We start from the raw sequence: 72,089 nt of genomic DNA, 5'->3' as shown, positions 1-72,089 counted from the left end.
ATTCTCTGAGCCTTTGTTCTTAAGGAAGCAAACTGCTGTTTTACTTCCCCGAAGCCACTGATAAAACCGTGCAAGAACATCAGAGAAAAAACGAATCCAAGATAGGTGCCATCCCCAAGGGAACAGAGCATTTCTTTGTTTTATATTTCCATTGGAAATCTGGAGATTTTGCATGCAAACATCTTATTTCATGGCACTGCTTCTCAAATTGAGAGATTAAATCTAGCTGCGCATAAAGGTTTTTCAATAAGGTAGGGTTGCACAGTCTTCTGTTTATGGAAAATTGATGCATCACCTGATATGGTTTCAATTGCTAACTTTTGTTTCACAAAAGCTGGAAGGAATTTCAACCAACCATTATCTAATCAAGAAAATATTTCCTACCTCTCTTGTCTTTAACATAACTTGCTGCCAAATGTAGTTTTGACTATTGTAAATCACTATGCATTTTAACAAGCAAAATGGACTCTCTCGTTTTGTTAGAAAAGGTACAAATTATTGAAACTATCCATCATTATCAGTGGGATGCCCCCAAATTTTGTGTGCATTGCAGAATGATTATGACATAATTTAATGTTATGTTGGTTATACTACTTTAAGTAGAAATTTTACAATCCTGAAATACAGTTACATATTATAATACTTCGCCTAACCCTGACTCGGTAGTAAAGTCTGCACTTTGGGTGTTGATTTAACTATAAAATTGACAGTGACTTATAATATCAAAATCCCACCTGGGTTCAACACGGTATAAAGAACAAGAAGAAGCAAATTCAATATGAATTGTGAAGGCTTTTTGGTGGTTTTCAAATAAAAAGGAAATTATCTCGGGGCACCTGGGTGGCTCAGTCGGTTGAGCGTCCGACTTGAGCTCAGGTCATGATCTCACAGTTCGGTGAGTTCCAGCCCAGTGTCAGGCTCTGTGCTGACAGCAGGAGCCTGGAGCCTGCTTTGAGTTCTGTGTCTCCCTCTCTCTGCCCCTCCCCCACTCAGGTTCTGTCTCTGCCTTTCTCAAAAATAATAAATAAACGTTAAAAATATAAAAAAAAATTAAAAGAAAGTTATCTCAATCTATCCAATTGGTGTTCCTCGTGGACGCAAAAAGTGCTTGAAGAAACATGCCATAGTTTGTAAGGTGGCTTCTGTCTCCCGAGACGTTTGTACCCGATCATCCAGTTTGACTTGATTCGAGAGGATGGTGATGCATGTTCAGGAAAGAGGGCCTGACTGAGGAGGACTATCGTTATCACCCCTGGAGCCTTCTGGAATGTATGCTCAGGGAGCCAAGGTGGATTCTGGAGCTGTCTGGGTTCAGCCCCTGCTTCCACGTCTGCCTCAGTGACTTTGGGCGAACGTCTTTAGGTCTTTGTGCCTGTGCTTCTGTCCAGTGGGAAATGTTTCAAAACTGGAGGTTTAGATGAGTAACGTACGTAAAGGTTTGGAAAAGGGCCTGGAGCGTGAGAAGCGCTATCCACACGACAGCGATTTTTCATTATTATTGAAGCTTCGTTGCAGACGGTGACTTGCCACCTGTGTTGAAGGCATTCCTTCAACACACATTTGCGTGTGCTTACAGAAGAGATACGTCATGCGTGCTTTTGGCTTATGTGAACACAACCGCAGAGTCTCAGGCGGAGAAGGAACCAGTAAAACAGCACAGTCCCCTCGTTCGCTCCACCAGCGAGAACCAGGACACCTGAAAGGGAAGAACTGTTCCCTCAGTGGGTCTCAGTCTCCCTGTGTCTCCCCTTGTAGAGCGACAGACTGTCACTCTAGTGTCTGAAGCATCACTGTCGCTTCCGGTGAGCATAAAACAAAAGCAGGGGTCTCTTCCAAAGGTGGAGAATTCATAGTGTTGGCAGGATGGGTGCACGCACACACACACACACACACACACACACGTGCCCTCACACACATCTGTATACACACATGCACACATACACCTGCACACACACACACGCTCGCATGCACACACACGCGGTGTGTGTGTACCTGCACATACAACTGTACACACACACACACACACACATGCACACACACGCAATTTGCAAGCACCCTGTCACCATACCTATGATCATCCCCTCCCCACCCCTACTCTGGAATCCAGCCCTCTGCGTGGTGACTCTGTGTGTTCTGTGCCAGAGGATGAAGATACACTTGTCTACCACACACAGCTTCCGTCCTCAGAAGCTAGTCACCCAGTTCAGACATCCTCACGTTTAGCGTACGGAAGAACCATCTGGGGTGCCCATAAACATGCAGGCTCTTCCAACCCATCCCTAGAGCATCTGGGTCAGTAGGTCTGGGGTATCGCCTGACAGCCCGTCGCTCAACGCACAGCCCAGGTGATTTTGGCGCATGTGCCCCTCAGACCACTCATGGGGCTGATGGTCAGGCAAGAGGCACTTGCCAGAGGTGATGCAGGAATATGTTACAGAACCTGGGAGTCAGAAGTAGAGCCAATTCTAACGAGGGAGTTGGACCAGAAAAGACGGTAGAGCTGAGGCGCAGCTGCCGTGGGTGATAACAGAGGTCACACTTGAGACAGCCCCAGCTCCGGCTTCTGTGGGCCGTCCATCTGAGAGCCCCGGTGCCTCAGTCTAGTCTAGCGGTTCTTTATGACCTGGGCGTGTTCTTCCCCCTCCCCTCCAGGACTCAAAGCTTGTGGGGACTTTGATGCACAGGGGCCTTGCCCCCCTCCCTTTTGTGGCAGAGCTCAAAGGGCAGAGCAACAAGGTCAGGCAAAGAGAGGCTCTGACCTTGCGTTCCTCGCCCTCTGTGGGCTGGCCGTGGGGCCAGTGCAGAGGGGTCCAAGCGATACTCCATAAGCAGAAGCAGAGTCCGGTCTAGTAGGGTTTGTAGGGGTCGGGAGAGCTGAAGGACCACCAGGCTCCGAGTGAGCCCAGGATAGATCCCAAGTCAACCAACACCTGTAGACATAAGCCTCCGATGCCAGCAGACAGTCTGCGAGGACTCGATGGAGGGGGAATCCCTCCCCCAACCCACAGATGGTGAAATTCCATCTTTCACAGAAAAGAGGAATCTGAAAGACCAGTTTTCCCCCACTGGGTGAATGAAATCTCAAAGGCAGCTTTAACTACCGACTCTGTTTCTAAATAGCTCCATCAGTGTTTTTCAAAGTGTGGTCCATGGACCAGTAGCATCAGCATCGCTTGAGAACTTGGCAAAAATACAAATTCTCAGGCTCCATCCCCTGCCCTGGAGAATCAGAAATCCCAGGGAGGGGCCCGGGGGTTGTGTTTTAAGCCCTCCAGGGAGAGGATTTTGATGATGCCAAATCCAGAACCACCAGTCTACCGGAGGTTCTCAAATGTGTCCACACGTCTTTTAGTGTTAGTGCTCCGGGTTCCGGTTCCAGGGACGGTGCTTTAACCAGCAGAGGTGAGGTCTGGGCTTTGGGAGTTTTTATGATCACAGGTGATCTAATGTGCAGACTCGTTTGGGAATCACTGGGTCAGACTGAGATTAGTTTTTTCTTCTGCATTAGCGGCAGGGGCCTCATAAAGGATTCCGGAGAGAAAGGCAGTGCATTTCCTCCTCACAACAGGCAGGGCAGGTTATTTCATAACCTCATAACACTTCTTTCCTTTCCTGCTCCCTCTAATTTGGCACTTCCTCTTCCACCTGACAAGCTCGGGTATCCTGGTTGTGACTTCCCCCCACCCACGCCCATCACTTTCGGTTATTTCTTGAACAGGGGGTGCACGTCCAAGGAGGCTGCCGTGGAGAAGGCTGCTGTGAGCAAAGAGAAGACGAGTTGCGCTTTCCCCAGGCCGCCAGTCATCAGGGGACGGTCTTCAGACAGGGCATCCAAGCTTGGACGGAGGACCTCTGGCCAGCGGACAGGCAGGCTCGGGTCATTCTCGGGGCTTCTCCTTCTCATGCTTGAATGGGGATTTAAGCCTGCGTAAACCTCAGCATGTCCAGGCAGTGATCTACCCCTTATAGCTGAGTAGTGGGGGCAGCAGCAATCAGGGACACCTCCAAGGATGCTTTGAAGCTCGAGACCAGGAGCTGGACACTGAGGGTTAGTTGGCTGCATGCTGTTCATCCTGCTGAGTGGCTCCTGAAGAGGAACTGTACTTAGTTCTGTTAGGAGAGTGTGGGGTTGTCTAGGGCACCTGGGTGGCTCATTCGGTTAAGCACCTGGCTTCCGCTCAGGTTATGATCTCTGGGTTCATGAGCTCAAGCCCTGCATTGGGCTCTGTGCTGACAGCTCAGAGCCTGGAGCCTGCTTCAGACTCTGTGTCTCCTTCTCTCTCTGCCCCTCCCCTGCTGGCACTCTGTCTCTCTCTCTCAAAAATAAACATTAAAAAAAACTAAATAGCATGGTTTTTTTTTTTTTTTTTTGCTTTATTTTTTAAAAGGTGTTTTGTTGGGGCGCCTGTGTGGCTCAGTCGGTTAAGCTCAGGTGATGATCTCACAGCTTGTGAGTTCAAGCCCCACATCGGGCTCTGTGCTGACAGCTCAGCGCCTGGAGCCTGCTTCGGATTCCGTGTCTCCCTCTCTCTCTGCCCTTCCCCCACTCACACACACTCTCTCTCTCTCAAAAACAAAGAAACATTAAAAAAAATTAAATACTCCAAATGGGTGGCCATCTATAACAATGTGTCATGAGCAAAATGACTCAACGTACAATTACTTAATGGTCACTCTTGGCAACCACCGAATTCTGGGAATGCAGACACATGTGAGGGAGGCACTGGCCCTCCAGAGGCCTTTAGTTCTAGTGCATGAGGGGGCACAGACGGCCGCAGTTCACTTGGTGCTGTGTGTGTGTGTGCGTGTGTGTGTGTGTGTGTAACGTGAAGGGAATCTCCAATCGTGCTTCTGTGAATCCCAAATCCCTTTCAGGAATAGGGGTGGTAATGAGAGAAGCTGTTCTGGGCCTTCTGTGACATCAACGAACATATATTTCTGCACATGAAAACAGCCTTCAAGAAGGCGGGACTCAGACTCAGTTCACAAGCCTTCAGGAAGGCGGGACTCAGACTCAGTTCATAAGCGGTTGTCTGTGAAGCTCCTGAGACCCCGAGGGCAGAGGGGACAGGAAGCGGTGGGCTTCGCCTTGTCCCTCAGGAGGCTGGGGAAAGAACTGACCCGGAAGGAGGTCCTAGCAGCACGCGGTGTTATCCACATGGGAAGAGCCAGTATGCGCACAGCCTAGGCCCAGAAGCCTAGGGCAAATGACCGGAGGAAAGGGTTGGGTCCTACCAGGAGTGAGCTTCGATTGCATCCGCCATCCAGGGAGGAAGTGACCACGTGTGGGGATGAGTGGCTGGGGCGGGCTCTTCCCCACAGGGATGTTTGGTCAGTGGGCCATCTGGCCCCAGCCACCCGCCAGCTGCTTTCAGAGAAGGGACACCTGACTGAGCCCAGGATGGCTGAGGGGCAGTTCCAGGTCTGCACTCGACACTCGACACCCAACGGGCTGCTGAGAGCCTGCCTAACTCCTCAGATGGCTCAGAACTTGGGTGGCAAACAGCCGTGTACTGTGTCAGGCCCTCCGAAACCCAAATACCGGGAATGGGAAATGAGGGTGGAACAGGGAATCACAGAGAAAATGTTCTGGAATTTGACGGCAGCGATGGTTGCACAACTCTGTGAATCTACTTTTTGGAAAAAGCCCCGAACTGTACTCTTTAAGATGGTGAATTTTATGTTTTTTAATATTTACTTATTTAACAAAAAAAAAACTTAAAAAAAATTATATTATTTAAAAAAAAAATTTTAACGTTTTTTTATTTTTGAGAGAGAGAGAGCTCCTGCAGGGGAGGGGCAGAGAGCGGGGGGGCGGGGGGGGGGAACAGAGGGTCTGAAGTGAGCTCCGGGCTGGCAGCCGTAAGCCCTATGGGGAGTTCGAACTCACAAACTGCAAGACCGTGACTCGAGCCAAAGTCAGATGCTCAACCAACTGAGCCACCCAGGCATCCCGAAGATGGTGAATTGTAAAGTATGTGAATTTTATCTAAATAAAAATAAATAAATAAAAATTTAAATAGATTTACATGTAAATCGTAGATGGGATAAGAGGAGGCAGAGTCTCTCTCTAGGAGCTTTGTGGAGGCCTGGGCCCTGGATCTGAGGCCAGACGACCCAGCGTTCAGCATGGGAGCAGTCCCCAGCTGGTGCAGCTGGGCCAGGGTGCAAGGGAGGAATCCTGCTCCCCGAGGATGCCTCACCCAAGCCTTGGTAGGTGGGCTCTTTACATGTCCATATCCAGCAGCTCCTCTTTGTTCATCTTCGTGCTATTTCCTTTATTTAGCCATGAAATTTAATTAACATCTCATAGAAAATTCCAGTCTTATCCTTTCTGTTAATCTAGTCAGCGAAGTCACGTCTGTGCCAGCAATAGAGACACGGTTGTGAGCAGGGAGCAGAGAGCATGAGCAATCAGTCTTGAGACTTCGAGAAGCCCTTGTAGGGGAGAAAGCTGTGTCCCAGGGGATGGCAGGAGCCCCGTCGAAAACCAGACCACAGGAAGCCAACTACCGGAAGCCCTAGAAACACTGAACAAGGAGACCTTGGGAAGGGCTGAAATGTCTACTTTGCGTAGTCAAAGTAGTCATGGAGATTTGAGCCACTGCTATGCTGTTAAATGGGCATGAAAGAAGTAACCTCTCAATTTTGAGTCACATGCCGGTAACTGATTTATAATTTAAATGTAAATTTAATTCACACGCATTTAATTTTTTTAAATTTATTTTTCCCCATAACGATAGAGATGATATGGTTAACTGCTTGTCTCTATTATTAAATAGTATTCTGTAACATAATTTAAATGCCCATAGATTTTGCCATTATGTGGGATTACTACAATTTAGACAATGAATTTAGACATTGTAAGACATATATTTTTCATAAGCAAATTTTTTTAGATACATCTTTGCACAGTTCATGATTACTGCTTTAGTTTAGTATAAACCTTCCCAGTTCCCTTACATTCCTCCTCTCAGAGTTTGCTCTCAGGGCTCCTAGGTAAAGCAAGGGACAGGCTGAGTGCTGTGTGTGTTCTCACTGAGGCCTCCCATTGCGATGTCTGTCTCACATGACCTCACATATTTCTCTTAGTTTTGACTCTGTAGCAATAAGCCTCCTCTCCATCGGCTCAGGCAAGTTTCTGGATTATTTGTTTTTTGGTGTGTGTTTATTTTCACAATGAAACGATACGAACTGGACTTATGATGTAGTCCCATAGGAGGAATTGTTGGATACAAGTGAATAAAATTTTTAATAGAGAATGTATCCTTATGTACACACACACACACACACACATAATCTTCACTTACATACACACAACACGTACACATATATTTGGAAGCTGACCCCCAAAAAGATTTTACCGTTTTCAGTTTCTATATCTATTTTCTATGTCTATTAGCATTTTTCTAAACTTTTAGGTCAAATGTAGTATTCCAATGCTTTTTAATTTGGAATCTTTATGAGGTTGAATTTTTTCAACATATATAAGCTATTTGTTTCTCTTCTTTCATAAATGGCCTTTCTTGTACTTTATTTTCATATTTAGGTAATTGCACCTTTCTTATTCACTTCTAAATAATTTCCTCTCATTGGTTTGCAAATATTTTTTATTTGTGAGTGTTAATATGATAAAATGTGATGATGGTTTTAAAATTCCTGTGTTAGCATGATACTTAAAAAGTCATCTCTATCCAAGGCTATATTTGTATTGATCTATGTTTGCTTTCATATTTTGTATATTCATTTCACATTTATTTATTTAAAAAAAATTTTAAATTTATTCATTTTTAGGAGACTGAGAACAAACAAGGGAGGTGCAGAGAGAGGGAGGGAGACATGGACTCCAAAGCAGCCTCCAGGCTCTGAGCTGTCAGCGCAGAGCCCAATGGGGCTCAAACCCACAAACTGCAAGATCGTGACCTGAGCTGAAGTCGGATGCTTAACTGACTGAGCCACCCAGGTGCCCCTCATTTTACATTTATATCTTTAATTTGTGGCTCATGCTCAGAATATAGAATTTATGTGGCTTATGGTCGGAATGCAGAATTTATGTAGTTTATGGTCAGAATATAGAAAGTAAATTATTGTTTTTCAAAATGCTTCATTGGTTGTCCCGAAATCTTGTATTCATTAAATACATCCTTTCTTCACTTATTTGAAATTCCACACTTATTATACATTAAATGCTTAAATATATTTTGGTCTTTGGTTTTACAAATTCTTTGGTTTGATATTCTAGCGTTGTGCTGTTACCTATCCCTGTATATATGTTATGGTCCTGGTATGACACATTTTCCTCTGTGCATTTATTACTTAATATTTACTTTTGATATTTATATGTATTTATTTTTCAAGGCTGACTTGAAAACCATGTAGTCAATGGGCCCTTCCACACACATAAAAGTCATTGGCTTCCTAATCATTATCATCCTCCTCCCCATCATCATCCTGGTGAGCATTTCACGTTTCACTGAATTTAGAATGATGAGAATGTACGTAGCTGTATTAGTCAGGGTTCTCCAGAAAACAGAACCATAAGACGTGTGTGCGTGCGTGGAGAGAGACAGAGAGTGAGATTTTTTTTTTTAAGTTTTTATTTATTTTGAGAGAGCATGCACGAGCCAGTGGGGGATGGACAGAGAGAGAGGGAGAGAGAAAATCTCAAGTAGGCTCCTCACTGTCAGCGTGGAGCCTGATGCAGGGCTCAAACTCACGAACTGTGAGATCACGACCTGAGCTGAAATCAAGAGTCAGACACTCAACCCACTGAGCCACCCAGGTGCCCCGAGAGAAAGAGAGAGATTTCAAGGAACCGGCTCGTGTCACTGTGGGGCTGGCACACGTCCGCACTCCTCAGGGCAAGCTGGTAGGTTGGGAAGCTAAGGGAGACCTGATGCCACATTCCCAAATCCAAAGGTTTCTTGGAGCAGAATTCCTTCTCCCGGGGGGCTGGCGGGAGTGTCCTCAGTCTTTTCTTTCAGAGTCTTCAACTGCTTAGAAGAGGCACAACCCAGCCCACAGGGGCGTATGGGGGACCTGTGCACTCATGGCCTGTCCACGTGGTAGTTTTGTCCTCACTGTTTTACTGTTTTCTAATTTGAGGTAATTGACCATATATATTGTTCAAATAGGGGGACTGCAATAGAAATCCAGAGTTCCAGATTCTTTAAAAAAAATTTTTTAATGTTTATTTATTTGGAGAGGAGGGCAAGTGGGAGAGGGGCAGAGAGAGAGGGAGACAGAGAATTTCAAGCAGGCTCTGCACTGTCAACTTAGAGCCTGATGCAGGGCTTGAACTCACGAGCCATGAGATCATGACCTGAGCCGAAATTAAGAGTTAGGCTCTTAACCGACTGAACCATCCAGGGGACCCCAGATTCTTTTATAAGGTGGACGATCTTGATCTTGGAGCCCTGAGCCTGTTTCTGATGCAGGGGCTGTGCATGTGGATGGAGCACAGGGCTCCCGGGGAGCACAGGCTTGTTCCCCCACCCTGGCTTCTTGCACATGGAGGTTGAATGCCAGTTACCACTTATAATGATACTTACAATACTGTTTTACGTATCTAAAGTTATGAAAAATAAACTATTTCTCCTATCTATGTTTCTATCAAAATCTGGGAGAATAAAAGGCTAAGAGACTAAGAGAATAGATGTTTGAAAAAAAAAAAACAAGAGAGACTAATTATGAAAGAGAAGCATGTCATTTCAAGTGTGAAATGCAAATTTTATTAAGATGTCATTTTATAACAAGCCAGAGCTCGTTAAATGTGTATGTATGTATATACGTGTGTGTATAAAAGTATATATATATATATATATATACACACACACACATAGATTATATGTATAGAAATATGTGTATATTCCTATACATGGAAAAGGTAAGTGATTTAAATCTGAATAAATTGAAATAAAAGGACCTGAATTTTAATTTCAGAACTTGAATAAAATAGTCGTGCTGCAGTAACATAAAGACCTACGTTAAATGGAAAAAATCGCCTAGGTGTCAGAATATTTTCTAGATAATAAATTTATATGAATGTCTATTCAGTGCAGCAAAAATTGCGTGATTCTCACAAACATTTACAAATATTAATTTAATGGGAAATAGCAGTTGCTCTGTCTGGTGGAGGTTGATAGTTTTCTGCCAAGTACTGTATGGACGCCGTGCTAGAGACTACGTTTCCCAGCCTCCTTTGTGGCAATGGTGGCCATGTGATTAAGTTAACACCTGTGTAATGTGTCAATGTATGGAACGTGAGCAAAAGGGATAGATATTCTTTCTGTGTCATTTGTTGAGAAAAATGCTTATCATGTTCTTCAGTACTTTCTCTTCCTGAGAGTGGGTCCTCAGAACCACATTTCAATCACGTGGACAAGATAAACACCTCAAGAAAGGCTAGAACAAGATGGAACCTGCAAATGATGCATGAAGCAGAGTAGCCCAGCCAACCAGGGCTCCACACACTTTGAAACTATTCGACGGGAGTGAAATACATTTCTCCTTTCTTTATGCCACTGTATTTTGTTATAGAAGCTTACATTTTTCCTGAATGCCTTCAGCATATTGAAATATGGCTAAGAAGTTATAGAAAGACTGCCGTGAAATTTTAAGTCACTCATGGCATTTTCTATCATAGCTGATATGAAGACAAAAATAATAACACTGCCTTGTAAGTTATGTTAACTTATGGTGGCAATGAGAAATCTTACACACCAAAAGAAAATTTGGACACAGTGTCCATGAAAATGCAAAGTCAAGGAATAACTTATTTTTGTGTGTTGAGTTATGTTAAGAATTTTAATACAATCTGTCAAAATTGGAAAATCTAACTACAGATGATGTTTCTTCCATGCTAAGGGTTACCACCTTATTTGTCGGGAAATCTACATCTAAGTACTAACTTTTCATTTACTTGCTGCCTCAAATGAAGTAAATACTCACTTTGAGTTAAAGAATTAGAGACAGAATATAGCATGAATGTGGGTTAATTAACACCATGGCCTGGATACCCTCAAGTCGCTGGATCTTGAGACAAAGTTTCAATGCCCTTGTCAATGACTTGGATGCACATGAGTATGCTCTTCACAGAGGGTAGATGTGGATTAGAAATGAACTGACTTGTTAGATCATTCGAGGAAAATACCCCACCTCACCTCACACAGAAGAAACAAAGACTTGGCCTCTGCTTTGCCAACCATTCCTACCTACTCTGAAAATATTCTATAAGACAGCCTATAGATAGATACTCAGTTATGATTTAACACTGTCAGATATGATGGAAATCAGCCTCGGCTCACTTTCTTTCATTGCAATCAGCTTCCAAAAATGAAACCATGTCAGCATGAACTGCATTCCCTAATAGTGGCATTAAAGGCTAAATTCAAAAACAGGTTCATAATAATAACTAATACAATGTGCTTGTCATGCACTGGGCATTGTTCTAAGAGCCTTGCATGTATTTGATAATATAATCTTCCCTCTGATACAGGTGCTATAATTGTTATCCCTTTATTGATGATGCACTGAGGCCCAAAAAGTTTGAAAAATTAGCCCCAGGTCATAGTTCCTGAGTGTTAGAGCCAGGATAGAATTCACACAGTCTGGCTGCAGAATCAGTGCTCTTAACCTGTGAACCATAGAGTGTACACAGCCTACTGTATGCCAGCCTCTCATTTTGAGAGAAGTAACCAATAATGCTCACTTCATCTTTATCAGAAGAAGGCTGAATGAAGAGCTACACGTGGAAGTTTCTGAGCTCAGAACATACAGTGACACATGTTCACATCATTTCATGAGAATTGTGTGGATATCCGGGGTGTGACTGCACTAAATAGAAAAATCATCAAAGATTATGTTAGGTTAGGAATTTCCTAAATTTGTGAGCAGCTGTTTTCTCTTATGAAATATGAAACCGTACGAAAAGAAATATTACTCTCAGTTAAAGGCTTCAAAGTTTGAATCCTGTTCTGCACATTACAATGGAAACATCAAATTTGGTATTGCTATCTTACTACAAAATGTGTCCTATTTGTCAGGCTGAAATCAGCATCCCCAAGTGAGAAAAATTTGTAAAATAAAGTTGTTCTGATTTCTCAATTTATATTTTTTCTACTTGAAATTTAAAATGTAATCTTTAGTATAACAAATGTTTACATTGCTCGTTTAAACCAAAATTCAATACAATAAAAAACTTGTACTGCCTTCCTCACAATTTATTTTCTTTCATCCATTTTCATTAGGTGAAAACGCTGTATGCATTTGAACTGTGACCCTAGTTATAGATCAACGTGGGTTTATTGATTAACTGGCAATCTTACTAAACTCTCCATAGTTCTATTTTTTTTCAATAAGTTTTTGGGGATTCCAGAGGAAATATGGTAAGAGCTAACAAATACAATATTACTTCTTTCCTTCTAATATTTATAATCCCGATTTCATTTACAACTTATTTTAATACTAGTATTTCCAGGTCAATGTTCAATAACAGTATAATAAAAGATGATGGTAATGGATGTCCTGTCATTCCCAGGTATTCTGTTTACACAGTGGGATGTACAGATCTCATGTGTACAGGTCAACGATTTTGACAAATATATATATCCCATGTGAACCACATTTCAATCAAGATATAGGACATCAAGAGCATTTTATGTTCTTCTGTGGCCTGTCCCATTCAACTGGAGGAAATTGGCAAGTCCTATCTCTGTAGGGTACCCCACATGGGTAGGGAAGTATCAACTTCATAAAAGCTCTGCAGAGATGAGGAAACTAGATGAGGCAACGAGTCCAGGCCTTTGACATCCGGCCCTTCCCGTTCCCCTCCCAAATCTTAGAGCTGGTGGATTTCTGTTTCTTTGGATGAATTTGTAGATGGCTTTGCGGTCCAAGAGTTGACTGGTGGAGTAGCAGCGAAGAGATGAACAGTGGAGCTCTTAGGTTCATCCCCTTGCCTCCCCTAAACTGTTTAGTAGGATGAGAACTGGAGTGTGTGTTTTGACCTTTCCTGTATGCACGTTACAGGATAAGGTAGCTGCTATTCCCAGGGAGACTTAAAGTCGCAGGCCAAAAGGACACATGAGAGAAGAACATAACTATTTAAAAAAATATCAACGAGTACAAAGAAAACATACTGCAAAAAGAAGAATCTTTAGATCAGATGAATAGTGAATTGAAAGGAAGCACAGCAATACCTCCAGGGCATCTGGGAAGGGGGATATTATTAATCTGAAGCAAGAAGAAGTCATCAAAAAGAACCAGATGAAATGTAAAATATAAAAAATATAGGAGTTGAAATAACACGATTCAATTCAATCCCGGTCAAAATTCTGGTTTGGCAGTTTTATAACGAACCTGATTTGTTCTAAATGTCTGTTGAAGGATAAGGTCTATGAATAACTAAGTTAACTTTGAGAAGGAATTTGCTCTCCTTTCAATGAATGCCTACCACTAGGCCACAGTAATGGCAACAGTATAGGATTGGCCTGAAAACAAATAGAATAGAACTGGGAATTTAGATCCATGCATTAATGGAAATTAATGCATAATGAAGATGAAAATTATTTCAAGGAGCAAGGACGGGGGTCAGTAGCCCAAGAAAAATAAAACTGGATCCTTACCTAAAATGGTATGCAAGTGTAGGCTCCAGATAGGTGACAGGCCTATAAGTAAAAGATAAAGCTATAATGTTAATAGAAGTTGTTATAAGAAAATATCTTCATGATCTAGGGGAAAAAAAGAGTTTTCCTTTCATACCATGAATTGCACTTTACTTAAACTTATCATCAGTAGCCACAATTTAGGGATAGGATCAAGTTTTTTTTTTTTTTTCTTTTTCTTTCATTGTGTATGCTTCTGCTGAATGGAATTCTATGTGCTTTCCTGATTGTCGTGACTAGGACTTCCAGTACTGTGTTGAATAAAAGTTTTGAGAGTGACATCTTTGTTCTGTTCCTGATCTTAAGGGATATGTCTCAGTTTTTCACCTGACTATTCACATTCTTAATGACATCTTTTAATAAACAAAAGTTCATGATTACACTAAAGTCAGAACGATTGTCTTTCCTTTTATGTTTAGTTTTTGTGGGATTCTGTTTATGATATCTTTGTTACTCCCAAAGTCATGAAGATGCTATTCTACATTTTCTTTGAGAAGATCTCGATCTACGAGCCACCACGAATTAAGTTTTTAGTATGGTGTGAGGTAGGGAATTAAGGATCATTGTCTTTCTTTTTTTTATGTCTGATCTTATTTATCTGTTACTCTTAGAAAATCTCATTTTTGACTGGACTCAGACTTAAAGGCAGAAGCTTTCAGAGAGGACAGCCTCTATCTCCTGGCAATCTTTTCGTTGCATGTTATTTTGACCTCTTTCATTCTCTTGGCCAAAATTTTAGCATATTCTGAAGCCTCTTCCTTATTTTCGTTAGTACACTGTTTCTTCAGAGCCACACCCCAATGTTTGTGTTGCAGGACACGTGCAGTAACCAGATGTTGAATCTTGGGGACTTTGGTTCTAGGTTTCTTACCATCTTTGTTTAGGGGCTTTCTCACAACATACTGCTGGACATCATCTTCTCTAGAGAGATCGAAAAGTTTGCACAGATTCTCCTAGCTCTTTTGGGTCCCAGGTGATGAGGCAAAGTAGTATCAATGAGTCCAGGAATTTCCTTCTCTTCTTCTTTTTTTTTTTACAATGACCAAGTTGAGAACACTGAGATTGGCATGCAAAATGCAACTCTGAGCAGATTTACGCTTTCTTTCTCCAGTCCTCCTTGGTTGGTAGCAGGAATGTCCCTTACTCAGCAGCAGGCAGACACTTCCATGGTCAACACCCCCTGCTTCATGAGGAAGCCTTGTTTGTCATTGCCACCACTGATTGAGGCCATGTAACCTTTCCACTCTTTACCCACAGCATCGGCAGCAACTTCTGTGGCCATACACTTCCCATAAAAGGTGAAAAGTTTGCATTTATTGTCCATTTCAATGAGTTTCTGGCAGCCAGTAGCTGGGAAAGAGATTCCAGCTTCATCCTAAAGCAGCCTACTGCCTCTGAAGCACCATTGAAAGAACAGGATCATTTTCTTCTTTATGTGGACCTACAGTTTCTCCAGCACTAATTTTTGAGAACAGAGTCCTTTTCCTAGAGAATTGTGGTGGTGCCTTTATTATAAATCAAAAGATAGTGTATGTGTGAGTCTATTTCTGGACTAATTTATTCTGTTCCATTGGCATATTTGTCTATCTTTGTGCTAATATCATTTTATCTCAATTACTGTAGGTTTACAGTAAATCCTGCAATCTGGTAGTGAAAATATCCTAACATTTTTCCTTCAAGATTGCCTTGACTCTGCTAGAAACTGCATTTCTCTATTATTTTAGAATTTTAGGGGTGCCTGGGGGGCTCAGTCAGTTGAGCGCCAACTTCAGCTCAGGTCATGATCTTGCAGTCTGTGAGTTCAAGCCCCACACTGGGCTCTGTGCTAACAGTTCAGAGCCTGGAGCCTGCTTCGGATCCTGTCTCTCTCTCTCTTTCTCTCTCTCTCAATCTCTCTCTCTCTCTCTGGCCCTCTCCCACTCGCACTCTGTTTCTCTCTCTCAAAAATAAAATAAATATAAAAAATAAAAAATAAAGAATTTTAAGATCAGAAATCTGTCAATGTACAAGAAAAACTTTCTGCTGGGATTTTCATTGTTATGATATGAATGTATAGGTCAATTTTGGCACAATTGCCTATATTAACACTATTGAGTCTTTCAATCCATGGACATAATAGATCACCATCGTGATTCTCATGATCCCACATCCTGGGCTTTATTCTTTTCTATAATCTCCTTGTTTTGAGTGTGGCTTGGGACCTAGAATTTGCTTCTAACCAAGAGAATATGACACTGGTGACGGGATGTCACTGCTGTGATTACATTATGTTATACAAGAGTCCACCTTGCTATCAAATTTACTATTGTTCTCCTGCTGCACTTGAAGAAGCAAACTACCACCTTCTAAACTTCCTGCAAAGGGGCCACATGGCAAGGACCTGCAGGCAGCTTCTAGGAACTGAGCATCTAACAGACGGCCAACAAAGAAGCTCACACTTCTACAGCCACAAGGAAAAGAATTCTGCCAACAAAATGAGTTAGTCTGGGAGTAGATTCTTCTCCAGTCAAAATCTCCGGGTGAGCATCCTGTCCATCAGAATCTTGACTGCAACGTGGTGAGATCTGGAGCTGGAGAACCTAAGTGTGTCTGAACTTCTGATCCACAGAAACTGAAAGAAGAAATGTTTTAAGTAAAAATGTGTGGTAATATTGGACACAAAATAGCTAACTATTACACCATTTGTTTAGGTTTTCTTTACCTTTTCAACACTGGTCTGTAGTGATCAGTGTAGAGGTCTTACATACCTTTCAGTAAATTTGTTTCTGGATATTTTATATTTTTCATACTCTTAGACATGCCATTTATTTTCTAATTGCTTGTTACTATTGTTCATAACATATAGAATTAATATCATTTTCTGCTGATCTTGGATTCAGAAATTCTGAATAAATTCTGAAAATTTCTGAATAAATTCGGAAATTCTGTTAAATTCGCTTATTGATTGTAATAGTCAGTTTGTGACTACTTTGGGTTTTCTATGCAGTCATGTTATCCACGACCAAAGGCTGTTGTAGTACTTTCCAATTTTCATATATTTTGTTTTTTCTTTATTTATTGAACGGAGTAGAATTTCTAATACAATGTTGAATGTGGGAGGTTATATTGGACATCCTTGTTCCATTCCTGAAATCAAGGAGAAAGTGTTCAATCTTTCACCATTGACTATATCATTATCTTTAACTTTTATATATTTTCTGTATCAAAATTAGGAAATTACTTTTTTTAACGTTTATGTATCTAGTTTTTAAAAGTGAGGGGAAGGGCAGAGAGAGAGAGGGAGACAGAGAATCGCAAGCAGGCTCCACACTGTCAGCACAGACCCTGATGCAGGGCTTGATCAAAGGAACTGTGAGATCACGACCTGAGCAGAAATCACGAGTCAGACGCTTAACCCATTGAGCCACACAGGCAACCCTAGAGAGTTATTGTTTGTTCCTAGTTTGCTGAGAGTTTTATGATAATCAATGTTGAATTTTATATACTGCTTGGGCTCCATTTTCCTGTGCCATGGTTTGGAAAATGTACTGGAAGAGAAAGCTGAGTTTAGGTGAAGCTCATCTCATGTGCTCTCATTTCTTGAGGATTATAGTCCTGTGATCGTTGTTGTCCAACCCTTGCGATTAGTTGTTTTATTTTTTACAGCTTCTGCAGTGTTTGATAGCAGTTCACTCAAGATTTCTGGACTAGGCCTTCTTAGAATGCCAGAAGACTAAGCAATAGGGAAAATGCGATATATTTTATCTAAAATTTAAGGATTTATACTTTAAAAAAAGGATGCCTAGAGAGTAAGAATGGCGGCGGGGAAGGAAAGGGGCGTGGATACATAAAGGAGTAAAACAAGAGAGGACAGCCAGGTGAGTGTGCCACAAACTCACCCCTCCACATCCACTGTCCGACAACACGTGGAGGGCGATCTCTGCTGCAATGCGGAAAGATGACTGTAAGAGACAAGGTGGCAGTAATAGTGGCCTTTGGCTTCCTTCACAAAGTGGTACCTGAGCGTTAGCAAGGAATGGTTGCCTGTGGTTTGGTTGAATCTTTCCCTACGTCTTCAAATAAGTAAATAAATAAAGACAAGAGAGATGGAGAAAGAAACAGTAGAGGAGACAGAATGCTGGTCAACTCCCAAATCAACATCTTGGAGGTGGAAGAATGATGATACCATTTCCTTTTTCAGACAAAGCCCTGAGGCTTTGCTCCCTGGGATACTTGGTGAAGGAGATACAAAACGTCCCCTCTCTTTGCTTAGGTGGTTTGGTTTCCTTCGGTAAAACCAGGATATTCCATAAGCCTTGTCTTTTTTTTTTTTTTTTTTTTTCAATCCTGTGTCGTCTGCCATATAATTGGTGTCAGTTGCTCTCAGGATCTAACATTAGGTCAACTGCCCATGTCAGTTTTCAGTTTCATTTTGTTTTTAACCTTTCCTGTGTCTTTCTGGATGTTTTGGGGAGACATCAAGGGAGAATACACTGGAAGCTGCTTGTCAGTTGCCCTGTTCTAACAGATGCCTCATTGAAATCATTTATTACGTTTTCAAAGGATTAAATTTTTGACATCTTTCCAAACGCTTGAGTCATGTTTCCTCCAAGCCTCATGGCACAGAATTATGTATAACTTTTTCTTTAAAATTTCTCTGAAATGTAAAGCATAATTAAGCAAACTTTTAAAAACGGGTGGATTTGAGTCACTAAATAATAAATACAAACTATGTAAAAATAGCTCTAGTGAGAGGTATAAAGAAAACTAAATAAGAACATGAGGCTTGAATACAGACCTGTCTAAATAAGTTAGCCTTTTCCCTAAAATCAAAAGATGTTGATGATCTGTATATTAGTGTAAATGATCTGAGTGATACCGTTCTAAAATGTTATTTTAAAATTCATCTGAATTAGCACAATAGAATTTCCTATAGCTTTCTTTTTAAAAAGATGAAATGGGAGAGGAAAAACTTACCCTACCGTATTTGAAATAATCAAAATTTTTATAAAAGTAGCTGGCTCGCCAGATTACAATGGGTCATGGATAGCCTTTAAATATACTTAAGGGTTTTGAATATAATTAAAATGCTATTACAAATTAGTGGGGACAGGAAAAAAATGATTCAATTTAAAAATAGACAATCACTATGAATAGACACTTCCTAGAAGACGAAAACCCAAATAATACATCCAATAGACATGAAAATATTCTCCACCTCCCTCACAGTCAGAGAAATGACAAAGGTAGGTAACAACCAGATATCATTTATAACCATCAGATTGATAACAGTCAATAAGTGATAACATGTACAGCTGGAAATGTACATTGTTTCAGCACATTTTTAAAAAGCAATTTATTGAAATCACTTGAAGTTGAAAATAGACATACTCTTGATTCAGATTTGACTGCTGGAAATATATCCCATAGAAATGCAAGCATAAGTATTGAAAAGAATAGGAGACAAATATGCTGATTACAGATCTGTTTATAATGACAAAAATCTTGCAAATAGTGTGAACTAATAAAGGGAAGGGCTGAATAAACTTTGGAATGCCACTAAAACAGAATGTTATACAACCAACCAAAGAATAAGTTAGAGCTTCGTTAGTTTGCTGGAAGGAGCTGGATGGGGGTGGGAATGGGCAGATAATTCTCTCTCCAAACGGAGAGGCACTGAAAAGTTGCAAATAGAAAAAGTATAACAAAAAGGGATGGGAATCTATTCCATAATAAACTGTTTATATATTTACCATGCCTTGAGATTGGGGTGGTAACTTAGAACAAGGGAGAAAACAAAGAAGAAATGATTTCAATTTCAATACATTGATTAATCTTAACTCAAAACAGGGTTTGGGTGGGAAACTACAGCAGGAACTGACTCACTTGGTGTTGTAAGCATGTTCATTTCTGTGGGGCCAGAGTTAGATCTGGCTGGGAATCTGCTGCTCAAGCAAGTGGTGGGGGGAGAGGGTGTGTAGGGAGAAGCACAGGTGTGAAATGCAGGGAAATCAACGTGTTGATATTTTGCATTTTCTTTACATAGCTTCGAGCTGAGTCTGGTCTTGAAAATTTCACAAGCCTACAGAGCACTGGGGATCAGATATCTTTACAACATAGAGATGTTTTGGGGGCACCTGGGTGGCTCAGCGTGTTGAGGATCTGACTTCAGCTCAGGTCATGATCGAGGGTTCATGAATTCCACCCCCCCCACCTTGGGCTCAATGAGCGTAGAGCCCACTTAGAATCCTTTGTCTCCCCACCCCCCCACCCCTCCCCTGCTCAGTTCTCTCAAAAATAAATAAACATTAAAAAAAAAACCAACATAGAGATGCTTTTGTTTTGGGGTCTCAAGAAAGAAAATTCTTAAATGCTTCCCACTCCCACTCCAACCTCACCAGAAAGCCTGAGCCATTGCCACAAAGAGGGTCATTTAATCCATTCAGCTCCCGGCCTCACTGTTGACTGCCATCAGCCACAGCACTTGGACTCAGATACAAATGTGACTAGTAATTAAAATATCTGTCTCAGGGGCACCTGGGTGGGTCAGTTGGTTAAGTGTCTGACTTCAGCTCATGTCACCATCTCACAGTCCATGAGTTCAAGTTCCACGTAGGGCTCTGTGCTGACAGCTCAGAGCCTAGAGCCTGCTTTGGATTCTGTGTCTCCCTCTCTCTCTCCCCCTCCCTTGCTTGAGCTCTGTCTCTCTCTCAAAAATAAATAAAGATTAAAAAAAATGTAAATATCTTTTTCAGGCAAGGGTCTCCATGTCATTGTTGTTGTTGTTACTGTATCTGTGTATTTATTTCAGCAGCAACAGCACCATAAAACAAGGAGCATATGGGTATGTGTGATAGATCAATGTCTTTTACCCTGTGTAAGGAGGTTAACCCTAAGGGATTGGTCTAAAGATAAAATGAAATCGTTCATCTGAAACCATGCAAAGACCAATCAAATAGAAGGTGTTGGTATTAAACATTATTCGTTTCAACCTTAAAGAAATATCAGGTCACTGAGAGGAAAAAGAAAATCAAAGAATGAATCCATGTTTTAAACACCAGATTATTACGAGTTTTGGGAGATTTCCAACTGAACCTATTCACTAAGTATATTTTGGATAAATAATGACCCTTAGTTCAAAGTGAGCAGAAGACACTTAGAAAATACTACACATATGTGAATATTACACTTGTGGAAGTGAACATTTGCTCATTTAATCTGCAGCCCCTGGGCAGGTGTTGCCTTCTTCCCCCTACATTCCAAAGCAAAGGGCTGATCATCTAAACATAATCTTAGGGAAGGGAGGTGGCCAATGACTAATTTTGTGACGCTTAGCTCAACGTCCTTCTGATGTTTGTATAAGTTTGAGGTTGGAAATTCCAGAGTAGATTTCTGTACAGAGAGTCCCTTAAGGATGCTGTGATTTCTGGTCTCTCCATGGAGAGAGGTGCTTCCCTTAACCTCCTGCCTCATGAGAGAAGCTGCAAGAAACCCCTCTGGGGAGAATGCAGGGCTGCCTCCAGCAGCATAGGACAGTCGAGGGCTGTAGTTGGGAAATAACTGAGCCATATCTACCAAAAGCACAAGTTTCTTGTAACTAGATGCAGGCCAACCCTGCAAGGGAAAGAGCCAAGCTGGTGCCTGTTTAAAGGGCTGACCCCATCTCTGGAGAGTGATGGGACTTCAAAAGAGAAGGTTGAGTGGGTATGGGCAGTGGAGAGCCTAGAGCCCAAGAGCAGGAGCAGTAGGCCATCGCCACATCAGTGACCTGCAGCCCTGAAGAGTACTCGTGGAAGTTGCCATGTGTCATCTCTGAGAGACAAGAGCCGATTTCAACGTGTAGCATGGCCAGAAGCCAATACCAAGATGGTGCCACTGAAATACAGCTGAGACATCTCATAGGATCTTGGGTAGGAGGTGCAGAAGGGCCACAGAGGATTACATTCAGGGGCCAAAGAGCCATAGGTAACCTAGGAGCTCAGGCAAGCCTCTTCCTCTCCCCACTCCCTTGCCCTCTGTTTGTCCCTTGTCCCCTTCCTACCTTCTAAGATACTTTCAAATATACTCGAACCTCTGCTTCGTCTTTTCTTCTCTCCAATTTCCACTGGGAATGGTGCAAAGATTCAAATAGCTCTGGCTTATAGGTTTTCTTACATCTAGAAAGAACCCCAAACTGACAGTACAAATAAGGTGCGAATTCCAAGTCCCGGGGAGAGAGATTTTGATCAGCGCAGACTTTGATTTCTACCCTTAATTCCCTCAACTAGGGTTGGTGCTGTACGGTCGTATTGTACAAGTATGGCGGCCAAGGGCTTACCCATCTGGAAGTAGGAGCATTCTCAGGTCAGTAATCATGGCCTGAGAAGATATCCCAATAGTTGTCTGTCAAGTATACTCTCAAAACACTGAATACATAAATGCAAACAAAATATAATCCATATATAAAAATACTGAAAAAGGAAACCAAAATTCAAAGAGAGAGAGAAAAAAAGACTACACTTATCAACTGGGTCACTCAATATACATGGTCTGTATTACCCACTGAAAGGCAAAAGCTCTTTGATGAATTTACGGAGAAATAAGAGAAAATCTAACTATGCTGTTTACAGATGTCATTAATGGCTTGAACCATGTTAAGTAGGTGAAACTATGTGATTTCAAATGATATTAACAAAGTCACTTTGGAAGTTTCTAGAGCACCACTCATTATTCTGAATAAGTGGTAAATAAAGGATTAACTATCAATCTTTTTTTGAGGGTGCACATTACGTTTCAGAGAGACATTTTAGTAGAATATCAGCTGGTAAAAAAAGTATTGGTAGAATTAGGTAATCATTTTTCAGCCCCTCATGAGAAATTGCCCTTTGGCGACCATTAAAAACTACATGCTAAAACCCTTAGGTGAAGGTGGGTAGGGAACTCTGTAATGGCTGGATGATGCTGGCCACCTGGAACCCAAGACCCAGCCCTGTCATCTAATGTCACTTACAATAGGACACCTAGGATGTATTCTTAGGCAAAAAATTGAACTGGCATCCAATCGAACCTCTTCATCAATTTATCAGCTTAAAGGAAATACAGGGAGTAGAGGAACATGCTAAATGACACCACACAGAAGCAACGAACTGAATCTAGAATATAGGAATGGCAACAGGAGAAATGACCTGTTTATTTTAACAAGCACATTGCATAGAAAGAAAATGGGGAGACTGCAGACTGTTAGAGATGAAGATAAGCCTAAGGACTCACCAGCCAACTGCAGTACATGGAACTTATTTGGATCCAGATTTAAATAAACTAACCATATGATGTTATTTTTCAGACAATCAGGGGAACGTAAACCCAAACTGAGCATTAGATGATTAGAAGAAGAATTGTTCGTTTTAAGTGAATCATTGTAATATGGTTATCTTTTTAAAAACCTTAAATGACACAAAACATTTATGGTCAAAATGATACGAAATATGAGATTTGCTTTAACACCCCAAATTATCCTTCCAAAAAAGCATGTGGGTGGAAGATAAAACAAGATTGTTAAAATACGAGTGATTGTTTAACCTAGTCGATTATGGTTTGTGGGTTTATGTGTTTATTCTTTCTACTTTTGAATATGTTTTGAAAATCTCTAAAATACGTCCAAAATTTTTAAGGCATTGTGTAAGCAAAAGTAAATGCTAACTGTATTAAATCCATTCATTTAATTTCCCTTCCAGTAGGGGAGGTATCTTGACTCCCCCTTTTCTCTCTGAGAACGGCTTTAGATTTCTGGACTTGTCCTTTCGGGTGCCTTGACTTCTTCCCCAATGAATATATAAGACACTTTAGTTTTAAACCACCCTCCGGACACCCAACCAGAACATCCACAGTCACATCCTTAAAACTGGCTCACGGATAAAGCTAACAGGAAAATTAGGGATGAAGTCCAACAACAATGAAAGCATTTCTCTGTTCACTGCAATGGCTTCAATGACTCTGAATTCCATTTCTGGAAATGACATCAGTAAGAGCACTAGAGCCAAGGACATAAAAGCAGGGGCACTAGATCCAGAGAGACCGTCTCTCGCTCTGGCTCTGTCACTGACAAAGAAGTTACTGAAATTTCTGACTCACTGTATAAAGGGTAGAAAATCATAGTGCCTGAGGCACAGGGTGATTGTGAAAGCATATTTAGCTTAGATATTGACACAGAATAAGAGACCAATGCATTACGACACATGCTAATATAATATAAGTAACATAATATTTATATTTTGTTAGTGGTGTAATATTTACTAATTTATAGTGTTTCTCAATTCATTTTTTACACTGCTTCCAGACTCATGCCTTCCTTTGTGATCAAATGATTTTGCTGTTTGGAAGTCAAGTTTCTAAATGAAGTTAATTTCTTCGTAACAGAAAACTACCGGCTTAAACTAATTCATCCCCCAATACTTCCAACTCAAGAAGACATAATGGAAGCACACTCATTAATGAATTTAAAATCAAACTCGTATTTTGCATAATGTTAGATTTACAGAAAAATTGCAAAGATAGTATGAAGAATTCCCACATACCTCTCAGCAACTTGTGTTTTTTTATTTATTTTTAATTTATTTTTAGCAGTGAGTTTAAAAATTTTTTTAAATATGAAATTTATTGCCAAATTGGTTTCCATACAACACCCAGCGCTCATCCCAACAGGTGCCCTCCTCCATGCCCATCACCCACCCCCCTCCCTCCCACCCCCCATCAACCCTCAATTTATTCTCAGTTTTTAACAGTCTCTTATGGTTTGCCTCCTTCCCTCTCTGTAACTTTTTCTTCCCCTTCCCCTCCCTCATGGTCTTCTGTTAAGTTTCTCAGGATCCACATAAAAGTGAAAACATATGGTATCTGTCTTTCTCTGTATGGCTTATTTCACTTAGCATCACACTCTCCAGTTCCACCCACATTGCTACAGAAGGCCATATTTCATTCTTTCTCATTGCCACGTAGTATTCCATTGTGTATATGAACCACAATTTCTTTATCCATTCATCAGTGGATGGACACCTAGGCTCTTTCCATAATTTGGCTATTGTTGAAAGTGTTGCTATAAACATTGGGGTACAAGTGCCCCTATGCATCAGCACTCCTGTATCCCTTGGGTAAATTCATAGCAGTGCTATTGCTGGGTCATAGGGTAGATCTATTTTTAATTTTTTTAGGAAACTCCACACTGTTTTCCAGAGTGGCTGCACCAGTTTGCATTCCCACCAACAGTGCAAGAGGGTTCCCAATGAACTGAAACCTTAAATAAAATCATGCATGCAAGATACAACCCAGTCATAAGATAGACTTTATGTCCTTTACCATTACAGACTATAGGAAATAACCCAGTGAAGAAATGGGCAGAAAACATGAATAGACACTTCTTTAAAGAAGACATCCGGATGGCCAACAGGCACATGAAAAGATGCTCAACGTTGCTCCTCATCAGGGAAATACAAATCAAAACCACACTTAGATATCACCTCACACCAAAGTGGCCAAAATGAACAAATCAGGAGACTATAGATGCTGGAGAGGATGTGGACAAACGGGAACCCTCTTGCACTGTTGGTGGGAATGTAAATTGGCGCAGCCACTCTGGAAAACAGTGTGGAGGTTCCTCAAAAAATTAAAAATAGATCTACCCTATGACCCAGCAATAGCACTGCTAGGAATGTACCCAAGGGATACAGGAAGGCTGATGTATAGGGGCACTTGGACCCCAACGTTTATAGCAGCACTTTCAACAATAGCCACATTATGGAAAGAGCCTAAATGTCCATCAACTGATGAATGGATAAAGAAATTGAGGTTTATATACACAATGGAGTACTACGTGGCAACGAGAAAGAATGAAATATGGCCCTTTGTAGCAACATGGATGGAACTGGAAAGTGTTATGCTAAGTGAAATAAGCCATACAGAGAAAGACAGATACCATATGGTTTCGCTCTTATGTGGATCCTGAGAAACTTAACAGGAACCCATGGGGGAGGGGAAGGGGAAAAAAAAAGAGGTTAGAGTGGGAGAGATCCAAAGGATAAGAGAGTCTTAAAAACTGAGAACACACTGAGGGTTGATGGGAGGTGGGAGGGAGGGGACGGTGAGTGATGGGTATTGAGGAGGGCACCTTTTGGGATGAGCACTGGGTGTTGTATGGAAACCAATCTGACAATAAACTTCATATATTGAAAAAAAAAATAAACTATTACAGACTATAGGAACCAAGTTCACTCATGGTTCTGGATTCCACGCTTCAACCAATCTTTAAGAAACTACCACTTGAATTGAGGGATAGTATCAAAGAAGAATATCCACAGTTATCTGCAAAAGTTACTAAAATACTCCTCTCTTGTCCAACCGCTTATCTGTGTGAGGCTGAATTTTCTTCATATGCCTCAACAAAAACAACATATCACAATGGATTAAATGTAGAAACAGAAAGGAGAATCCTGCTGTTTTTCATTAAGCCAGACATTAAAGGGATTTGAAAAAATGTAAAGCAATGTCACTCTTTTCACAAGTATGTTTCTTTTGGAAAGCATTAAAACAGACATTATTTGCCTTCACACTTAGTGGAATGATTATTGGTATTTTTAAATGAATTATTAAATAAGCATTTACACTTTTTATGTTTATTCATTTATTTTGAGAGAGAAAAAGCACGAGTGGGGGAGTGGCAGAGAGAGAGAGAGGGAGAGAGAGAATCCCAAGCAAGCTCCACACTATCAGCACAGAGCCCCATGTGGGGCTCGATCTCAGGAACCGCGAGGTCATGACCTGAACCGAAATCAGGAGTCAGACGTTTAACCAACTGAGCCACCCAGGCATCCCTAACTTTTTGTTTTAATCTTCAATCAGTAACTATTAGTAACATAATCCATCTAAATAAAATTCTTTGGAGTTGTCAATAAACTTTACAAGTAAAAACGTTTCCTGAAACCAACAAGTTTGAGAACCATCTTAAGTGTGTCTGAAGTGGAGAAAGGCTGACCAGCAGGGCAATGAAGACAGGAGCAGCAAAGTAGCCCTGGGGAGCTAGTGATATAGTAGGACTATGGGTTTGGGCTTAATGCCCCTGTAGAGTTCCTGTTCCTTGTTCCTGTATACAAGGGAGTTGGATGGGCAGTCCTTGCATAAAGCTAAGACTTTAAAAGTTCTGCAGACTTGGAGAAAGGAGAATAATAAACTCCCTTTATAGGTTTGGGAAATGGCAAGGAAGCTCACTTATGTCATGAATTTGATGTGGCAAAACAAATTCTGATGAGAAATTGAATCCCTGGGCCTGCACCTGAATTGGAATCCTGATTCCAAGAGGTGAAAAAGCATAAGCAAGTCGTTATTTTAAGTGAGAATTGGTTCAGAGTGGTTGATACTTATGGGGCACCTAGAAGAAGCAAAAATGCAGAACCTCTTCAGTGAAGTTCTTTAGTAACTCTGTTTCCATGACATTCAAAATGGCTTTGGGCAAATCAAGTTTTGTTAAACTGAATGTTTATTGGAGATTCCCCTTCTTTTCCAACAACTGTGATGGGGAGGAAATTTCCTTAATTTGATGGAAGTTAAGAAAAAACAAACAAACCACAAACACCTGCAACAAATACACACAAAGATGCAACCATAAAAGCATTTCCTTAAGGGCGCCTGGGTGGTTCAGTCCGGTTAAGGGTTCAACTTCGGCTCAGGTCATGATCTCACAGTTCGTAAGTTCGAGCCCCACGTCGGGCTCTGTGCTGACAGCTCAGAGCCTGGAGCCTGCTTCGGATTCTGTGTATCTTTCTCTTTCTGCCCTTCCGCCCCTTGTGCTCTGTCTCTCTCTCTCTCAAAAATAAATAAACATTAAAAATTTTTTTAAAAAAAGAAGCAATTCCTTAAATGTCCAGAAAAGGACAAGGATACCTAGTATCTCTGCTTCTTCTTCATCAAGTTAGGGTTCTAGGCAGTGCACAAGGACCAATTAAAAAAAGGAGGAAAGAAATAAAGTTGCCTTTTCTCACAGATTATTTGAAATAATAAGACAGTTCAGCAATTGTTTAAGATACAAGGTGTACATACAAAAACAACCATAGGCTTATATGTCAGCAACAAATAATTAAAAGTGCAAATAAAAATATAATTAATATGGCAACAAAAACTATAAGGTAATAGGAACAAAAAAATCCAAAAGATTCTAAATAAGTGGAACTTATTCATGTTTATTGAATATATAAATTCAATAAATTGATAGAGAGCTATATCATTTTTTATTCTCAGAGAAGGAAAGGTTCAATGGAAATTCTCCCAAAATAAACATATAAATTTAATGCAATTCCAAATAATGTTCTAACATGATTTTTTACAAGTTGATGTTGAAATTCTTATAAATATCACATGGTCAAGTATATTACTCTCAGTTTTGAACAAAAATAAAAATTAAAAGGGACACATCTTACTAGATATGAAAACTTATTATAAAGAAATGGTAATTAAGACAGTTGTATGCATCAGGTGACAAACTAACAGGCCAACAGCATAAGATAAAGAGCCTAGAAAAAAATCCACGTATGCATTTTTGAGAAGTATATGCAGGAGGCAGTGTTATAAACCGGCAAGGAAAAAAAAATCGACTAACCCATAAAATATTGGGCTTTCTACTAAAATAAAAATAAAACTAGATTCTTCCTCATTCCATAAGCAAATGTAAATTCTAGATTGAGTAAAAGAGTAAAACTTTAAAAATAAAGTGTAGGAGAATATTTGAATGGTATTAGAATGATTTCTTAATGATGTACAAAGAATAAAAATACAAAGAAAAGATGGAACCATTTTTACTATGTATCAAATAATTCCCAAAACTCAGGGTTTAGAAGACCAAAATATATTTTTGGATCATGCTATGCTTCCCTCAAGTCTTGGCAGAAAGCTCTGCTCACGTGAGGCTGAAAGACTGGGTTTCCAGAACAGTCACCTCGTTGATGTGTCAATGACTAGTGAGTGACAGTGAGTGTAAATTCTGCATGGCTCAAGCAAACAGTCCATTTGCACTGATGATGGGTTCCACAGAACCCATAAAGTGTATGAAAACACAGAAGTTCTGGTTTGGCTCTTTGAAATTTTCAGTAATGAGAGCCACCTCTGCAAACTATAGCACATTAATGACGATTATGCTTTAAAACTTGTTGTGAATATATTCAAATAAGTGTAATATTATTCTTTCTCCACACTTCATTTGATTAGGATATGGAACTTTAATCACTAACAGCTTCAAAGGATCTCAGAGGGATCAAAGTTTTAGTTTAATTCTGTTCTGAGACTTTGGGCAAGTGATTTTAATCTCCAGACTTCAGTGTTTCATTTTTGTAAGCTGAGAAGTTTGGGTGGATTGCATATGACATTCCTTCTAGGTTGTTGATATCCCCAACTCCATATTTCTCCAACTCAGCCAAGGAAGCACAATGTTCAAGATTCATTTTAGAATTCCGAGCTGCGGATTCACTGGCTCTCAAGTCTGACAGCCTGATTTCTTTATCTTAAATTCGTTTTCTCTCTTGTCATTCATCATTGAAAATGGTTTTGATTAGCTTAACTTTTCTTCTAGCCAGGCAATGATATCATTCTTTTGAAGGCTGTAATTAGTTGATGGAAGAAACCACCAAGGGAAACCATTGGCTAATTATTGAGTGGAAAACTTGGTTTATGCAATTTTGGCCTACTGATGAGTTAACAATAGCTGGTAATAAGGATTGCCAGCCAAGAATCCTCTGAGCTAATTTAGCCATCCTGTAAGTACCACACAAAAGCCCAAACAGAGCGTTTTCTGAGATTGCCAATTTTTCTTTGATTTCCAAGTTGAAGGGTTAATGAGGAGGTGGGAGTGGACGATGATGGGAAAGAATCCTCTTTCTGAACCTAAGAGGCGAACCATTCAAGGAAACCGAAGTGTAGGCTTTAGCAGAGGTAATGGAAGTGTTCTGTGGGACAAAGAATGAAGTCACCGCTGAGGCCATCTCGATATTATCTGGATCTCTTAAGGTCACCTGCCGCTCTTGTTAAGGTACAGCTAGCAATGTATGAATGGTGTCTTGGAACAACCCATCTCTCTGGAATCCACTTTTAATGTCGAGAATTGTTTGGGGAAGGGCATGGAGCCCATACTAACAAAATCTCACTGAACTAGTTTATTTCTGTTCATTACAAATACTCATGTCTTTGTGAAAGATACCTTCAATATTGTACCTCATTTGGAAGGAGGTGTAAGTAGACTCAACATTGGAGAATGGCACCTTTTCATGATTTTTCCATTTTTAAAAAAGCCCAGATGGAAGAATGTGAACATTTTAATATAAAATATACCAACCCCCCAGACCTCCCAGCCATTAAACCTGAGGCGTGATTACCCTTGTGTTAATGAAGCCTTTATTAGACATAAAATTCCCAGCAGTTACAGGACAGGAGCAGCAGGTCCCCATCTTCAGGGGGTGAATCAAGTCCATATGGTGGCCGGAGAAAGCCAACGGGTATGACTTATTAACATCCCCCCCCACCCCCGCACCCCCTACTTGTTTTGTTCCCCTGGTGTCAGTGTCCTCTTAGATCTCTGGGATAGATTAGAATGGCCTGAAGCAGGCATCTCACAGGAAAGCAGAGCAGCCTCTGGGGAGATCCCAGGGTCCACTGGCAAAAGTTTCCCTTGCACAGGTCTTAAACGGTGATAGTACTTTTTGCTCTAAGTGTAGGTTGAATGGAATCAAATGCAGCTTTGCTTTCTCCAGTGTTAAAAAGATGAAAGCCTGAGCAATACTTCTTAATAGACTTAATTTTATTAAGCACTTTTAGGTTCTCAGCAAAATTGAGTGGGAGGTACAAAGATTTCCCATAGACCCCGTGACCCACACATGCACAGCTTTCCCCGTTATCAACATCCCCAACCAGAGGGTGCATTTGTTACAAGGGATGGACCTACGCAGACATATCATTACCATCCAGGGTCCATAGTCGATGTTAGGGTTCACTTCTGGTATTATACATTCTGTGGCATTGGACAGATGCATAATGATGATATGTACCCACCATTATAGAATCATACAGACTCATTGGCCGCCTTAAAAAATCATCTTAAAAAATCCACTTATTTGTAATATTTTGTTTCCAAAAAAGATCAAACATGAAACTAACTTCTTTTTTTACGAAGCTGAATATAATTGAAAAGTTGAGGGAAGAAAAGGGCTGAGTTCCCCCTTTTTTCAATGGTCAGGTGAAGCATGCTATCTGCATTGTTTTCTGCTTGTTTGCACACCCAGCCAGGGAAAGATCACAAACTCCCTCCCTCTTCCTAGGTGGCAGTTCCCCTTGGTATCAAAAGTCTTCTAAAGCCAGTCTGAATTCGAAGTGCAGTTTGAATCTTGTGTGTCTGACTCTACAGATCTCTTCTTGGAAGGCTGCCCCTGGAACAACCTGGCTTTCCGATCCACCTCTTGCCCCACAGGTGTTGATATTCTACTGGAAGTTCTCTCCCACCCCCGTCCTAGTGTAACCATGGGAACACCTGACAAGTTCATGTGCATATACCTGCATTTAGTAGATGGTGCATAACTGGGACTGACTCGCATTGCATTTCTGCAATGGCTGATTTCAGGAGTAGAATAAGCATGCAGAATTCTAAGAAAGTTCCCCCTGAAAAGGAATACTCTGTTTCCCTCTGTCCAAGAGCCTGATTTTAAGTTTCAAATCAAGTGTGAAATAAGAAGCTTTGAAAGATGGCTATCAGCTATGTAGATAGGACTTACTTTTCCCTAAGATAAGCAGAATGAACAGCCACTAAATGCAACCTAGAGCACTTGCCATGAAGGGATTAGAAAAGCAAAGACGAGTTTTCCAGGGGAGTGGGTTTTGTTTTGTTTTGTTTTGTTTTGTTTTGTTTTGTTTTAAATCTCTAGCAGTCCCTTGTCACTTGCTAAGGCAAAAGAACACAAAACAATAGAACCAACCCAGTCCAACCCAAAGGAAACAAAAATATATCAGAGCATGTTAAGCGGGATCTTCCCTCTTGGTGGGAACTAAAGTTACAGCCCCAAATTATGGGCAAATAGTGCTAAGTGACCGAAATGCTATGTCCAAAGTGCCTCCAGCATTTCGGGCGAGCCATCTCACCAGAGGGCTTCCAGATGCTTGGCAGGAGGGAGGCCAGGCATCAACTCCAGCTATTAGGGTTGAGTCTGCCTGGTGCAAAAGGAGGTCCTTCCACAAGATTTGCATGGGAATCCCGGCTCACAATAAAGACAGCCAGAAGGAAAATAACAAGCACAAAGCAGTTTATTAAGCAAAAGTACAGTCTCAAGGTGGGAGAGTGGGCAGGTTCTCAAGGTGAAAGGCCCCTAGGTTGTTTGGGATTGGGTATTTGTTGTGTCTCTCTGGGCTGGTGGAACTGTGACAAGCAGTGGGGTGGTCTTTCATGGAGGCTGCTTCCAATCTTTTGGGAAACTCCTCCCACAAGTTGGGAGGGGGAGTTTTTGACCCCATAAGGTCTGTACCCAGTCAAGGCAGCCTTTCTCCACGGAATGGGTTCTACCTGCAATGCAGATACATTATAAAGAGTCTAGGGATTACCCTGAGTCAGAGGTGGTAGAAAAGAGCTCCTGTTCCGCACCTATGGCTCTTTGGTCTGTCAGCCCCAAAGAGCTTAGAAACCATAAGGTCAGGATATTGAGCTCCTGGGCTTTTAATGTATAAATATATCACCGTCCTTGCCTCCGGCTCCTGTTCTCTGTCACTCCCCTTCAGGGACTTGGGAACTCTGCTTTGGGGGTATTCCTTCCACTGCTCAAGTGTAGCTCCTACCTAACAAAACCATCCCTCTAAGAGGAGGCCTTGGAGAAGGGGCTGCTGGGGGGATGCTGAGCCTGTGAGGGGAGATGGTTTTCTGCTCTCAACCTTGCCTTGGAAATGGCGTTTGAATTGCTGCTAATTCCTTTCCTGTAAGCTTGGGAAGAATAAGGGTAGGAATTGCTCAGAAAGAGTTCCTGCAAGATAAGGAGAAAGGACATGGACCCCCTGGTCGGATCACTTAGCTAGTTCTGACCCTGGGCTACTAAGCCTGTGAGAGCCTCCAATAAATTGAGGAGAGGTGTTGTTTTGATAGACTTCCAGGTGCAGAGAATGCCAGAACTGTGTGAGGCCTCAAGAATTACAGAAGGTGGATCTAGTGGAAATAAGCAGTGGGTAGTAGAGTAGTCTGGGATTCGGGGATCTGTCCCAGGCATGGTGTGATGCCTCCACTGAGATGCAACCCAGTCACCAGGATGCTCACTGCAATGAGTGGGCCCTTTGTCAGTGGGGCCTGTTGGGGCCATGGCCATGTCCTCCAGCACAAATGAGGGACAGATGCCCTCTTTTCTCTCCTTCTTCTGCTGCCTACAATGAGGGGCTTGTGCCCAGAAAGGACCGAGGGAGATCCTGGTGCCCTGCCCACGCCAACCACAGCTCCAGCTCTCATTAAGGCAAGAAGAGAGGAACATTGAATTCCCAAACTGAGCATCGTTCCAGCAACTGACAGTGGCCGGGAGACATAGAGCTGGGCCAAGCTGTCATTAAAAGTGTCAAGAAATGAGGATTTGGTGGGAGAAATAGGAAAGCATGTAGAAGAAATTAGACTTGCAGGCTTTGATTTCTCAATAGACTTGTTTCAAGGACTAGACTTCAAATCCAGTCTATGTCCTCAGAATATGTACAGAACCTGGCAACACTCCTGGCTCAGAGTGAGCAACTCGAGTTAATGAGGTTGAATTTGAGGGGAACGCTAACTTCTCAGTGGCACCCCCTCCTAACTTGAGTTGAGACTTGAGACGGTGGCAGCCCCAAAGAACAGATTTCATTTTTTAGGGTGTGATAGAGAATTGGGCTTCGTTTGCATGTAACTTCACTTGCTGGAAAGAGCGATAGCATTTTCTTGAAATCAAAGTGTGGATAACCATGGAATCCATTATAATGGGACTAGTTTGGTCATTGGAATACCTGGTCTATGCCCCTCTAGGACTGAGATGCTCATTACCCCATTGCTGAGAACAGATGACAGCTCTCAGTTGTGTCCCTGTCTGGGACTGGTCCTGGTGCTAAAGACGGGCACCTCCTTCAATGCCATTCCCCTTCCCAGGAATATCCAGCCACCAAGGTCACACTGTAGGGCAACTTTCCGCTGATTCAGGGCAACTCTGCAGGGCCATCCTGGCTCCCGGACCCTACAAAGGACAGGCAGACACCCTGTTGTGACCTCATCTCATTTCAACTTCTGCCTCTGAACCAGGGTCAACGATGACAGCTCACCAGCCAGATGTAGCCTGCTGCTTGTACCTGTAGGGCCCATGAGCTAAGAATGGTTTTTACATTTTTAGATGGTTGGAAAAAATGAAAAGGAGAAGATATTCTGTGATATGTAAAAATTATATGCAATTGAAATTCTGGTAAATTTAAATTTACTAGTGTCTGTAAGTGAAATTTTAGTGGGCCACCTCCAAGCTCATCTCTTTATATATTTTGTGTGGCTGCTTTTATGCCACAACAGTCAAACTGTACGGCCCACAAAGCCAAGAGCATTTACTATCTGACCCTTTATACCAAAGTTTGCTGACCCTTGCTGTAAACCAGTCCTGCTCCCCTCACTCACTACTGGTGTTGAGCCTGAGCTCATGTCCTAAGCAGCTTCCAACATGCAAGTCTGCATCTCCAGGTTTCCTTCCTCAGGTCCCCGACTAGCGATGGGCTATCATTCCTGGTTCTCAAAGTTCTCAAAGACAAGACTGCACTCTAGGGCGTTGGACATCTTGCCACAAGGAATGTCCACCACAATTACACACATTTTCAATAACAGTGATTTTCTAACTTCTATCAGCTTCCTGGAATCTGTGGTTTAAAATTGATAAAACAATACTGGGGCGCCTGGGTGGCTCAGTCAGTTGAGCATTCGACTTTGGCTCAGGTCATGATCTCACAGTTCGTGGGTTCGAGCCCCACATTAGGCTGTGCACTGACAGCATCCTAACCAATGCAGAGATTTCCTTCTGTCCCCAGAGATGTCACACACGGTGCTCCTTGACCTTCATGCGACTCTGACAAATGTGTGTTCACACGTGAGGGCACCTAGGCTCAGGGAGAAGGAACATGCCATACTGATGAATCAAAAACCCGACTCCCGTCCTACTCCTCCTAAACCCCCGTTCCTTTGGCTGCATGATGTACAGGATTACTCACTTCTCAACTGTACATTATAAAACAACAGAAAATGATGAAATTCACAATGAAAAAGAAAAAATCTTTATGTTATAGTTGACAATGTATGGTGCTCAAGTTCTTTTACCTCCATTTGTTAATGGAAATGAAAATCCATTTTAAGAAAAATGTTCGGGGGCCCCTGGGTGGCTCAGTTGGTTAAGTGTCTGACTTCGGCTCAGGTCACGATCTCATGGTTCATGGGTTTCAACCCTGTGTCGGGCTCTGTGCTGACAGCTCAGAGCCTGGAGCCTGCTTCAGATTCTGTGCCTCCCTCTCTCTCTGCCCCTCCTCTGCTTGTGCTCTATTTCTGTCTCTCAAAAATGAATAAGTGTTAAGAAAAATAAAAAAACGAAGGGGACACCTGGGTGGCTAAGTCAGCTAGGCATCCGACTCTAGGCATCCAACTCTTGATCTCGGCTCAGGTCATGATCTCATGGTTTGTGGGGTTGAGCCCCACATTGGGCTCGATGCTGTCAGTGCAGAGCCTGGTTGGGATTCTGTCTCTCTCTCTCTCTCTACCCCTCTCCCGCTCATGCCCATGTTCTCTCACTCTCTCTCTCTCAAAAATAAAATAAACCTAAAAAACATATGACTGTTACTGATACTAATGCATCTATTTAATAAGATAGGTGATGTTGTTTTACACACAAAACTCATTATCCATGCTGCATATTTTATTGGATTTAAAAAGAGCCAATATGATGCTTGTATGATGTGGATTGGGGTCTCAATTCACTACCTCCCAGATTTCTCAATGGCCAAGTCCCTGAGGTGGAGAATTACCATTCTGAAGGAATTTTTTGTCAAAATCTCAGCCCTCCCCTTCCACAGTTAGTAACTGAGTTGGGGGAAGGGGGCTACATAAGTGCTTTTAACAGCTAAGTCAGTGACATGACACAGGCTTAGAATTCTCAAATTTTCATGAAATTCTTTGGACATGGCAAACTCTTCATCCTGAGTAGACACTACACCATGTGGAAGAAATGATCCATTTTCCTTTTTAAAAATTTTTTGGTGTTTCATGTTTCTTAAATTTTCATACCGTCGTTTTCTCCCCCCCCCACCCCCCCACCCTCCGTAGCAATTAACGAGAAAAACATTCAAACAAATGACTAAAAGGCTCTGTGTGTTTATCTTTGGGAACTGGCGCTCAGTAGGTAATGATCTCAAGTAGAGCTTCTCGCTGTTTGTTCACATGGCACTTGGTTTTGCCTTCACTATTTGTCATACTCTATTTTCTCAATTCTCATGTGTCTCTCTCGCGTAAATTCCGTAAGGGCAGCAGACATATCTGTTTTTTCTTTTCTTCTCTTTAGTTTTAATTTTTTTTTTTTTTTTTTTTTTTTTAGAGACAGAGAGAGAATACAAGTGGGGAGAGGTGCAGAGTGAGAGAGAGAGAGAGAGAGAGAGAGAGAATCTCTGTGCGGAGCCCAACACAAGGTTCAATCCCACGATCGATCCCACGATCCTTCCGTCTGTCACCATATGACATCGTTATAGGACCACTGACTACATTCCCCAGGCTGTACCTTTCATCCTCATGACTTGGTCATCTGGTTTCCTTGTTTGTGATGCGGTGACAACACAGTTACTCTGATAAGTCTATGCAACTTTTCAGTATCAATTTGGAGTCAAAAGTAAAAAGGAGTAGCACCTAAACCAGATACGCTGCTGTCTTCCTGCGGCTGGGGGTGGTCGTCTCGGCCACCCGCGCTCTGCTCTGAGACGCCTGGCGTTCTCCAGCACAGGCACTACCATCCTAGAGGTCAAGGCCATCTTGCCCTAGCATGGGGCCTCAGGTTCCCAGCTTCTTGCTCCTGAATCAGTGCATTGTGTGAATCCTATAAAGTAGTTCATACTCGAGTTATAATAATTTTATTGAACAGCCCAAAACTTTGTGGGGGTTTGACTATTATTAAATGGTTTTGTGGTATTTAAACCTTCCGCCACAGTCTATGGAAATTTCCTTTTCTATTCTCTATGTGTATATGCTTCAGGCAAATCCCACGGAATTGAGTCCAGTGCAGACCAATAAAAATGTTTAGTCTAGATTCCTTATCTTTTAGAGATATATACTGAACTATTTATGGCAAAATGAAAGTATGTCTGGGTTTTGGTTACAATTAATGCTGGGGAGTAATGATGGGGAGATGGGGAGGGTATTGGGTGGGATTCTAAATGAAGCAAGACTGGCATTAGCTGAAAACAGTTGAAGCTGTGTGATGGGTATATGGTTGCTATTTTGCATAGGTTTGGAAATGTCTTTAGTAAAAAGTTTTTAAAATGTTCTTTAATTATTACCCTAGTTATGTATGCACACTAAATTACCATAAATAAAAAATCTATAATAAAGGAAACCGCTAGAGAGGGAAAAAGTTCTTCAGGATCTTATTTGACCGGATACATATGCCCTGGGCTCTGAGCATGGGCTTCTGTGAGTGTTGGGAACAGAGAGGGATGTGTTTTGCTATGATTTCTCCTTCCTCCTCCCTTCCAGATCTTTCTATGTCGTTTCCAGATCTTCTGGTGGTTGTGTAGGGAAGAGACTTTAGGGTCATATCCTTTCTTGGATGTTTCTGCGTCCGGGTCCCTGTGGGCAGCAGGTGTCCAGCCGCTGGCTCTCCCGGGTACAGCTGTCGGTTCCTGGGGGGCTTGCTGCTGGAGCATTTGTACTGCGCATCTGCTTTGCACGGGAGGTCCCCTCTGGCTTCATGCCCACTGTCACCTGTTCAGTCGCTGCCCCTGTGGTGAACCCCACAGTATCTACCTGACACTCACGGTCCTGGTGGAGCCGTATATGGGATGGAGGCTCCCATTACCCTTCCTCCCTCTAAGGCTCTCTCTCCTCTTTTCCCTGCAGAGTCCAGACAGATCTGCCGCACAGTGAGGCCTTCCATAGGGTGCCCTATGCGTTTTATTGCTGGTTGTTATTATTAGCATCACGCCCAGGGGGGACCAGCCTGGACTTCACACAGAGGGAGGCAAAGGAAGGCGGCCCTGCCCTCCGCTAGGCGGATTCTGACTTCGGGCTGGCAGCACAGACCTTTCTCGCACATTTTCTGTGTCTTCAAGCCTCACCTCTGCTGCTCCCGTCTCCCCTGCAGTTTTGTTCTTGGGACTGCATTTCATTCACCCTTAGGGTTTGCTACCACCCACCGCTAGAAGTATGCCTGCCCTCCCTGCTCAGCACACCCTTTCATTCAGCTACATCCTGGGCAGGGAATGAGGCCTTCCTGTCCACATCCACCTCGCCAAGCAATTGTCCAAAGCCCTCAGCCTCTCTTCAGAATCTTATCCGAAGCTAAAGCGTGGCTGGGCTCCGACTCCTTCTCCTGGCTTCCTGAGCTTTTTGAAATCAGGGTCTCCGTTCCTCCAAACTTCAAGGACTCTGCCCCTTCCCCATCTTCTGCTCTCACCCCTGTGTTTCCTCGTTCCTTCCTGCAGACACAGGCTACTGTAGTTCACAGAGCAAGCATGCATCTGAGAATCTGGAGGTCCTACCCTTAGGTGAGCTGTTCCTTTGAGTTTGTGTCCTGTTTCCCTGCAGAACGGGAGACGGAGGAGGAGAAGGGAAATGCACAGACAACAAACAGAGAGGCAACTCTGCCATTTCTCTTTCCCTGGTAAAACCATGAACGAATTCATACTCAAATGATAATGGTTGCTATCTAACACATCTTTTAAGTACTTACCCCAATCTGCTGATTGGCCACAGAGTAGCCACCTGGAGGCTTGAAAAAGAGCCCTAGACTGGGTCACAAGAACTGGGTCAGGCCCCACAGGCATGAAAATAAAAGAAAGGCCACTAGCTGAAGGGCACCGTGCTGGGTTTGGGAGGCTGAATGCTCTCGGTTGAGTCTGCAGAAGGGTTTACTGAGTACCAACATGTCCGTGAACATCAGTTTCCTTATCTGTGGAAGGAACAAGTACCCTTCTCCTGGGCTTGCTGTGGGGGGATTAAATTGAGATGATTGATATATTTTAAAGAGGCTTAGAAACCAAAATGCACCTATGCAAATAGCAGTTATCAAAACCCCTTGGAGCCTCTGAGAACATAAGATATTCTGACCATAGAGCTGATTTTGCTTAGCTGAACCAAGAGAAGTCTTGAAAATCAGCAAGATAGGTAATTTATGGGCTGTCTTCTATGGCCTGGACCCAACTATGTTATACCTCTCCTAACTCAGACAGCACATTGAAAAGGAATCTATTCCCAGAGGTGGAACATGGATGGGAGAGGAGTCGGTGAGCTATTATCCCTTCTACATCTGGCTTCTTTCTGCCCAGGGAAGCACAGGGGTGTGGTGAGCTGGCTCCTCCTATGACTCCCCCAAAGCCAGGCCGGCGCTCTTCCTGGGGAAGGCCAGGAAGCCGAATTCGAACTGGTGCTTGCGTAGGACGTACCAAAGGCAGACTGTGTTCTCTTAGCTATGGCAGACTCCAGACCCTTGCCTTACAGTTGACTATCACCTAGTACCTGGGGTCCAGATGGTGCAGAGTCCTTTCCCTCCTAGTAGACCAGGACCACTTGCTCCTGTCCTCACATGCCACTTGCACTTGTGTGGAAGGACAGGCACACACAGCGTCACTTTCCTTTAATATTTAATACAGAGGCCGCGTAACTATTTCAAATGTACCTCAGCACCCTATATATGTAATTGCTAAATCTGGTGACCACAGCCACGAAGGGCACAGGATGCTGTAGACATACAGTTATTGCAGGTTAGGACCTCGTCTGATGGCAGTGGTGACATTGACGGCTCAGGGATTAGGGCACAAAAGAGCCACGATCAGTTAACTTTGGTCTAGCGTTTCAGAAAGAGAAGTAACCTTCAGAAACAGCCAAAGCAAGGCCGTGGACAAGCGTCGTCTGACCAGAGCTCCTCGGTGGCAAGCCCATTTTTGAAGTTTAATATTGCGACGCAGGGTGATTTATAGATTGCCCTATGGAAAGACTTGACGCGAAGTTTCCATGCAGGGCTACAGAGCTCAGAGCAGGTGCAGGAAGGGCCATGTTCCAAGAAAGTCAGGAAGTGCCCTCCCTGACCAAACACCGCAAATCCTCTGCACACAGAGCAGTGCTTGAGCGAGGCAGAAACGCAGGTGGAAGCATGCCATTTTCTCCAGGCAAGACGGGTAACTTACAAAAATAAAGCCAAATGCGCCCGCGGCGTCAGCTTGCGTGTAGGAATTTCTGTTTCACGGTGCATTTACTTTTCGGTGTGGAGCCAGGTGCCCCTGAATGCAACCCCCTCGGAGGCAGATCTGGAACGTGGGGGAGGTAACGGTACAGGTATGCTCCGCTTTTTTTCTACATGATCCCCAGACCATTCTCCACTCTTGTCTTGAAGAGCCTGGAACTCTCTCCCTCAAGCCCCCTGATGTCCTTGCCTTTCTGCTTCTCCACACCTCTCTCCCTGTCTCCAATGATCTTTGTCTGCTTTTGTGTTTGACGCTCCTGCTTCCTAGGCTTTCCCCATCCCCTCTACCGTGAACATATCAAATTGAAGTATTTAATACAATAAAGCAGCGTTATCCATTCTTACCCCTAAAAAGAAAAAAAAAATTGAAATTGTTCTAAATAAAATCCCCAAATGAAATTATTTGGTGTTTTGACATAGCCCTTTATTAGCTGTATTAGCTGTAGTTTAATTATTTCCCTGTGAGTGGTCTTCAGAAGAAAAATGTTCCTTTTTCCCTACTACAGATAACGTCTAAGACCTAATAGAGTCCAAATCACAGGGACTAAAAAGAAGTTGTTCAGATGATATCTCCCGAATTTCACTTTAACTTTTGGCCCCACCTAAACTTTCATTACTTCTTTTTATTCTTAGTATGGCTGTGATCCTGCAGATGAGGAAAGAACCGTATTCACGCAATATTCGACATACATTTCTTTAACAATACCCAAAGGACTTAGGTTAATTTGGATTTCCATAAACACCAGAAAAGGAGTTGGGAAATAGTAAATCTATTATGTGGAATGAACTGTGGGTAGTTTACTGAGACATTTACTTTTGCAATATATATGTCTTTTCCATCTACAAATAATCAACTCATAAAACAAAGAACAATTCTAGTGTTAATAAAGAGTCAGTTCTCACTAAAGCACGGGTGAAATCATTAGCCTGTTGGGGCTTGGGAAATTCCTCTGTCCCCTGAATCTTCTCTTTCTGTCATTATCGGACTCAGTGTCATTTGATAATCCTCTTCCATTTTCCATATCTGACTATGTCCCATATTGTTCCATTCAAGGAAACAATCCTTTCCTTGTATCATGGTGTCCTGGCCAATTTTTTTTTTTTTTTTTCCAAAGGATGATTGCATTTTCTACCTCTGGATCTGCTCATTTCCCAATCCAAGCTCTTAAGCTTTTGTTAATTCTACCATAATAAATGTGCCCCCATTTCTTTCTTTTTAAACAAATGTTTACTTATTTGTTTTAGGGGAGCGAGGGTGAAAGTAGGGGAGGGGCAGAGAGAGAGGAAGACAGAGAACCCTAAGCAGACTCCACGCTGTCAACACAGAGCCTCGTGCAGGGCTCGATCTCATGAACTGTGAGATTACGACCTGAGCCAAAATCAAGTGTTGGATGTTTAACTGACTAAGCCACCCTAGTGTCCCCCACGCCCCCGCCCATTTCTTTAAGATGGACAGAGTTTACTTCTGTTGCTTACAGTAAGAACACAGACTGATTCACCTGCTTTGAATGAAACCTGATTTGTTCTGAATGTCTTCAAAAGAAGCACACTTAGGAGATGAGCCGTCGGTAGCATTTCCCCATTTTCTCTTTACTGATGATTTTGTTTTTTATTTACTTGATAAAATGCTCAGGTATAAAATCTTTAATTTTTTTTTTTTAATGTTCATTTATTTTGGGCGGGGGGAGAGAGTGCGAGCAGGGGAGGGGCAGAGAGGAAGGGAGACACAGAATCCAAAGCAGGCTCCAGGCTCTGAGCTATCTGCACAGAGCCCGGCGTGGGGCTCAAACCCACAAACTGAGAGATCATAACCTAAGCCGAAGTTGGATACTCAACTGACTGAGCCACCCAGGTGGCCCTCAGGTATAAAATCTTGATCTCAGTTCACCCCAGAAATGCACTGGAACACCTTCTCCCAGCTCCCGGGAGCCAGTGTTAAATTTTCAGGAATTTCTGTGACCCACTTGTTACATTCAGCTGCTGATGGTGGGAGCCTTTATTTTATTTTATTTTATTTTTGTCTCAAGGGCTGGGTGTGTATCAAACTGCCCCCATTGTTCCGCACCTTCTCATTCTCAGCTCTCACTTCGCCGAAATGCACTGCACCACCTGCCACATTGACACACGGTGCCACTTCCTCTTCAGCTCTGTCACCTGGAACAACAATGTTCATCGTGGGGTCTGCAAACCCAGAGCAGCCGCGGAGCACCTGGGACCGCCTGTAAAGTCCTCACTTTTCCAAAGGCATGTCTGTGTGAGGCCGCATTTTCTTCATATACGGCAGTTAAAACGATAGATCACAACAGACTGATGCAGAAGGATGCGTGAGAATCCAGCCGTCTGCTCTCCGTTCAGACCCAGAGAGATCAGCACATACTTAGAACAACATCAGTCTTCTCACGAAAGATTTTATTTGAACGGCAGTTTTTTTCCTAGGACTGTGTTTTTTACATTAAAATGTAATGTGTTTATTATTGTTTCTTATAGATGAATTAATAAATATTTAAAACTCTTCCAGCTTTAATTGTTAATACAGTAAGTAGTGACGCTGTAACCCACACAAAGGAAGCTGTTCGGAGTCTTGGATAATAACGGGGTCCCGAGGCCGAGAACTTTGAAAAGCGCTGCCATTCCCATTGGTGTGGTGGGGTTGTCAGAAACGGTACCAGGCTTCACGTTCCTGAGGGCAGTTCTCAGTGGAGAGTCTGGTCCCACAGACTGTAAGAGTCCACATCACATTGTGGTGACCTGGGATCCCCAAGAGTCTCACCGGAGTGGAAAGGACTTATTGAAGCTTTGCTCTCTGGCCGTCGGGGTGACTGTCTTGCATTAGGACGTGGCAGTCTCTCTGAGAAGGAGCAGCCCCTCGGGGATGCCTTTTGGCACAGCATGAGGGTCCCTGCGAATGCTGAGACCTGGAAAACAATGAGTCATGCCAAATATGAAAGAAAAAGACCAAATCAAAAGAAATATCATCTGAAAATTAAAATCATAAAAATGTGCTCACGTTCGGGGCCTAAGACATATATGGGAAGTGTGTATGTTTCTCTGTGTTCACCGTGATGAAACTCAGGGGTCCTAAGGGTTACCAAGGTTTTCTATTGGCCCAGTTGCAAATTCCGGGCAGAGGGAAATTCTGCAAGATTCTCTCTGTTTATGGTCCACTGCTGTGACTTTTTTTTTTTTTTTTTTTTTTTTTTGAAGAGAGAGAGCATGAACTGGGGAGGTGCAGAGAGAGGGGGACAGAGGATCCAAGCAGGCTCTGAGCTGACACCAGAGATCCCGATGCAAGGCTCGAACCCACGAACTGTGAGATCATGACTCGAGCTGAAGTCGGACGTTCAACCGACTGAGCCACCTAGGCGCCCCTCACTGCTGTGACTTTGGAATGAGGTGGGGTTACTAAACCTAGGTCTCCGTGACAAACACCTAGCCTTGCAGGATTGCCTAAAGGTCTTTTCTAAGACTTTCCCCAAAACACGTGTGAAACTTGGTCCGGAGGACGGGGACGTGTGAGTAGTTTTTAAAGTGATAGTGGAGAGCAGGCCCCTCCACACCTGTGTGGCCCAGGTGTGGATCACATGCAGGTGCTTCAGTCTCCAGACGTCGTCTTCCAACACCAATCGTCTTGCTAGTTTCAAATGCCTCCTTGACCATCTCTGCACACCCCAGGCCCCTCCTGCTTGTGACCTTTCCACTTGCTGTTCACTCTGCCTGGGACGTTTTTCCCATCACTCTTCGAGATCTCCACTAAAACGTCTTCTTGTTGAGGCCTGCCTTGGCCACATCACCTAAAGCTGCTCCCCGCCCCCCCACCCCAATATCTACTTATCCCCTCTTCCCACCATTTTCTTTTGGTGACTCATCACCTTGTGGGATGGTTTATATTTTTCTCACTTATCTTGCTTATCATCCTCTCCTCCACTAGAAGGTTCACACCAGGAGGGCAGAAATTTCTCCCTTCTTTGTTCAGTGTTGTGTCTCCAGTGTCTAAACGTTGCCTAGCACATAGATGTTGGACAGATTAATAAAGTCAAACCTTACTCGCAGGATATTATTTCTTCTCGATGGTGTAGTTCTTCTTTTCTCATACAGTCTTAGAGGAAACGGAGACACTAGGGCCGGAGGTATCTCCTGGAGCATACTGGTCCCCATACCGTGTTGAGATCTCAAGTTCCACAGTAAATAGGTGATGGAAGGGGATAAGGGCCTGAGGATGGGGAGGAGATAAAATCGCTTCACCTTAGGGAACACTGGAAATGAGGGCAGAGAAAGTATGGTTCTGGAAAGTGCCTCTGGGGACAAATGCTCGGGAGCCCGGCAGGGCACTGATTTTAATGTCTTCATGTTCCTTGTAGGGAAGGATGGGGAGACACCTTCCACATGTCCTTATCTGGGGCAGCTCCAAATGATGTTTTAGAGAATTTTGACCCTTAATAGGATTCAAAAAGATAGGGCATGGCATTCTTGTTAGAGATCTGTTGACCCTGTCCCAAGCTTAGTTGGCTGTTATAGCTGGCAAAATAGGTAAAGGGGGTTAAAAGGCACAAACTTGCAGTTACAAAATACGTGAGTCACAGAGCTGAAGAGGACAGCATAGTGAAAAGTCAATAGTATAGTAATAATGTTTGGATGGTGAGCATTGAGTAATGTACAGAACTGTCAAATCACTCTGTGGTACATCTGAAACTAATATACTATTGCATGTCAACTATACTTCAATAGTAAATAAAAAAAAAATAATTGTCCTTAAGGCTTAACCTCAAACTCATGGGTTTTCAATAACCATTCCACATTCAGTTGAGATAAATATTTATGGAGAACTGAAATTCATTTCTTTAGACTCATAGTTCTCAGACTTGGCTTGGGTATTGGATTGCCTGGGGATTTATAAGTATACAGATGTCTGAGCCTCACCCATTGGGATTCTGATTCAGCAGGTCTAGAGTGGTACCCATATATCTGTATGGTTAAAAACTTCCATGGGTGTTGTGGCTGCTGAGCCGGTCTTGAGTTACTACACAACAGTGAAAAAATTGAACACAAACTAAAATGCCTAAGGGGGCCAAGCAGGTAACATAAATGAATTAAGCAGACTAGTGAGGACTATGGAAAAAATCTATCGCCCATCTCCTGTACAAAAGGGGCAGCTGCTACTCAAAGCCAACTAGTTATGGCACTGTAAATCTAGGGTTGCCAAATCTTACAACTCTTTAAGGAATTCTGAAAACTCTGAATTTTTATGTGCAATGGCTCAATTTTTATGTTTGCTCAATTAACGCCCCTCCCCCCAACTATTGTGGCCAAACCAAATATATTTCAGACCAAATTTTAGTTCAAGGGTAGCCTGTTTGCAACTGTGGCAAAAATCTTTTCTTGGTCGAAGCCAGTTTGTTAGAGAGCCGTGTTCCTGGACTGCATTGAATTGGCTCTTCATTTCGTAATTTTTAAAAAATTGTGGCATTTGCTTATATTAAGAGAAGTTATAAAAACAGTCCCACTAACATGATACACTCTGTTTATTATAACGCTGCTATGGGACGCCCCTTGTTGCACTACCTCTAGTCCCGAGGATTTGGAGGAAATTTATTTTGAGCTTCAGTGTAAGGACGGGCTGAGGGTCTCTATGAGAGATTGGTTTATACTTACTCTAAGGGAACTGTGAATGGTGGAACTTCTCACGTGTCCCAACTTCTCATGTGTGTACTAACTTGATCATGAGCAGGCCAGATGTCCTGATCTTAGCAAGGATACAAATTGACACGGGTATGTGTTTTTTCACATTGAATTCCTGTTTGCACTTTATAATTTAATCCTGTTCGTCCTCCATGGCATGAGTCTTACTTCTGCCTTACCTTGCTATGTTCCAGTTTCTAGATTAACTATCTCAATTAACATATTCCTGCGGCGAACAAGAGTTGTTGGAAAACAAGGAATCTTGAACTTTCTTATTTTGGAAGAATGAAAATATCATTCAGAGTTTTGAGAGAAGACAGTCACGAATCAGTACTTGAATCAGAGCTTGCGTGATTCCATAGTAAGCCCATAGTGAAACCAAAGGATCTGCTTTATTTGTACATTCTCACACTGTCTCTATTAACTAGAATCTGCAGGATTAATAGGGATTTAGCATGAGATGGGGACCTAAAAAGTATTTATAATCAAATAAAAAAAAAAAACCCACCATTACAGTTTTAATGTGACTAAAGGAATGTGTGTTTAGGTATTTGGATGATACAAAGTTCTCCACAGGCTGTGTCTCCAGCTCTCTGACCTTTACAACAAAGCATGAGGACACTTCTCACACGTCTGTCTTCTCCAACAACCAACAGTGTCAATCTTGTAGATTGTTCCGACAATGCGATAGGTGATAAATCGCTTTAGTTTGTTAGCGATCTTAAATATATTATCACAGCTTGGCTCTTTCTATTTTATCTTCTTAAACTTTTTTCAGATGCTTTCCAATAGGTTGTTTATACTTTTTCTTATGAAGTTGTATGTGGTGCCCCTAGGCTATGGGGACAATATATAATCGATATATGTTGTAAACATGTCTTGATAATCACTTATTTTTAATTTTATATGACAAAAGATACCATAACCATTTATTTTCATGTTGCCAAATTTAACAATATTACTTTGATTCTGAATATTTTGCTCAGGAATATCTTCCCCACTAAAGCATTTGTGCAATATGATATTTATTATCTATTTAGAATTTTATTGGAGCGCCTGGATGGCTCAGTCTGTTAAGCACCCGACTTCAGCTCAGGCCATGATATCCTGGTCTGTGACTTTGAGCCCTGTGTCAGGCTCTGTGCTGACAGCTCAGAGCCTGGAGTCTTCTTCGGATTCTGTGTCTCACTCTTTCTCCGCCCCTCCCCTGATTACATTCTATCTCTCTCTCTCTCAAAAATAAATAAACATTAGAAATTTTATTTACAAATGCAACTGTACATATTTAGGTTCAGTTTCTAAATCTATTTGGAGTTTATTGTTGTGTGCGGCTTTACGTTAGGGCGTTTCATTTTTTCTCAAGTTGAGAGCCAACTGTCCCCAAACAATTTTGTGTCCAACTAACTCTTTATTTTCCCATCATTGGAACTGGTCCAGTTATTTTACTCTAAATTTAGATAAATGTAAAGGACTGTTTCAATGCCTGTCAATATTTTTAGCTTTAGCTCATTCATTTTTAACTTCTGTATAGAGTCCAAAATGTGAGCATGGCATTATTTGTTTATTCGTTTCTCCTAGGTTGTTCATAATTTTTTGCTCTTACAAAAAGCCTAAATTTCCTTGTGCCCACCTCCTTAGGTAATTATGTAAAAAAAATTGTTATGTATAGCTAGAAATATGCAATGTTAGGAAGTAAGGTACCTTAAATAGGCCTTGATAGAGTACTCTCCAAGTAGTAATTAGAGCCAAGTAATGAACAACTACTCATTTTTCTAAATCCCTCCCTTTTTTCAAACATTTTTCCTTTTGTCAACCTAAGCATATAAAGTAATATATCACTGTTGTTTTTGTGTGCTTGTCTTTAATTGCACGTGATGCTAAATGTTTATAGACCATTTGGTGTTCTTCCACTAATAAATACCTATCCTTATTCTTTGCATATTTTTCATCTTTATTGGCATTAAATAAAATACAAATGTTTTAAAGTATAAATTCTGTAAGTTTTGTCATATGCACGCACACATGAAACCATTACCACCCAAGTCAAGGTAGTGAACATATTCATCACCCCATATAAGTATGTATCCATCACCCGCACAACATGGTATAATTCAATTTATATAAAATTCTGGAAAACACAAGTGAATCTATAAGAACAACAACAACAAAAAAAGATCAGTGGTTGCCTAGGAATGGCAGGGGTTGAATGAGTGCAGAAAGGAGACAGGGAGAATACAAATGGGCACAAGGTACTGTCTTTGTTCCAGAATTTCTTTATTCCTTTTGGCTCTTTCTTCTTCCATATACATTTTACAATGTTATTCAAATGCCACAATGCTTTTGGAGTCTTGATTGGAATTGCATTGAATTCATACATGAATTTGGAGATGTTGGTATCCATGCAATATTGATTTTTTCTACCCATGAATATTCTTGTCTGTGTTTCTCAATGTTTTATAATATTTTCACTAGGATCTTGTATACAATAAAAAATATTTTTCCCTAGGTATTTTTTTATTTTTTGCTATTTTTGTGAGTAGGATTTTTTCCTTTGCCACATTTTAATTGTTTTTTTTTTCTGATATATAAAATGCTACGCATTTGTAATGTGGCTGTTAAAATCAAAAGCTTTAAAATCTTAATTTTAATGGTTTTAATTTAAATTAAAATATAGTATTATTAATAGTTGGATTTTAATAGATTTGTGTTTGATACATTTTTAACTTTCTAGGTAGACAAGCATGTTATTTGCCAATAATGACAATCTGGTGCCTTCCTTTCAAATCTTATGCCTCTTCTGTCTGTTTCTTGTCTTATCACATTGGCTAGTAGTTGCAGAAGAGTAAGTTTTCCTTAATTTGGAGAGACTGAATCTATGGTCTCACCAGTATCATAAATCATACTGGATCAGACTCTGTTCAAGCTTTCTTTCACTTTAGTTTCCTTTCAAGCCATAAAACAAGCACTGTAAGGAGATAAGTAACCTAATCAAGTGGATGCAGATTATAATGACTTCTTTATTACTCAGTCCAAAATGGTGGTTACTGCACTGCAACGAATGAGGAACCCATATGCCAAAGGAACTCAGAACCATCAGTGCAATATTTTTTTACACGAATGCAATGGGGGAGGAGTCTCATTAGGCCCAAAGCTTCTCTCTTACCATATAAGAAATTTCTCCTCCAAGCCATTTGTTACATTCTTCAGCATTTTATTTTTTTTAAAAAGTATTTTTTAGGTTTATTTGTTTATTTGGGAGAGGCAGAGATAGCACAAGTGGGAGTGGGGCAGAGAGAGAGAATCCTAAGCAAGTTCCACACTGCCAGCACAGAGCCCAAGGTGGGGCTCAAACTCACAAAACCACAAGATCATGACCTGAGCCAAAACCAAGGGTCCAGCACTTAACCAACTGAGCCACCCAGGTGCCCCTTCAGCATTTTATTTCTATTGTGTCACCAGGCCTGGAGTGTTTTTGGCCATGAATGACCATATTTGGTTAAAAGTTTTATTTTACTTATAGTGTTCTAATTTTTCAATTTTTATTAATTAATTAATCAATTAAGTTTTTGCAGGGGGAGAGAGAGAGCAGGGGAGGGGGCAGAGAGAGAGAGAGAGAGAGAGAGAGAATCTTAAGCAGGTTCCATGTTCAGTGCAGAGCTCGTCGTGGGGCTCAATCCCATGACCCTGAGATCATGATCTGAGCTGAAATCAAGAGTTGGTTGCTTAACAGACTGAGCCATCCAGGTGCCCAAGGCTTTAAATTCTTAAATTATTGCTTACATTTTAATTTTATTTTAATATATTTTTTTACATTTTAAATTTTAGAACAAAGTCCAAACTTGTTCGGTGTCTGTATTTTCTTCTCAAAGAAATTAACCTGCTTTAACTTTCTTTTAATTTGTACCATTTCTATGAACAATATGTGATATTTTAGTTTTATTTTTTAACTAATGAGAATTACTGGTTATTGTTGCCTTTAACTTCATTTAGATTTATCATCTTTTATTGGTTTCTTTGTTCACCTTTTTTCTTTCGGTTCACCACTTTATTCTTCAGTAGTTTCTTAAGTAAATAATTGTTAAAGTAAAACCTTCATTTTTATGTGCTATTAATATCTTCATTTAACTCTCAATACTAGGTGATAAAATTGTTCGGTATAATATTTTTGAAGATACTATAATTTCTTATGCTATTACTGATCCCTGGGAGAAGTCTTCTCTTACTCTGTATTCTTTGGCTTATAAACATTTTTCTCCTAGTTACTGAACGACTTTACCTTTGATGCTATACAATTGTATTTTAGAGTTTCTAGATAGGATTTAAGTTGTTTGAAGACTAATAAATTCCTGCAGATTTGGAAAATTCTCTCCTTCACTACTGCCTTTGTCCTGTTCCACTTGGTCTTTCCTTTTGGAAGGCCTATTCGATCAAGATCGATCCTTCCCTATGCCTTCTGTGTCATTTCACTTCTTTCCTATTTCCCAGTTTCCTCTTTCATTACCTGTATCTGGTGAATCACTCAATTCTATTTTCACATTCACTACTTCTATCTTAAGCTGTACTTTTACTGTTTAGCTCCTCTGATGTTTGTGCTTTTCACCGAATAATGTTTATTCTGCACTTATAGAATGCATAAAATATCTTTCTGGTCAATGTGTTCCCAGTAGAAATTCTTCTGATTTTTTCATACCCCCCAAAGCATAGTGTATTGGAATACAGAAATCATTTACATTTTCTCCCATAATTCAAATATATTCAACAAAATGACATAATGTAAAATACCCAAGTCATATTTTAAATATACAGGTAGAGTGTCAGAATTTCATGTGGCTATTTCGGGAAGTGACCCAAGGGTCAGCAGAGGGCATCTGCAGTATGTAATTGCATATGAAGCAGCTGTTCATTCATAATCATGTGAATCTTTTGGTCATCCAGAAGTGATGTTTTAACCAGCTCACATTCTAACATGAATGGAGGAAAAAGAGCTCAAGGCATCACGTCTAGAGGGCCATGGGCAGAGTTGGTCTGGGATTGGTATAAACCGCCTCATGGAACTTTCGAAGCCACACTGTGAGTGAGGCGTGTTTAGCCTCGTTTTACAGATAAAATTCGTTTGTCCTCAGAGTAGTCCAAAGTACTTCACACTTTGCTCCTTGAGGCCCACCTCTCCCTGTCTTTCTTCAGGCTTGACCCGGACCTCTCTACCTGGAAATCCCATACAAACAGCAAATGCCATGCTTTGCCATATACGAAACCTGAGCAAATCCCCTTCCCTAAGACTGCTCCTCTTCCGGTCACACTGGAATCTTCTCTCTTCCTCTGTGACAAATAAATTCAGACATCAAAATTTGTGACTTAACCTTTTAACACGTTTTTGGAAGCTATGGTCTGCTCACGCATGCTTACGCTGACCTTGCTGAGGGCCTCGTCTTTGCTCCCAGCCTGTTTCAGCAGCTTCCGAATTAACGTTCCTGATCTGAGTACTTCACCCACATAACTGCCCGCGTTATCCAACGGAAGCGTAGGTGAGAATAAGTAAATCTCTTTCTTAAAATACCTCCATCTTCCTGGGGCTACTGACCCTCATCATTCATGGCTGAGCAGAGGCCTTATGTCTTCAGGACCTCCTTGGCCACTTCTGGTTGTTAGTCATATCTTCTCTGTATTGCTGGACTATTTAAGACATATTGCTGTTATCCTGAGTAAAAATATTGAAGTAAAGAAGAAAGGACGAATTTTCTTAAATATTCAGAAGGATGGTAGATCCCTAAAAATTATTTAATGTAAGAAACAGAAAAAGGATTCCAAAAGAACAAGATGAGTTAGAAAGGCAACAGGCTGGGGTCCCCTGGGTGACTCAGTCAGTCAAGTGTCCCGCTTCAGCTCAGGTCACGATCTCACAGCTTATAGGTTCGAGCCCCGCGTTGGGCTCTGTGCTGACAGCTCAGAGCCTGGAGCCTGCTTCCGATTCTGTGTCTCCTTCTCTCTCTGCCCCTCCCCCACTCATGCTCTGTCGCTCTCTCTCTCTCTCTCTGTCTCAAAAATAAATAAACATTAAAAAAAATTTTTTTAAGGAAGGCAAAAGGCTGAAATTTAAGCCTAAAATGAAAAGGGCAGTGGTGGAGAAGAGGAAAGACTTCTGGGAAACCAAAAATGATGCAGCCAAATGAGAAGTAAGATTGGAAGCAATATAGAAAAAGTGAACACTGCAAAATAAACAAAAGAAAACAAAACAAAAAGACAATTTTTGAGGGTGAACTGGAGTTCTCTCAAGCTATAGAAGAAAAAAGGAAAGGCAGATGATTTAGTTCTTCTGTCTGTTGCATGTCATATATGAATAATGGTAATTTCTTAAGAAACGAGAAAAAATAAGGAAAATGTAGGAACTAATTATATACATAATAGAAGATTTTCTTAGTTATATAAGGAGCTACATATATAGATTTCAAATATTTTTTCTTAGAAGACAAAACTGATAAAAATAAATAAATTAAGGTACTTGAGGGGTGAGGCACCTGGGTGGCTCAGTCAGTTGGTTAAATGTCTGACTTGGGCTCAGGTCACGATCTCATGGTTCGTGAGTTTGAGCCCCTCATCGGGCTCTGTGCTGACAGCTCAGAGCCTGGAGCATGCTCCAGATTCTGTGTCTCTGTCTCTCTCTGCCTCTACCCTGCTTATATTCTGTCTCTCTCTCTCTCAAAAATAAATATTTAAAAAAAGGTACTTGCATTTGGATGAATATTGGCAAAAATGCTTCAATTACAAAGAAAAAATAAATTTGTTTACTTTTCTCATATAGAAACAATAGTTAATCTGATCTTAGACTTAGTTGTGACTCTGAATGCCAGCACATAGGAAAGCAATGATTATAGTGTATTAGGGGAAAGTGTGTGTCCCCCCAACTGTATATTCAGTCCAAGTCTTATGTGTGAAGGTAACAAAATAACTCAAGATTAGTAGCTTTAAGAAGTGTAATATACACATAGGGGCAAAGAAACAGAAACACTGCTACTTGGAAACAATCTCAATGTAACTGAGAAGCAAAATAATATTAAGAATTCAAAATGTAGAAACCATATATGAATAATATGACAATGAGTGCTAAAATCTGCTAAACATATTATGAATAAGTTTAAGTATTGATTTTAAACACACAAATTACATGTTGGTAAGTGATTGTCATTATGGAAACACCAGAAATGATAATATTTTTGTTTTTGTCTCAGATTATGTTAACAGACACCATAAAGCAGGTGAATGAGGAATTAAAGGTGTAATAAATTTATCCATCATCCTAAGGAGGGAATGAAAATATGTGTTAGTTTTTCCCTTGGCAAATTAGATAAATATAAATCCATATACGTCCTTGAAAAGATTACTACTACCATTAAAATACAGAATCTATACCTATAAATTACAAAAACCTTAATATGTAGAATAAATGCAACAAATACAGAAGGCTAACATATATTTTAAGAAATCACAAAATTTAAGCATTTAAGCACAAGAGTTCTGATAGCAAGCCTTATTTGTCTAAATGCCACAATTAAGAACAATAAAATTATATAGTTTCATCGATTTTTATGTCAGAATCAAGACCCTGGTAGGAAGTGAGCAACACTTCGGGACCTGGGATGGAACATTCGAGTGAATGGGCCTGAGAAACTTAAATCCCAAACTTGCCAGTGAACCCTTCCAGCTAGCAGATGTGGCCTCCTTCCCCTTGCTGGAAAAGACCACTTTAGCCTTGTAAAGACTTCAGCTGGGGCAGAGACCTTGCAAAGGGATGTTCAGTCCGTTAAGGAGATCAACCTTCTTCTTAGTGGCGGGTTAGATCCCTTCTACCGGGGAGGTGAGTATGTCTTCTACCCCTGGTGTGGATGTGTCTCCTTTGCCTCTGCCATCACTGCAATCCGACGGCTTACATAATGCCAGAATACACCACAGAATACAGAATATCCACGCGATGCCCTGGGCTAAGAGACTGACTGCATGACAAAGGAGTTGCCAAGACCATTACAGGACCATAAGGTCCACTCGTTGTACCCCCAGACACAACAAGACTCTCAGAATATTGGAGTAGCCTGTTAATGGTTCAGCTAATGGGTCTGCTTGAGTACAATACCCAGGAGACTGGACACTGTCCTCCAGGCTGCAGTACATGCTACAGTAACCAACGATTGATCTAAGGTGTTATAACCATATTAGTTAGAATGCTAAGTCCAGGAACCAAGTGCAAGCAGAGTTGGTCCTATCCACTTGCAGAATTAGATACCCTAGATCCCCTGCTTGGGGGTGGGGTGAGGTGGACACTTTCACCAGGACACCAAGTATGGGGTTCCTTTGAATTGGAAGCCACGACTGCCATTGGGTCGGTCACTCTGACCTGGGAGAAGCTGGCTGTGGCTGCCATGTGGAGTCAAGGTTTCTGCTACAATGGAGCAGGGATATTTCCTGGGCTGTCTTTTGTCGCTCTCTTGCCTTGTCACCTGAGTGGACATTCACAGCAACCATGGCCTGGCAAGATCAAGGAAGACTGAGGGCACAGATTTATTAGTGGTCTGGGTCACCCTATCAGATCAGCTTCCTAGGTAAGCCCAGGTGCTGGCCAGGGGGGAGAGAGATTAGAATAGGAGGTAGATGAGGCAGAATATGACCAGCAATTGTGGCCTTGGGACCAGATGCAGCAGAGGAACTGAGGATCGCAGCTTACTTCACTAGCCCCTGGAATCAGATCATGGAATCATGATCCCTTCAGGGATTCCGTAACTGGAATGAATTTACTGGAAGGCATGAAGAGATCTGAGTAATGCAAGGGGGTGGATATGTTACACCCCTTGTACATTGCTTCATATCCTCCTGCCCCTGTCCGCTAACTGTAGCCACCTCTGCAACAACCAGGCCTCCTCGGGCTCTACTCAGCCTAACCCAGGAGCAATCTCAACACCGTGCCCTGGGATACCTGCCACAGACCTCTTGCTTCCTGATCTCTGGGCTTCTCAGTCCGTAGCACGGAAAACTCAAGGACACCGGAGCAGCACGCACAGTCTGGCAACCAGGAAATGCAGCAAGGTCAAGTGAGCAGAGATGACTTTGATCAGCAAGGGAAGCAAGTCGGCGAACTGACACTTTCTGCCGGGTGTGGCCTGGACACAATCCTGAGAAGTATTCCACACAGTTCGACAGGAGCTGCCTTGGGATCCCACAGGAGTGCCTGGCTTGCGAACACACTGGTTTTCTTTCCCTTTCCCTGTTTACTTTCTCTGCATTCCCCAGATCTCATTGTCAAATAAGCTATCTGCACATAAGTCGTTACTCCGGGCTCTGCCTTCAAGTAAGCCACAACCTGAACCGTAATAATTTCATTCAGAGGCGGTCACGTTGTACAATATAGCAGTTCTCAAGCTTTTTGGTTTCAGGACCACTTTTTACTCTTAAAAACTGATGACCCTAAAAGGGCTTCTTTTTTTAAAATTTAATTTTTATTTTTGAGAGAGAGAGAGAGAGAAAGCAAGTGGGGGAGGGGGACATAGAGAGAGGGAGAGAGCGAACCTTAAGCAGGTTCCATGCCCAGCACGGTGCCTGATGCAGGGCTCCAACCCAGGACCCTGGGAACATGACCTGAGCCAAAATCAAAAATCAGATGCTCAACTGACTGAGCCACCCAGGGACCCCTAAAAGGGCTTCTTAATGTAGGTTAGATCTATTGATCTATTAAAAACTTGAAATGTTTACTTTTATTTGTAAATTCATGAAAAATAACATTGGTAAATCTATTCCGTGTTAATATAAATAACATTTTTCATAAAAAAGAAACTACATTTTTCAAAGCAAAACAAAATAACTGGTGAGAAGAGTGGCGTTGCTTCACAGTTTTTAGTCTCTTTAATGTCTGGCTAAATAAGAGACAACTGGAGTCTCCTGGCTGTTGCTGAGTTCTGTCTCCATGATACATTGTCTTAGTTCAAGTGTTCAAAACACCCAGCCTCACAGAAAAATGTAATTGGAAAAGGGAGGGCTATTTAGTCGTTTTTTTCCAGATAACTGAAAATATTCTTCTTTGATAGGACACCAAGATTTGGCAGGTGCTAGTTACTTAAAGGTTAGTTGTGACATGGCATCTGCTCTTTTATTGATGAAATTTTTGTTTTCTGTTGCATTAAAGTCCATGCGATCTATTGTACGATGTGGATGGACCTCTCACCCATGTGTGATTTTTGTTTTAGACCACGTATTGGTCACTTGGGCAATATTGATTCGCTGAGTTATGTAGATCTCTCAAATATCGGCACACTTCATTACACGGGATCCAAAAAGGATATTGGTTAAAAACCCGCCGGTCGCATCAGAAAATCTCTAGTTATTGGGCAGCTTTCACGTGGTGGGTACAAGTTTCCCAAAATTTTAATCTTTTGTTTGAAAACTTCAGTGAAACTGTTGGCCCCCAGGACTGTCAGTGGTTTTCCTCAAAGTGACGGGCTCACTTCATTCACTTTCAAGGCAATGTCACACCAGTCCCCAAATCTGGGTAATTACAGTTTTTTAATTGTTCTTTCAAGCAAAAGTGGCGTTTCATGGAAGCAGTGGCTAGTTGAGTTCTCAGCTGAAACCACCATACAAATGTTCTCCTGTAAGACGAGCTTCCCTCTGCCGTGGGCGGTAAAAGCACTGTGCGCACACTTCCTGCTTCATCACAGAGACTGCTCCTCCGGGGTTGAGATTAACAACGTCAGTCATTTCTTCTGCCTCATCAAGGACGTTCTCCTGTGACACTGGCATTTTTTAAACTGTGAGCGTGCAGAGGGAAGGGATGACAGGCTCGTGCCCCCGTGGACCCGGCCTGGCCACTGCCTGTGCGCCCAGCAAGTAGAGTAAATGTGAACTCAGTGAAAAGAATAAGTAACCATGGGAATCGTTTTGGCTTCTTAGACCCCCTGAAAGGTTCTTGGGGCATCCCAGAGGCCCAAGGCCTTGTTCTGAGAACCACTGATCTGAAAGAGTATTTTATTTTCTCTTGCCCACGTTTTCTGGAAGCCCAGCAATTAAAACAAAACACATACACGCACGCATGCGGGCTCACACACACACACCTATTTAGAAATTTTTTTTTTTAATGTTTATTTATGTTTGAGAGACACAGGGCACAAGCAGAGGAAGAGCAGAGAGAGAGAGAGAGAGGGAGACACAGAATCCAAAGCAAGCTCCAGGCTCTGAGCTGTCAGCACAGAGCCTGACGCAGAGCTCGAACTCAGGAACCGCAAGATCATGACCTGAGCTGAAGTTGGACACTTAACAGGCTGAGCCACACGGGTGCCCCCACACCCCCCTATATTTAATGCAAGATCAACTTGTTTGGCCCCCAAAGTCTCCAGTCAGCCATACTACCTGAAAAGGAAGCCTCTGAACCATTTTTCACTGTGGTGTGGCCAGAGCTGTGTATCCCCAGAAACACGAGTCTGGTCGTATCGCTCCCTCGTGTAAACCTGCGTGAACACTTTTTGGAGTTTCTGTTGCACCAAGGATAAAATTAAAACTCCTTTGCGTGGCTTGCAACGTTCTTTATGGGGCTCTGAGCCCCGTCCAAGTTTATCTCTTGCTTTCTTCCCTTGAGATGTCTGCTGTGGCCATAACTGATAATACTTTGGTTTACATAACTCCTTTCCACCTTACAGGTGCCAACTTCGGTGGCCCCAAAGTGCCCTCTGTGCTGGGATTGTGACACATTTCACAGTGGCTTCTGATTTCGTGTTGAAGCATCCATTTCTTTGCTGCTCTGCGAATTTATGGAGGCAGTGATGTCGCTTGCTTACTAATCTATTCCCACTGCCTTTCAAATGCTTGGCACAGAGGGAAACCTGGCTTCTTTTACCTTCTACCTGGATGAGGAAGTTGGTACTGGGGCCTGGGCTAGGAGCAGGGATGCTCTGTGCCTCACCCAGATTTCTACAATTTCTGGAATGTTTGTCATTCTTAAATAAGTAATACATACTAATTGGAAATACAGCAATAGACACATGTATCACATATATATGACAGTCATGTATTTTAAATAATGCAATCATAATATATGGTGTTCTGAAATCTGCTTTGCACACAATAATATAACTACAAGATTTTTTTTATACCAGCGACATAGATTCTCTTTTTAGAAAGAACTGGAAAGAACTGTTCAGTATCCCTTTGAGTTTATTTCATTGTATTTATAAGTTAAATAGTTGTCTACCAATGGATCTGTAGATAATTTTTGAGTAACTATTACCAGTTAAGCATCAATGAACATTTTTATGCACATATGTTTGTACTATGTGAATACTTCCACCCAGGAAATTCCCAGATGTGAGACTTCCCAAAGAGCACTCGAAAAAGCTAGATTAGGGGCGCCTGGGTGGCTCAGTTAGTAAGTGTTCGACTTTGGCTCAGGTCATGATCTCACTGCTCGTGAGTTCCAGCCCTGCATTGGGCTCTGGGCTAACAGCTCAGAGCCTGGAGCCTGCTTCAGATTCTGTGTCTCCCTCTCTCTTTCTCTGCCCCTCCCCTGCTTGTGCTCATTCTCTCAAAAAAATAAATAAAAAATAAACGTTTTTTTTTTTTTTTTAAAGCTGGATTAATACATATTTCACCAAAAGTATATGATGGTGTCCATTTCTCTACACTGTATTATCAGTTAAAGTATTTCAAACATAAGTGAAAATTGTGTTATAACTTTTTAAATTTATTTAGGTATTAGTAGTTTGGCCATATTTTATTTATTTTTTATTTTTATTTTGAGAGAGAGAGGACACGAGTGTGTGGGGGGAGGGGAGGGGCAGAGAGAGAAAGAGAAAAAGTCCTAAGCAGGCTCCATGCATAGCATAGACCCCTACCTGGGGCTCAATCTCACCACTATGAGATCATGACCTGAGCTGAAATCAAGAGTTGGTCACTTACCTGACTGAGCCACCCAGGGGCCCCAGTTTGGCTATATTTTAATGTCTTTGTCGCTTACGTTTGTTTCTACCTGAATTGCCTGTTCATACCCTAATGGTATGTTCTTTCCCATGGGCCTATTGGTTTTCTATCGTAATTTAAAAATTATTATATATTATGAATAATAACCTACTGTCTGTTATATTTTCAAATATTTTCATTAGTCTAAAAAATTGTCTTTTAGCTTAATTTATCCTGTCCTTCCTGTTACAGAAATTTAAAATTTTCAAACAGTCAAACTTGTCAACATTTTCCTTTATGATTGTGCCTTTCATGTCATGCTCAAAAAGGCTCAGCATCCAAGAGTGCAATGCATTCCCTGTTTTCTTCTCAGATAAGACTGTTGAGTACATCCAGCTCGTGAGGGCAGAACTATGACAAGAACCCAAGGAACCAGAGGTCCATTTTCCCTTCTCCTTGGACTACTGCCATGTCACAATGCCTTGTTTCCCAGAACAGCCAGACCAAAGGCAATTCTCCAACCTTGTCACAAACACTCTCCACGACTTTCAAAAATCAAGCACAACCTCCTGTCAGGTTTGCTCCTGATTTTTTTTTTTTTTTTTTTTGTCTGGAATTGAACAAAAATATTTCGGTGGGAATTTGGGAGGAAATCACACACACAAGGTTCTAGCAACATGAAAACGTGCATATCTGTCTATCCCATATCAGGCAAATGAATGTGAGTTAAATCGAGATAAATGTTGAGTTTTTAACTTTCTTTTTAAATATGTATTCTTGAGATTTTTAAGGAAAAAAGCTCATCAAATTTTGTTTCCATTTTCTCCCTTAAGTTCTGAAATCCTTCATATACTCAATAGGAAATAGTAATTTGCACCACTGTCATCATAATTAAACATAATGTGATAATGGTTAAGATTATGAATCACTGTCTTAATGAATGGTGATTATATTGCTCATTATTATGGCAGTTGCTATGATTATTATTTGGGGATTATGGACTATCCAGAAATGGCAAGTTCTTCCCTCTGATGATGATTATAAATAATAATGATGCTGATACCAAATATAACAACAGATTTCTGCTTTTGGGGGCAGGTATGACTATGTTATAGGTAAGAATCCTTAAAAATGCACCTAGAGTTTCTCGTATAGAAGGCGAGGGAATAAATGATGAATAACCCAATAAAGGAGTGGGGTGCTGCTGAGTACCTAAAGACTCTGTGTACTAAAGCCAAAGAGCAGAATGTGTTAAAACGATCACATTAATTTATTAAGTATCTACTTATGAACTCTTCTTCATGAAGAATGATGCAAGGGATTAAAGATAATCAGCAGTGTTCAGTTTCAAATTTCTTATATTACAGTGATGTGATGGAAATGCAAGGAAGGAAGGAGGGAAGGAAGGAAGGAGAGAAGGAAGGAAGGAAAAGAGAAGAAAGAAAGAAAGAAAGAAAGAAGAAAAGAAGAAAGGAAGGAAAGAAAGAAAGAAGAAAGGAAGGAAAGAAAGGACAGAACAAAGAAGGAAGGGAGAGAAAGGGAGAGAGAGGAAGGAATGAAGGAAGGGAAAGAAAGAAAGAAAGAAAGAAAGAAAGAAAGAAAAGAAAGAAGAAAGGAAGGAAAGAAAGGACAGAAAAAAGAAGGAAAGAAGAGAGAGAAAGGGAGAGAGAGGAAGGAATGAAGGAAGGGAAAGAAAAGAAAGAAAGAAAGAAAGAAAGAAAGAAAGAAAGAAAGAAAAGACAAAGCTATAAAAGAAGACACAGCACGACAGGTGGAGTGGGGTACACAGTATAAATTCCAGTGGGAACATGTCAGATGGCATCTAGAAAATGAGGCTCTTTATTCCAATAACCCCTCTTCCGTACTGTCCTGGGAAGTCATGCATTTCCTCCATGACCTACGTGGGATAATACAGATTCCTACATTTTAATTTATTTGAGAAATGTGTAACAGCAATCTAATTTCCTTGAAAATTTTCCCGAGAGTTTGGAAGTATGTTTATAGTTCACAATTTTAGAAGAGAAGACTGCTGTTATTATCAATAACAATGCACCTGTGTAAAAGATGCTGAGAAAACATACTTTATTAAAAATCTAGCTCAGTGCTCCGGTTTCCAGCTGAAAATATTGTCATGTTTACTCTTATCGGTAGAATTTCAATTCTTGTTCTGATTCACACAGTGCAAAACAAACATTAGAAAAATATGGAAAGGGCTCCAGTACAACATGTAAAGTATAAAACTCAAATAAAGTAGAAGGAGCACTTAGAAAGAGCGAATGATATCAGAACACTCTTAAGTTTTTCACACAAGCCAGGTGGAATAAAGAAGCCAAGTGGAAGTCTCCCGTGGGAGAATAAGAATAGTTTGTACCAGTACCGTGTTTACATGATCTCACTGACAACCTTGGGAGTTAGCTATAGCAGGTAATATGCTCCTCAGTGTGTGGATGAGGAAACTGAGCCCTAGTCCCAGCTTCTGATCAAAGGAGAACTAAAGCATAGCTTGGCTCACTCTTGGCCCGGGTTCCAACATAGTCACTGTATTTATTACCAGGGAAACAACCAATAGGGTATATCTCCATCCATATATCAGATACAGATATATGGAGAAACACTTCTTTTAAGAATTGGCTCATATGACTAATAAAGGCTGAGAAGTCCATGCAAAGGCACGGTTCCCGTTCTAAACATGAGGGCCAGGGAGCCGATGGTGCAAGTTCCAGGTCAAGTCTGAAGACCAAGAACCAGGAGCACTGATGCCCAAGGATAGAAGAAGGTGGATGTCCCAGCTCAAGGAGAGAGAGCAAATTCACCTTTCCTCCACCTTTCTATTCTCAGGGCTCCAATGGATTGGATAATACCCACCCACACTGGTAAGAGCAGCTTTGTATTTATCTAGTCTATTGATTCAAATGTTAATCTCCTCCTGAAACACCCTCCTAGACACGCCCAGAAAGAATGTTCTGCCTGCTCTCTAGGCATCCCTTAGCCCAGTCAGGCTGACACATAAATGCACCATCACAGGAACTGTATGTAACTACATACAGTGAGTGACCTTGTTTCCCAACATTACTGGACACACAGCACATGCCGTGTGCTCACCGCAGTTCTAGTGCCTTTACATATATTAACCCTTTAAAGCCTCACAACAGCCATAAAAGGCAGGTATTACTATCTGTGTTTGCAAGTGAGAAAACGCAGGTAAGGAAGCAAAGTCACATGATTGGCAATTGGCGGAAGCAGAATTTAAAGCCTCAGAGCCCCACTGTGCTGGCTGATGGATTCTCAGTCCCTAACGCAGTATCCAGCATCGAACAGGCATGCGATAAAGGCATAATGAATTAACAAACGATCAGAATCATTTAATGATGCTGTTTATTGCTAAGAGCGTAATTTAACCGCACATGTAGTACATATCTATTTCACATGATTCTGTGTGTTCCTTCCTTTATTCATTCATTCAAAAAAAAAAGAGAAATATTATTCCCTCAATATTTATTGAGCACTTCCCATATTTGAGAACTGTGCTAGACATGAGGAATACTGAAATAAACAAAAATTGATGTGGTTTTTCTTTTCATGGATTAAATAGTCTAATGGGAACAAAATGCCCTGAATAATCAAACATATATCCAGTGACAAATTCTTAGATGTTTAGTGAAGAAGAAGTTTATGAAAATAATTGGCTATGTAATTGGATGGGAGAAGTGGGCGGTCGAGGAAGGATTTAGATGAGGTGATACTTTATGTGATGCTTGAATGTAGAAGTTAACAAGGCAAATATAGATGAAGGGCACTTGAGAAGATTCCAAAGCAGGGAAAAGTGAGCTTGGGGAGAATTAAAAAAATTCCTTTTTAATTTTATTTTTTTAAGTTTATTTATTTATTTTGAGAGAGAGAGAGAGGAGGAGGGGCAGAGAGAGAGGGAGAGAGAATCCCAAGCAGGCTCCGCACTGTCAGTGCAGAGCAGGTCATGGAGCTTGATCTCACCAAATGTGAGATCATGAGCTGAGCCGAAATCAGGAGTCAGACACTTAACCGACTGAACCCACAGGGGCCCAGGAGAATTTTTCTTTAGAGGCCACTGTGGTGGGAGCCAGGGAACAAGGGGGCTCGGTGGTCCACAGAAGAACACATGGAACCACATAGAATACAAAGTTGATCTGAAACAGAAGAAGGGGCTCCGGAAGTCTTATGCAGGAGAGTTATGTGAGCCAACACGCACTTTAAATCATCACTTTCCAGGGTGCATGGGTGACTCAGTTGGTTCAGCAACCAACTCTTAATTTGGCTCAGGTCATGATCCTGGGGTCATGGGATCGAGCCCTGCCTTGGGCCCTGTGCTGAGTGTGGAGCCGGTTTAAAACTCTCCCTCTCTCTTTCGCTCTCCTTCTGCCCCCTCCTCAATTCATGCCTGCATTCTCTTTCTCTAAAAAAAAAAAAAAAGAAAGAAAAAGAAACAAAATCACTTTTCTTAGCTACAGAGGCAGTGAGTGAATCTCCTAGCCTCTGCTTCCATAAATCTGGGAGCACTTCTAGAGATGCAGTCTCAGCAGTTAAATGTTACTTAGGGATTTTACATTACCCATTTGCTTTAACCCCAAAGACCATAATGGCTCTGGGTACAAGGACTAACTTTTATAACTGCTCTGAAACCCTTTCAGCCTCTGATAAGAGAGTGAAAGCCGAGGATAGGTGTTTAGTAACTCTTCACAAATTTTAATCCATTGAAATATATTAAAAATGTGCACATCTGCACACATGACACTCACACAAAACAGGGAGGATGAGGTCCTTGGTTACATTTCTAGAAGGTTCTTTAGAAAGCTAAGCACAGGCCGTGCAGGCACAGGGCTGGGGCATTTTATGGTCCAGCCTGAATCTGCCCCAGTGAAATTCCCACCCCGGTTTTATAGAGTCGACTTTACTCCATGTTAAGATAAGCATCAGAAAAGAATGGAAACACCTGCCCTTGTCTGAGGCTCACATTCTCACTGGCTGTAACTCTAGCCTTGGCCATAAAGCTTAAAGAATGAGGCTCTCCCCCAACAGACGTGCCTGTTTCAAAGTTCATAAGGCACACTGCTTCTACCTGAAAACTTCCATTTTGTTAAAAAAATAAAAATAGCTGCTTTGCAATTTTGAACTCACAAAAACTCTTTTAGTGAAAGACGTTAAAGAGGACCCGATTAATGAAGACATCCAATTAAATGAGAAATTTTGCTCTACTTCATTACTGAGGAGAAGGAGGCAAATTGCACACCCCAGGCTCGAGGCCACAGCCATGAGCACATTTCCAATACTCTGTAAGGAGAACTGGTGTTTGGACTGATAAAGAGAGTCACAGAAAGTCCAATCTTTTGTGAGTATCAAATGTCAATCCTCGGTACATTGTTGCTACTAATGTGGACTAATGCATTTGGGGAGGATTTTTCACAAGGGTAAAAATAAAAGGATTTGCCACTGAAGCCTGAATTTACCAGTAAATTCAATTAACTGGAAAGAACATCCTGCTCCGCAGCATTTTGATTAATTGATGGTCGGCTGTATAGTCATTAGGTTCTGGCGTGCTCACACTAAAAGTGGAAATTATAATGACGTAGCATTTACTGAATCCCCTAGCGTGCATATGTGGTAGGTGGAATCCAACATAAGAGGGCTACACAGTCAGAAAGAACTGCCTCTTCAAAACACTGCAAGACAAACTCAAGCCCTCTTGCCACTACTCTTCCAATTATTTTGTAACTAAATGTTTGAATATACATAGTGTTACCCGTATTTAGATTTTTACAAAATATGTTTACTGTTTATTTATTTTTGAGAGTGAGAGAGACAGAGCGCAAGCAGGGGAGGGACAGAGAGATTGGGAAACACAGAATCTGAAATGGGCCCCGGTCTCTGAGCTGTCAGCACAGAACCTCACACGGGGCTCCAGCTCTGGAAGGACGAGATCATGATCTGAACCAGAGTCGGATGCTTAACCGACTGAGCCATCCAGGCACCCTGCACATATTTAAATTAAACCATGGCATTAAAAGAATTGTTAATGACCTCTAAAATTCTTTACAACACAATTTAATAATAGATTTTGTATGAATCTCAAAGACAAAAATAGCCCCAAACTACATTTCACAAATGAGTGGGACATCAATGATTTTTTTATGGTTCTAGATATCAAGAGTTTAGCTGCACACCTTATGTCACGTGCATTTCAGCAAATGCTACTTCTTTCACAAAAACGTATTTCAGGCAATTTCTTTCTTTTTTAAAAAAAAATTTTTTTTAACCTGTATTCACCTTTGAGAGACAGAGAGTGAGCAGGGGAGGGGCAGAGAGAGACACACACACACACACACACACAGAATCCAAAGCAGGCTCCAGGATCTGAGCTGTCAGCACAGAGCCCAACACGGGGCTTGAACCCACGAACTGCGAGACCATGACCTGAGCTGAAGTCAGACACTTAACCGACTGATCCACCCAGGCACCCCTGGGCAATTTCTTTCAGATCTGGAACTTGAGGAATATTGGAAATATCCCAACAACTGGAAGAAATACACCAGAAGAAATCCAGTTTTAGCTGATTGTTACTAATAGGAAGAAATGTGTGGTGTTCACACTAGATGTGACCAGCAGGAAAACCCTTATGCATACACCCTAGACCTCATCAGGACTCAGGGGTTCGATCTATAATCAGGATGATTCGGTGGGTTAAATAAGTGGCCTTAAAAAATTATTATTACCAATCATATTTCTCTTGCTGGAAGTTCGTAGCGTTTTTGGTTAGGAGACCCAGTGTACCTGAAGCTCCCTGCCTTATCTTTGTTCTCTGCTTTCCCAAGGGGTGTGGGGGGAGGTGCAGTTCTTGTAGAGATGTTGAATTTCCATCACAATGGAGAACAGAAGGCATTTTGCCATGGCTCTTGTATTTTAGCCTGTCCAGCGAACACATAAGCCACCCACATTTCAAAGCCTTGCTTGATTCAGAATAACATAGCGCTTTCCCTTAAGAATATCTGTATCATACTTGGTTTTGTGTTCTCCGTAGAAACCAGCAACACGGTCTTCCATATGAAGGTACTCAGCACACATTTGTTGGAAATTCACTAATTCTCTCTGCTGTCCATTTCCATGCAGCACAGAAAGAGGAGGTCCACCATTTCAGCCTCGGATCAAAATGATAATGACAGATACTTGGCCTAATTGCTAAAGACTCAAATTAAAGCCACATATTTCGCGCTGTTTCTGTTGTTAACGGACACATTTCTAGGGCCCGAGGAAGGATGACTCTTTGCCCATCTTTGTGAATTTGTGCTTACATTGATTCACCAAAATCAGAATGTAGCATATCCCTGTGATGGCAATCCTGGGCCACAGGAGCTGTCACCTGACTGTTCCACTCAAGATAGTCACTGCTAAACGACCAAGCCCTCTGGAAACTTCCAATCCCTCCATACAGCACATAGGCAGCCGCAGGTCCATAGGCATCGACACAAGTTGACCATCTATTTTACCACCATGTGCATTCACAGTCAAGTCTTGATGACTGTTAATAAATTAGCTTTTTAGACCTAATTGTTTTAAACTTAGTACAAGTCGGTGACTTGAGTTATCCTTTCAGTAATGTTCAGTCTTGATTCTTTTTTTTTTTAATTTTTTAAATGTTTTTTAAAATTTATTTTTGAAGGAGAGAGACAGAGAGACAGAGCATGAGCAGGGGAGGAGCAGAGAGAGAGGGAGACACAGAATCTGAAACAGGCTCCAGGCTCTGAGCTGTCAGCACAGAGCCCGGTGCAGGGCTCAAACCCACAAACTGTGAGATCATGACCTGAGCCAAAGATGGACGCTCAACTGACTAAGCCACTCAGGCACCCCTTCAGTCTTGATTCTTCTCCCACTGCTGATAATGGTCTCCCCTCTGCTTCTGGTGGCTGTGGAACACCAAGTCTCTGTCACATCCCCACCCAGTCCCATGTCCAGCAACCATGGTGTGGTCCCATGCTGGCCCACTGCAGACTGTGGGATGCTCAGAGGTACCAGGTGGGGCTCTATCGGGCCCTGCTGTTTGGCTTTTCTATCTGGACTAGACTGCACTATGTTGGCATAGGGCTCTAAGCACTGATCTTCAAGAATTATGAATGGGAAATCTGGGGACACAACTCCTCCCTCTGCCCTCCAAATTACACCAATTTGTTAACTCTTTCTAGCTTCTCTGGGTTGAACCTGGGAAAGAGGAAGATTGGGACAAATATTTCTGCCCTATCTTTTCTAGCTCTTTCCTTCTTCTTTTTTAAAGCTGCAAGGAAGAGAAGTAGTAGGCTTTCCTCTCCTGTGCCAAAAATCTCTGGAGTAGGGCTTGGGGATCTGTCATTTAACAAGCTGTCCAGGTGACTCTGATGCAGCTGGTGTCTGAGAACAATTGACTTCGGTCACCTCCTTCCTGAATCCATCATGGCTCGGCTTTAATAGAAAAGAGGTAATTCTTTCCCCGTAAAGAGAGATTTATGGTGAATCCCCCATGGTTAGCCCTTGACATGGAAAAGGGGGAGAAAAAAACTACCTTGGATAGTCTATATTTTGAGGGCCAGAGCTCAAATTTTAAATTAATTCTGTCAAATCCTAACCTTTCCCTTCTCCCTACTTTTTGCTCGTTCCCCCAACCAAAGATGCCCTAGGTCAATGGGTAAGAAAGGCACGATCTTAGAAAGGAAAAAACAAAAGTACATTTATTATTTCCCAAGATAAGTAGCCCCAATGGGATTCAACAAACCATATTAGCACACAATGTGACCCATGTCTTCCCATCATCCTGTCAGAATGTACTTGGTAACAACCTGGCCAGTTACCGCTAAGGTGAACATTTCTATCCATGCAGCCTCCTGTGACTTACACTGTTGGGATTCACATAGTTGGAATCATCTCCTCATTGCTGCCTGATAAGGAGGATTTATTACTAGTTGCAAAGGATTCTGAGATGTTTCACCTGCAGTGACCCATGTTTCTTCTCCTTGATAGCACAGTAGGGTTTGCCTTCTCCCTCCACACCAGTGGCTGTGGCTCACCTCCTGACTCTGTCCCCTCCGAAGCTCTCTTCTCATTCACTGGCATGGGAAAAGTGGGCTGACGGCCCCTAGCTTTCTGGTGGACAGAGTACAAATTTCAGAAACTAATCAGAAGAAGAATTCCTATCACTTATGCCTAATGATTCTTTAACATGACTTAATCATCACAGCCATTCCCTGAGTCCTCTCACCAGGGACCACATGTGAACACCTGTGTCTTATAAATTAATTGTTTCAAACTCTGTTGAGGTAGATCAGTGGCTCTCAAATATGGATGTGTATTAGAATCACCCGGAGGGCTTGTTAAACCAGAGGGGGCTGGACCCATGTCTGATTCTGTATGTGTAGTAAGCAGAAGGGAGCCCCCTAATGATGTCTGCATCCTAATACCTGTAACCTATGGTTATGTTACCCTACATGGCAAGGAGGAATTAAATTTGCAGATAGATAGAATTAAGGTCGCTAAGGGCAACCTACCGAATGGGAGAAGATATTTGCAAATGACTTAGCTGATAAAAGGCTAGTATCAAAATATATAAAGAACTTATACAAATCAACACCCCAAAAACGAATTATCCAATTTAAAAATGGGGAGAAGACATGAACACACATTTCTCTTAAGACATCCAAATGGCCAACAGACACCCAAAAAAGATGCTCAACATCACTCAGCATCAGGGAAATGGAAAGCAAAAGTATAATGAGATACCACCTCACACCTGTCAGAATGGCTAAATCAGCAACCCAAGAAACAACAAGGGTTGGTGAAAATGTGGAGAAAAATGAACCTCTTGTTGTTGGTGGGAATGCAAACTGGTGCAGCCACCGTGGAAAACAGTAAGGAGGTTTCTCAGTTAAAGATAGAACTACCTTATAATCTAGCAATCACACTACTGGGTATTTACCTCAAAAATACAAAAACACTAATTCCAAGGGATACATGCACCCCTATGTTTATTGTGGCACTAATTTACAACAGTCAAACTATTGAAGCAGTTCAAATGTCCATCAGTCAATAAATGGATAAAGAAGTGCTTTTATTGGGGCACCTGGGTGGCTCAGTCGGTTAAGTGGCTGACTTCGGTTCAGTTCGTGATTTCGCGGTCCATGAGTTCGAGCCCCACGTCGGGCTCTGTGCTGACAGCTCAGAGCCTGGAGCCTGTTTCAGATTCTGTGTCTCCCTCTCTCTGACCCTCCCCTGTTCATGCTCTGTCTCTCTCTGTCTCAAAAATAAACGTTAAAAAAAATTTAAAAAAAAGTGCTTTTATGTATATGTATATACATATGTATATATATGTATATGTATATACATATGTATATATATGTATATATGTATATATGTATGTATATATATTTATATATTTATATATTTATATATTTATATATGTATATATATATATGTATAATATTATTCAGCCATAAAAAAATGAAGTCTGGCCATTCACAACAACATGGATAGAGCTAGAGAATATAATGCTAAGCAAAATAAGTTAGAGAAAAACAAATACCATATGGTCTCACTCATATACGGAACTTAAGAAACAAAACAAATGCTGGGGCGCCTGGGTGGCTCAGTTGGTTAAGCGGCCAACTTCGGCTCAGGTCATGATCTCACGGTCCGTGAGTTCGAGCCCCGCGTCAGGCTCTGTGCTGACAGCTCAGAGCCTAGAGCCTGTTTCAGATTCTGTGTCTCCCTCTCTCTGACCCTCCCCTGTTCATGCTCTGTCTCTCCCTGTCTCAAAAATAAATAAAACGTTAAAAAAAAAATTAAAAAAGAAACAAAACAAATGAGCAAAGTGAAAAGAGAGAGAGAGACAAACCAAGAAATAGACTCATAACTATAAAGAACAAACTGATGGTTACCAGAGGGGAGGTGGGTGGGAGGATGGATGAAGAAGAAGAAAAAAAAAAAAAGGTCCCTAATGAGCTGATCTTAAAATAAGGAGGTAATTCTGGATTATCCAGGTAGCCCAATGTAATCACAGGATCCTTAAATGTAGGAAGGGAGGCAGAAGAGATCAGAGTGATCTAATGTGAGAAGAACTCAACCACGGTTGCTGGCTTTGAAGATAGAGTGATGTGGCTGGGAGCCAAAGATTGCGGGCAACTTCTAGAAGCCCTAAAGACCAAGAAAACAAATTCTCATCAGGAACTTTCAAAAGGAATGCAGTCCTGCTGACGCTTTGATTTTAGTCCGGTGAGTCCTGTTTCAGACTTTCTTAAAGTTTATTTATTTATTTTGAGAGAGAGAAAGAGAGAGAGAGAGAATTCAGGGGAGGGACAGAGAGGGAGAGAGAGAGGGAGAGACAGAATCCCAAGCAGACTCCACACTGTGAGTGTGGAGCCTGATGTGAGGCTTGAACCCATGAACCATGAGATCATGACTTGAAGTGAAACCAAGAGTCCAGTCAGACTTTTAGCTGACTGAGCCACCCAGGCGCCCATTTCAGGCTTTTTGCCCTCAAAACTGTAAACTAATAAATTTGAGGTGTTTTGATGCAGTAAGTTTGTGGTACTTTGTTACCAATACAGTAGGGCTGGAGTGTGGCCAGGGACACTGCTGGACATGGGATCAGACTTTGAGAAGCATGTGTGTAGATTCTATTTGTACCTCAGACTTTCTGAGGTCTTTTCTAGTTGTAACAGACAGACTTTAGGGCTGCCCACAATATCCCCACGTCTTGGAATCCTCTTGTACAACCCCTTCTCACTGACTGTGGATGGGACGTGTATCTTGTTCCCAACTGAAGACCATGGGCAAGTGATGGGATGTCACTTCTATGATTTTTATATTACATTCTGTCTTCCTAGCAAATTTGCTCTCTTCTCTATTGCTGTCTTTGAAGAAACAGGGTGCCATGTTGTGAGAGGACTTATGCAGAGGGCCACATGGCAAGGAACTGAGGGCAGCCTCTAAGAGCTGAGGGTGGCCTCTAGGAGCTGACATACAGCAGGAAGTCAGGGCCTTCCGTCTTTTAACTGCAAGGAATTGACATCTGCTAATACCTGAGTGAACTTGGAAGTGGATCAGTTTCCAGTTGAGCTTCCCGATGAGAATCCAGCCTACCTAACACTCTGATTGCAGAAGGCAAAACAGAAGACCCAGTAAAGCTGTGCCCAGACTCTTGATGCACATAAACAGTGAGGGAATAAATGCTATTCAGTTTTTGCTCCCTTGTTACACAGCATAGAAAATGAACACAATAACACAGTCCAGAGACTGGACTAAACAGAGGTAAGCTTTGGCAAAAAGAAGGGTCAGTGGATCCCAAAGTGGATCCTGTTTGTCGTCCAGTTTGAGCCTATAATAATAAAGCTATCATTTATGGAGCATGTTCTGTGTGCCAGACATCAAAACTGTCCTAAAAGTTTAAACTTACTACCTTAGTGAATCCTTGAAATAGCTATTAGCCCATTGCACATATAAAGAAATGGAGGCCCCAAGAAGTTAGGCAACATTCTGATGTCCCCGAGTTAATAAGCCAGGACGGAGATACCTAAGGGTCTGGCTCCAGAAGGTACACCCGAGTCACGGGTGCAGAGATACCTCCCTGAAATGAAGGTGCTCAAGGTCCTCGGGGTGACCCAGGGGTTCACCAGTAACAGTCGTCTCCCAGTGATGACCGTGCATGAGCCACTGATGGCAAGGCTTGGGAAATGGGAAACGATAACAGCCCCAGTCAGAATTTTGTGCCCATTCAAACTTGCCATCTTTCCTTTGAGTCCTGCTGGCCTCAGGGTATCTGCGATGTATTCTACCGTCTCCTAAGGTCTGTGTCTGGGAGTGGGGCTGAGGTGGAGACAGCCCCTTCAGAAGTTTAGGTCGTTGGGGGAGAAATAGGACTTGCCGACTTCAACAATAAAAAGCACTTGTACAAAAACAGTTGAAATCTGGAAAAGGGAGTGTTTGACTAAACCATTTGTCTACATAACATATTTCCCTTAATTTTGCTTGTAATGGATGATTTCTGTACATTCATGAGTACAGGGATGAGATACCGATTTTAAGCAGACCCACGTGGTTGCGACCACATTCATAACTGTCTCATTTATGAATCTCAGCAAACCCATTGAGTGTAATGAAGTAGAAAAATTAGGAGCTCAGAAGGTCATTGAGCGCTACGACTGTGTGCAAATACAATTAATGCACATCTCAGTAATGGTGTTAAGGAAGTATTTGCACCTAATATCCGATTCAAGACAACCAACACGACTAACCCAGCGCTTTGTCTGAAGACACATCTGAAATACATCAAGGAAATAAATTAACTGTCAAAAACTTCATTTATTCTCCTGAGATTATGAAATGCGGCCAGGGAATTCGTCTG

The 72,089-nt window shown here is 41.8% G+C and overlaps 1 pseudogene; it reads right to left on the bottom strand.

The window, feature by feature from the left end:
* Positions 1–14,281: 14,281 nt before the first annotated feature.
* On the bottom strand, positions 14,282–42,269 carry LOC132676252 (small ribosomal subunit protein eS6 pseudogene; annotated as a pseudogene).
* Between the last annotated feature and the right edge of the window lie 29,820 nt (positions 42,270–72,089).

The sequence above is a fragment of the Panthera onca genome, chromosome A2 (genome assembly GCF_046562875.1).
Source record: "Panthera onca isolate mPanOnc1 chromosome A2, mPanOnc1 haplotype 2, whole genome shotgun sequence".
Taxonomy (NCBI): Eukaryota; Metazoa; Chordata; class Mammalia; order Carnivora; family Felidae; genus Panthera; species Panthera onca.
This window is presented reverse-complemented; position numbering and strand designations above follow the sequence as displayed.